Source organism: Vicia villosa, unplaced genomic scaffold (assembly GCF_029867415.1).
Source record: "Vicia villosa cultivar HV-30 ecotype Madison, WI unplaced genomic scaffold, Vvil1.0 ctg.000197F_1_1, whole genome shotgun sequence".
NCBI classification, from domain to species: domain Eukaryota; kingdom Viridiplantae; phylum Streptophyta; class Magnoliopsida; order Fabales; family Fabaceae; genus Vicia; species Vicia villosa.
In genome coordinates, this window is record NW_026705066.1 from 275,971 (window position 1) to 346,997 (window position 71,027).

A 71,027-nucleotide genomic window follows, 5' to 3' on the forward strand; every position below is an offset into this window, starting at 1 on the left:
ACGATCTCTCATTTACGGATGACAATGGGCAGGTCGGAGACGGTTATTACTTTCCCGAACTCAAATTCAAATCTCTAAACTATTCTCATTCTCCGCCCAAAATTCAAACGAGGATGGAGAATTAAAACCCAAAAATCCAATTCAAACGAATTTGGGTTGAGTTCGGATATCCTCGCCTCACCACCATCGATTTAGTGAAATTAATTTTTTAATATAAAATACTCATTTTTTCTAAAATCAAATTTCATTATAAATAATAAAATAAAACAATTTTAAAAAATTTCATACATACATTTCAAATATTTTAAATAATAAATACAAATTAAATTATTAAAATATTGACTACATATTTAACATTCTAAATTATCAAAATTAAATAATAATAATAATAATAATAACAATAATAATAATAATAATAATAATAATGAAATAAAAATGACGGGTTTGATTTGGAGTGGGGACTAGTGTATCCCTTACCCGACCCATCCATATATTTTGTAATAGGAGAAAACTCTAACTCAGTCAAAATGGATTAATTCGTCGAGAACTTTGAGACAAATTTGAATGTTAATTAAGTTAATTAATGTGCCAAAAAAATGATTTTAACTTGTAAGTAAACTCATTTCATCTGAGTTTAAGTTTAAGTGAAAATCATTTCACAACTTAAACTTTTCTTAACCAAAATTATTAGGTACGAACATTGTTCTTTTCTAGTTGTTAAGGATGAGACATCATATATTAAATCCAAGATAGGTTTTTAGGTAAACATACATACATACATAAAAAAATGAAATTGTTTGTTGGTGTATCATTTTTAAGATTCCCTATCATGGAATTGGTGAATCGTCCATTTCCTATATGAAAAAACTATACATCACCAGAATATGATAGTGTCTTCTTCTTTATAGGCCTTCTTTTATTTCTTTAAAAACACAACTAATTAAAATAAAATATTAAACTAAAAAAGTAGCTAAAGATTCCTATCAAGTGTTTTCATTATCTTTAGTTAACTTCAAATAACATTATCATATTTAATTTATAAATCTTATCTGTCTACTTAATTAATTAAATTTATATTAATTATTAGCTTCTTACCTACTTTTTAGTTCTAACAACTAGTGGAGGGTTACACCGTCACACATATACACATACTAATTATACTATAATAATAATAATAATAATAATAATAATAATAATAATAATAATAATAATAATAATAATAATAATAATAATAATAATAATAATAATAATAATAATAATAATAATTGTTTTCTAGTCCAGATCACAAATTTATTGTTTCCTCAACCGGACTTAAGATGATTTGATTTGTCTTGATTTGGTCTCTTTGACTACTTTCATTGAATTTTGTTAGAGAATAAAAGAAGACTCAACTTGGAATTATTTTTGTCGTCTTTCTATAAGTAAATAATGTATTAAAATGATAAATTGGTTAAATTGACATTTTATAGTTACACAATAGACTCTTATGTTAGGTTTTAAGCAAGGTTATTAAAACTTTATTAAACCAGCTCGTTCAATCCATTAGATCAGAAATCGAGATTATGTCTGATCTAATAAATATTTATTATTAGCCTGTCAAGGAATTGAGGTAAGAAATGAAAAATCAAATAAAAACTCATAAAAATATGGTAAAATGGACGGTTTCTTCTGTCACATAGTTCTCTTTGTTTTCTTTTTTCATTAATCATGTTTTGTTTCGATTTATCATATCTTTTACGAGATAATTTATATGCATAGATATTTTTAGCTCTAGTCTCCTTTCTTTTTTGACTCTTAGCCAAAAAATTAAGAGTGGTGTGAGACTTGACAAAAATACTCTCAATATTAATTTTTATAAATAAATGAATATTTCATGTATGGATGCTCTAAGTTACAATTTGGATATGTAATATAATCATGTGTGAGATGTGTCTTAAAGTCCCTACAACGCTCAAAAACATACCCAAGCAATTTCTTTTTCAGCATACTATTTTCTGAAACAATAAACACTTCCTATGTTTACATAATAGACTTGATATTAGTATTAAACCAAAATATAAATGGTCATCTATACTTGTAAAACAAATCATAAAATTTATAATAAATATCGTAATATCGGTCCATAATTTATCTTTAAAATCACGGTCAATGACATGCCAATTATCTATCAAAATATTGTCTTTCCTTCTACCTTGTACTGCCACGTAACCCCTAAAATTATCAGCATGTTCATCATAAGCTGTTTTGGACTAGCCCAATTGTCTTAATTGGCCCAACCAACTTATTAGTGTGAAGAGGCCCAATAAGCGTTGGCCCACTCCATGGAGCAAGGAGAGGACGAACCTCCCTTTCGACCGAGCATGACTCATCAATAGGCCTCCCGCAACACAAGACTATCGGAGCATGTTGGGCTTTCGTCCCCGCCAACGGCTAGTTCCCCTTGCTCGTCTAACCAAGACCTTTTTCACTGTTTCCTATATTCTGGACCCGAAAATCATGCCCAGGCCCACAAAAACAGGACGACCTAGTCCATCCCCAAAGAGAACATTATAAATAGCCCTTTACTCCTAGAGGGCAAGGTAATCCAAAATTTTCCCAAAACTTCATACTTTCTATTGTACCTCTGTTCTCTTTCTTACTTTGACATCGGAGTATCTTATAGGTACAACCAATTTTTTTCCTCAACCATCACCGAAAATTAAGCCGTCGTTGCTGGCCATCTGTTCCGACTCTTCACGAACATAAGCCTTACAAGTTCTTAGACAAAAATTAACTAGGAAGCAAACACTGCTTTTGTGGGCTTTTGTCACCTTGGTCAACATCGTGACACCTCTAGTTTTTCTTTTAATATTAACAGTAGCAGAGGTTGTATCAGAGATGCTAGTCGAATCACCCATGTCTATGTAAATTAAGAACATACATTCAACAAATTCTTAAGCTAACATTATTCATGATGGAATATCAGTTTCGATTATACATTCAACATAGACTATCTAAGAACATACATTCAACATATACTACATATATTGTTATATTTTCAAAGGGTCATGCCTAGGGTGATGCTTTTTTACCGTCCTAGAAGAGGCGATAGTAGAATGTTTCCCGAAGGGAGGTATCTCCTTGCCTCGTAGTCTTTCCTCGCCTTTACGTGGAAAACATGAGATAAGACGTTTATCGGGTAGAGAGAAAGTCAAGGTTACTGACTAACCCACGACTCCTTTAGTATATCAATATGAGAATGATCGATTATGATTGAAACAAATGAAATAATAAAAATAAATAGATGAAACTAAACTAATAAATAGTATAAAAAAATAAATATCATCGAATAATAAACTAAGACAACATATCATATTAATTAAAAAAATAAGTAAAAAAATATATACACGCAGTTCAGTTAAGTTTTGATCGATTTTGATAAATCAATCGAAATTTGATCCAAACCGAGCGGTTGCTATAAATATTCAAACACATCCAATAATATTCAAAAAAATATTCTTCTAAATTTCGGTTTTTTTAATCAATTTGAGGTATCTATTTGAATCGGTTTAGATTTGAACACCCTTAATTACGAGTAAAAGATATTCGATTTCTAAAATAAATTCTTTATGCAGAGAGTAAACTATTAAATCAGTCAAGTTATGCAGAGACTCTCAAATAAGCTTATGCTAATATCTCCAAAAGACTATATTATTATAATGTCGATAAAGCCACTAAATTACTATCAATATGATCTTAATCATTAATTATTGATTAAGTGTATGTTTGGAAACAATTATATTCACCGCCACCGCACGTTTCTATCCGTGTTTCAATAGCTTTTTAACGTGAAATCTAAAAGCTATAGATAATAGTTTCGTATAACGCACATTTACAAAGTTTCCACCGCATAAACAAATATAGGCTAAATTGATAAAAAATTGACTCACACATTAGCATTAAGAAATCTTGGATTCAACTCATTACCATATCAAGATATTTTTAATGAGTACATCTTCCAGCATAATTCAAAATTTTTATTACGATATGAAGATATTTTTAATGAGTACATCTTCCGATCAGACTTTTTTACTGCATTTTAATAATTAATTTGTAACTATTCGTGTAATTTCCAAAAAAACAGAGGGTGCACCCCTCAATTGCACGTGGGTCCGCCCTTGCAAATAGTAACTTCGTATAAACGCACGTTTACAAAAATTTTACCGCGGAAATAAACATAGGATAAATTGATAAAAAATTGACTCACGCGTTAGCATTAAGAAATCTTGGATTCAATTCATATTACCATATGAAAATATTTTTAATGAGTACATCTTCCAGCATAATTCAATTTATTTTACGATATAAAAATATTTTTAATGAGTACATCTTCTGATCATACTTTTTTAATACATTTTAATAATTAATTTGTAAATATTTTTGTAAGTGTTGTTTAAGTTTTGCACTTGTTAGAACCCTAATGAAGTGAAAAATAACTCACTTAAATGTTGTACTCTAACTCTTAAAATAACTAATATGAACAAAACTTAACACATTCAACAATTTTCTTAAAATACTAATAATTTTACAAATCTACTTAAAAGTGGTCTAAACATTTCATAACGGAATTTGATGGTTTAATGTGTAGTATACACATCAAGTAAATTCTTCCATTAATATTCTTCCCCCACTTATCTTCATTTGCACCATCATCATATTCGTACTTATAAAGAATTTGTATCTTTAAGAAAGTGGGCCCGGGTAGACCCACATCTATGGCTTGTTATTAGGGGTCCATCATGTCTGCTAACCCGTTACCAGCTGGATGTGGTCCACTTTCTTCCACAAACTCTAACCAATCATTGCCATCACCGCCTACTACGTGGCAACTTTTTACTCGAACTTTCACCATCTCCAAAGGAACCGCTCGGTCATGTTAGCATTGTCTAGTAGTGTTTTCGCGTCGAAAAGCCGTTATTCCCGCCACCTTATGCTTCTTACGTTTCAACTGCAAGTTTGAGGTTAAATCAATTTTCATTAAATTATTCAAATTAATTACTTAATTTTCTAACTTTTTTTAGCTATGTTCTAACATTGTTCAATATTCTGATTTATTTAATGGATGCATCACTCAATATTATTGTTGAAATTTATTTGGATTTAATGTATATGCGCACGTTTATACTAAAATTTAATACACATTTATTAATTTGTTAAGTCAATAAAATTTTGTAATTATTATATCTTAAAATTTAAGATGTGATATTAAAAATTAAATTTATAACACCGCATTTTAAAAAAGAAAATTTATTATTATAATTAATAAAGAAAAAAAAATTCAAAAAAAGTTTCAAGTTTGAATATCATTAAAAAAAATTGGTTTATAAACTAAATTATTAACTAGGTTTTCAGTTTGAAAAAAAATTAAATTTATTTTAATTAAGAGTGACAAAACGGGTTTGATCCATCGAACAGATTCGTTTCGTCCGTACATTTTTACAAAACAAACTAAAAATTATGTATTTTATTGTGTCTGATCTGGTCTATCCATTTTTATTAAGTTCTATAAACGTGTTATTTTACATAAAATTTGCAGTTTTTAAACTTTAAGAGGCGTAGTAGTTACGAACCTGCCTTTATTTTTTTCAAAATAAATCAAAATTTTAGATTCACCCTTTTAAATATGGCATCCCTACTTCCAAGTAATTATTTTGAGTTTTTAAAATTTAATCAATAATATAGTTGACTATTGGTCTGTTTGTTTTGGCTTTTTTTAAAAATGATTTTTATAGTGTTACAAAATTTTGTGAAAAATTTTTTTACAAAGAAACTTTTTATAGAAGCTTCAAATGAAAATTTTATTTAAATAATTATTCTTAAAATGTGATTTTAGGTATTTCATCTATTTATGAGAAAAAAATTTGGATATCAAAATTTCAAAAAATCACTTAATTTTGAAGCTATTTCAAATAGATTTTCATAAAAATCATTTTTGAAATACAACTTTTTGAAAAAATTGCGATTTTGACTAAGTTTTGGTCTTCAATAATCTATGTTTATGTTCTAGAATGTCAAAATTAGTGTTTCATTTTAGAAAAAACGAAAATAAAAAAACTTGTAATATTTTTAAAAACGGTTTTGAAAAATCTATTTTCAAAAATACAAAGAAAAAATCCATTTTTTTAAGCTGAAACAAACAGGCCCTATATTATCCTCGCGAAAATCAATTTTAGCTAAAGAAACATGTTTTTCTTTTAAAAAGTTTCCAGCTTGGCTTTCGGTTCTGCTAATTCAACTACTTATTTTCATACCAAAAAAACTTATCTAAATATAAGAAACAGTCCAAAATTGATTTTTTAGCAATTATATTTCTTTGAAAAAAAAAAACATGAATTAAAGAAAAGGAAAGGAGTGGGAGAAAGGTCACCTTCCTATGTTTTGCTTCAAAATTCCAATTCTATTACTTCCACATTCACACATGCATGTTTATCTACAAAATCTCAATAAATCCATTTAAATTTCCCATTCTACCCTCATTATTTCACCTATATTCCATTACCTACCCCAAACAAGTCTTCTTCCACAACTCACATGTACATGTGTATATATAAATGAAAGCCAATACAAATGATTCATATATGCATTGACTCTTTTTTTTTTCATGTAAATTCTGAACATAGCATAAACAACCTTGTAAATTTTGTTCTTTGGAGAATACTAAAGGTAACATCTCATTTCATTTATTGTCTTGTTTTTGTTATTAATATTATGTTTTGGTTTCAGTTTCTGTTTTTATTGATTCAGTTTCAGTCACACCTTTATGTGTTTGTTGTATGTTCTCAATGAATTTTTTTTACTTATTCAATCAAATTTTGTCTTCATTGTTTTTCTTGTTTCACATTGTTTTTTATCTTTGTTTTCTGTTTTCAACGAGTTTGGTCATGATCATGATTTTAAATTGCGGTCTGCAGTATAAACAATTTTGAAGTCTTTGCAAGAGTATCACAATTGCAATTTCGACGGTAATTTAAAACTATGCTTGATCAGTGACAACAGTTGAGTTTCAGAAGAAAAGGTTTTGTGTTATGTTGTTTTGTTGATGTGTGTTGTAAGAGGAAAGAGAATCTGTGAAGAAGCAATGTTAAGCAATCTAACCAGGTGGAATATTTTTAATTGCTTTTTCTTTTTTTCTTTTTGGTTGCTGTGATGAGTTATAAAGTTTGATTCATTTCTCTTTTACTTTTTGTTTTCTTTTCTGTTTCTTCTTACAGAATTTTTAGCTAGTTTATTTTTATTGAATTGAAATAAAATTTTCATGACACTTGTGAAGTTATGAATGGTTTTGACTTTGATGTTTGAACCTGTTTCTGTAAAGTGAAAAATTGGCTCTGGATTTTGTGTTATTGGAAATTGTGACCCCAAACAAATATTGAAAGACGTTTGAGAGAGTTTATGGAAACATTTCATAATATGTCCGTAAGCTATTTTCAGCTTATTTCAATAAGTTCTTCAAGGTATAGCTTATGAAAGAAACTTATAGTTTATAAGAAAATAGTTTGACTTTATTGAATAATTTTTTATAGAACGCATATGTGATAAACGCTTAAGTTATAACTTCTAAGTATTTAATTAATCATTGAATGCCTAGTGTATTCTGATTCTTTTCTGTTCTTGTTTTCCTATTATGGGCCATTTGGATTGACTTTTTGAACTTATCTACTGAAATAAGAAATTGCGAAACTGTTTTGAAGAGCTTATAGAAACAGGTTATGATCACATTCATAAGTTGTTTCTGATTCTCATTAACTCTCCGGGATACTTATGTAAATAGCTTCTAGTATATATGAAAATTTGTTATAGAAATTCCAAACAGGGCCTTAGATGATTTTCAAACTTGATTTTTTAATTATTTTCTTGATAAATTTTAGGTGATTATAGAGTTGAATTCAATACCTCTAACAGCTATTGAAGATATAAACATGAATAATGCAACAGAAGAAGCTAGTGAAAGTTACACACCTCATAAGGATAACTTTACTCAACAAGCATCACCAAGGAGTACACTAAGTCCAAGAAGTACACAAAGTGACTCAATTGATTTAGCTCTTGATGGTGTTGTAGATACTTCAATTGAACAATTGTATACCAATGTTTATGAAATGAGAAGCTCTGATCAATCACCTTCAAGGGCTAGTTTTTACTCATATGGCGAAGAGTCGAGGATCGATTCTGAATTGGGTCATCTTGTTGGTGTTGACTTGGAGATTACAAAAGAAGTTGTAACAGAAAATAAAGAGGATTCCATGTCCAAAGTCAATGCTATTGAGAAAGTTGTTGTTTCATCAAGCACGGGGATTGGTGAAGGATCGGCCAAGTCATCTGTGAAAAGTCGAAGTTTGCATAACAAGAATGAGAAGGGAACTAGGAAAGGAAATGGATTTTACAATATGACGAGGAAGCATAGGAGGCTTGGTTTAAAAGATGGTGTTGTTGACGAGTTAGATAATCCTGACCTCGGACCGTTCTTATTGAAGATAACGAGAGATATGATATCTTCGGGTGAGAATCCGAACAAGGCTCTTGGTTTGGCTCATAGAGCCTTGAAATCATTTGAGATATGTAATGCAGATGGTAAACCAAGTTTGGAATTGGTGATGTGTCTTCATGTTCTGGCGACAATTTATTGTAATTTAGGACAATACAATGAGGCTATACCAATTCTCGAGCGCTCGATTGATGTTCCTGTGTTAGAGGATGGTCAAGATCACGCACTAGCTAAATTTGCAGGGTGTATGCAGTTAGGTGATACTTATGCAATGATGGGAAATATTGAGAATTCTCTACTGTTTTATACAGCAGGACTTGAAATTCAAGGGCAGGTCTTAGGTGAAACCGATCCTCGATTTGGCGAGACGTGTCGGTATGTAGCTGAAGCACATGTTCAAGCACTGCAGTTTGATGAGGCTAGGAAGCTATGTCAAATAGCTCTTGATATTCACAAGGGAAATGGTTTGCCTGCTTCGTTTGAAGAAGCGGCCGATCGGAGACTAATGGGACTAATCTGTGACTCAAAAGGAGATTACGAAAGTGCTCTAGAGCATTATGTTTTGGCAAGTATGGTTATGGCGGAAAATCGTCAAGATCTGGACGTTGCGTCTGTTGATTGCAGCATAGGTGATGCTTATTTGTCATTGGCGCGATATGATGAAGCGGTTTTTTCTTATCAGAAAGCATTAACCGTTTTCAAATCAACCAAAGGAGAGAATCATCCAACAGTTGCCTCTGTTTTTGTAAGGTTAGCTGATTTATACAACAAAGTAGGAAAGTTCAAGGAATCAAAAACTTATTGCGAAAACGCGCTTCGAATTTTCGGGAAGAAAAATCCAGGAATTCCTCTAGAAGAGATTGCTAATGGTTTGATAGATGTTGCTGCAATTTATCAATCTATGAATGATTTGGAAAAGGGATTAAAGTTACTCAAAAAAGCACTGAAAATTTACAACAATGTTCCTGGTCAACAAAGTACTACTGCTGGAATTGAGGCACAAATGGGAGTTATGTATTATATGTTAGGGAATTATTCTGATTCTTATAACATTTTTAAGAGTTCTGTTGCGAAATTCCGTGCTAGCGGAGAGAAAAAATCTGCGTTGTTTGGAATTGCATTGAATCAAATGGGTCTTGTTTGTGTCCAAAGGTATGCTATAAATGAAGCTGCAGATTTGTTTGAAGAGGCTAGAACTATATTGGAAAAAGAGTATGGTCCTTATCATCAAGATACATTAGGAGTCTATAGCAATCTTGCAGGCACCTATGATGCAATGGGAAGGTAACATGTTCATTGACCCTTAAACATTCAGGTTTATGGAGTACTAGAAAATTTTTAGGTTTTAATTGCTAACATTTCTTGTTAATTGTAATGATTTGCAGAGTGGATGATGCGATTGAAATGCTGGAATATGTAGTTGGCATGAGAGAAGAAAAGCTTGGAACGGCAAACCCTGATGTCGACGATGAGAAACGGAGGTTGGCCGAGTTGTTAAAAGAAGCTGGAAGAGCCAGAAACCGAAGGTCAAAAAGATCATTGGAAACACTTCTTGATTCAAACTCTCAGGTTATGAAAAACAACGGCATTACGGTTCTATGAAGTTGAGGCTGTATATAGAGAACAATAACAAAGTGTGAATTGTTTCCACTTTCAATAATTTTTCCTTGTTTAAGAATGTTCACAAATGTTACTTTGTGTATCTATTTACTCTATTATAGTGTAGATGAAATTTCTATATGTAAATTCATACTATTCTTTGCATAATTGAATGTATAATATACAATTTTCTAAGTAAATATGAGTGTTATAACATCACTTTCTCTGCTGGTGTTTGGAAAATTCAGTTGCTTCTAACTACATTTGAGATGTAAGCATTTTGCTATATAGTGAAGGATCTTATGAACATGACATGACAAGCATGAATATGACACTTACTCTCTTTATCTTTCTATGCTTACATTGTAATGCAAGATTAAAAGTAAATATTTATTAAGTACTAATTACCATAACATAGACATACTCTCTTTATCTTTCAATTTGATTCCATCTTTTAGGTTAGTTTCTCACGGGAGGAGGCACTCGTGACTGCCTCGATATTAAAGAGGTTGCAGATTTGTACAAAACCAGATAAATTCTGTAAATATCATAAGTTTTGGGATGCATTTCATTAACTAGCTTCTATCTTGTATCCATCTCAGAAACATGCCTTCCGAAGTGGAACGGAGAAGGATCCATTGATGATTTTTTCAGAAATTAATTGGTTTGCTCTTTCGGAGTAGTGTAAGCCATCCCAAATTATATGTTGAGAAGGGTCCATACACATATTTCCATTCCCAGTTCCATTTATCAATTTTTTACTCCCACAATTTACACTGTAACCGCCAGTGTAACTACCGCAACAGAATTCCAATACATTCACGAATCCTGTCAAAAAAATTACATTGTTAACAAATCATAAATTGTTTCATCGCTAAAAATATTGATCTTAATCATATAAAGCGTTGCATTATTCCGATCACCTTGGCTCTTTGCATTGCTGATTAGTTCATATTTGGCTTTGTACATATCAACATATCTAAATCTGCCTAGTGGAAATTTACTCCTTAGTTCAAACACTTGGTACTTTAACTTCTTGTTGAATTTTTTAGCTATTTTGTTCAAAGGTTTTACGCAACCATTGGCATCTAGGTTACCCTTCTTAGGCTCATAAGGTATGTAATTGACGGGTTAGCATCCGATTGGACCAGTGTTGTGAATCCAATACACTCTTGCACCTTCGACGTATAGTTGCTAAAACATAACATGACAAGCATTAGTTTTTGTTAGAAAAAACAACTAATACTATATGATAATGTAGTCAAGGATAAGGTTATTGTTTTACCTCCACTGCATGGAGAGTTGGGTCAAGATTTCAGGTATTGACCTTTGAACTTGTTTCTCTGAAGCTTGTTGAAAACCATAGGCAAGATCATTTTGTCCAATGTCAATTGTATAAATTGCATTGGAAACATCCTCTTGCCTTGGAAGACCACTTTTAAAAGGCTTAGAGAGATGGTTGGATAGAACCTTCGTGCGAGACTTGAATAGTACGAACTGAGAAACTTGAAGACCAAGATAGAATGGGTTATAACCATGAATGGGGGGACGAGTCAATGCGCCTCCAACTGCAAAGTTTGCACCATGACTATAATTTGATCCAATTGAGTTCAAATATGAACTCAGGTATGGTAGCTTCAATTCTCCACCTGCTTATATCCAAACATACAAAATAAGGTCAGAATATTTCTAATAAAAATGAGTGATAAAAACAATTTCTTTCGAAATTCTCCTCACTAATAAAACCAATGATGATGCGTTCATGTCCATCGGAAAATCTTCCCGGAATGTTGTTGAATAAGTTCATGCCATTTGGAGGGTTTGCAGTAGGGGTGGCAAAATGGGCCGTGGCCCGCCACCCACCAAAAAATGGCGGGTTGGGTTGGGATTTTAGGCCCGCCGCTCGCCAAAGCTCGCCCCGCAAAAACCCGCCACCCGCTAAAAAATTGCGGGTTGGGTTGGGATTTTAGGCCCGCCGCTCGCCAAAGCTCGCCCCGCAAAAACCCACCGCCCGCCATACTCGCCCCGCCAAAGCCCGCCGCCTGCCAAAACCCACCTCTTCTCCGAAACTCACTCTTTTTTTAGTTAATTCTTGTAATTTTAATTCTTGATGGTTTATTTTATACATTTATTTATAAATATATGTAATATTTTTTTAAGTAAATTTGTTAAAAAGTTGCTTTTATAAAAAATTGTTTTAAAAAATAAGTGAAAAGTTTAATTAAAAGGTAAAAAAAGTCTATTAATCTATTAAAAAAATATAAATAAAAATAGGCGGGTAAGTCCGCCGCCCGCCAACCCGCCATCTTGGCGGGGCGGGCATGACTTTTATGCCCATTTTACTTGGCGGGCATAAGGCGGGGCGGGCGGGACGGGCGGCCCGTTTTACCACCCCTAGTTTGCAGCATTTTATCCAGCTCTTGTATCAGAGTTTGAATCACCGAAATTATAAAAGGCGGGACATTTCTTGGCCGTTGTAACTTGAATCAATGAACACCCCAAACAGAATAAAACACAAAAATACATGAATTAGACTCTTATAATTCATGATTAGAACTATATAAAATTTACACACACACACAGTTTTTCAAAGAGGTAGAGGAAGTTCATGCAATACCACACTATTTTATTCAAAACACTTAAACCCTTTCTATAATGGATATGTTGTTTGCGAAATTCAAAAGCCATAAGAACAAGTTTTTCTCCATGTGAACTTTCTCTTAAGTTGCACTCATACTTTGCTCATTCACCATAATCATAGAAATAATGCAAAGTTTGACAAATTTCCATTATTCAAATTGATTTCATATTTTTATGTTTCAGTTTTTCATCTGTTTCCGTTTTTAGATTTCTTTTGACAGTTTATATTTCAAACCTTGTTTCGAAACGTAACAATTAGACTTTGTTGACACATTTTTTTCATGTCAGAAGAAGATTAATATAAACCATACTCCCTCCATTCCTATTTATAATAAGCAAATTTTAACTTTTTAAATTCATTGAATAATTGTTGTATCTAACTTATATATAGTCTAAATACTACATTTATTCAATGAATTAAAAAAAAGTTCAAAAATTGGTTATAAATAGGAATGGAGGGAGTATATTAATAGAACATGGTTTTAATAGCTTAAATTAGATTAATGTTTTCAGTCAAATTTCATATTTAATTTCAAGAAATTTTTAGTGATTTTTTTAAAAGTATATATATATATATATATATATATATATATATATATATATATATATATATATATATATATATATATATATATATATATATATATATATATATATATATATATATATATATATATATATATATATATATATAATAAGACATATCATTTCCTCCATTGACATCAATTTATCTAAGAACACTATATCACTCCGAGATTTCCAAATTAACCATACCATAACATGACATCGTAAGACACTCCAAGCCAACTAAAAATCTTGTACAGACAGAAACCACTGAATCACAAATCACAATCAGATGAGACAGTGACTCTAGAAACCTTGAACAAAAGTGGAAACAGGCCCCTCTTATCTAATGGTGATCCACCTATTGAGAAAATTCTCTCATAGAAATCCTATTTTTCAAGAGTTGTCAAGAAAAAACAATTATTTTAGAGGGGGCCCAACTACTCCGGATACTTGGGAGAACCGACTCCCCCAATGAGATCTGAAAATCTCTACGAAGTTCGAAAGAGATAGAAGAAAAGAGTACGCAGAAGTCACAAAATAAGAATCATCTTTAGAGTGACTCCACCACCACTTATCGAGATGAGAAGATTGGATAAAATTGCTAATTACTAAGAGGATATCAGATATCAAAACCTGCTCATGATAAAAAAAATACGAGATCTTCTCCACTAAAGATCTCAAACACAAGCCTACCCATCCCACTTACCAACCTCTCTTACAGAACAATCCTTCTGATTTGAGACAGAAAAAAGTTGAGGAAGCATAACTCTAAGAGGAATGTCTTTAATCCAGAGGTATTTCTTGAACTTAGTGAGTGAACCATACCCCACTTTCTTAATCATACTATCCTTAAACCAATTTGAAGGTCCTCCCTTTTGACATCAAGAAGGGACACCTCTCTCTACCAAGGACACACAGAGCAAAGGCAATGGGCTCTACCTTCTAAAATATAAGAAGTGTAAATATCACCATATCTAGCAGACAAGATATCTCTACAGATCCATGAGTCTCCAGAGAAAAACGATCACCTCCATTTACCAAGTAGAGATAGGTTAACCAACCGAAGGTCGCGGACACCAAGGCCCCCTAACTTCTTGGACTTACAAACATCAGACCACCTAATCCAAGTGATCTTTGACACCCCCCCACACACACACCACCCCACATAAACCTTCTTTAAATTTTCACAATCTTCTTCTAAACCTTAACAGGCATCTATGTTTCCATGAGTGCAGTCGCATAGTGATGAGACTAGCTAATGGTTCCCACATAGAATACAAATGTGAATTTGCCCCCATTGGGAGACCAGGATACTTAAAAGGGAGAGCTCCTTATTGATAATGAAGAAAATCACAAGCTAGATCAATGAAAACAAGATTACAATTCACCCCGATAAGACTACTTTTGGCAAAATTCACTTGAAATCCTGATATTAGCTCAAACACACGAAAAATAACCTTGATGAACCAAAGATTCTCATAGGAGGAGTTCACTAAAATAATCATGTCGTCTGCATATTAGAGATGAGAGGTCATCAAATCTAAGGAGCTCACACTGAGACCAATGAAAAATTGTTGGTCCATAACTTGCTAACCAAACTTGGTCCCTCTCCACATTGTCTGATCGCAAAAAATTGTTAGATGCAAATGGGTATTTAAGGTCAGGTAAAATCCTGATGAAAGTGTAATTAAGTAAGTACAAAGTTTGTCTAGTTGCTAAAGGGTTCCATGAGCAACCTGGATTTAATTATAATGAAACTTTCTCTCTTGTTGCCAAGCCTACAACTATTAGAGTTATGCTCACACTTACCATCACTTATAAGTGGGAGCTATAATAGGTTGATATCAACAATGCATTTCCCAGTGGCATTTTGCAAGAAGAGGTCTACATGATGTAGCCTCCTAGCTTCACTAACTCTAATAAGTCTTTGGCCTGCAAGTTGCACAAGGTCTTGTATAATCTCAAACATGCCCCAAGGTCTCTAGTATGAGAAGCTTCACTAAGCCTTTTTCAAGCTTGGGTTTATTTCTGGAAAATGTAACCACTCTTTGCTTGTCTACTCTCATCAAAGAATTGTCCTATATACATTAGTTTATGTGGATGAAATCTTTATTATTAGATCACCCTCGCCTCACATTCATTATCTTATAACTAAGTTTCATCTCAAATTTGCCCTGAAAAAGCTTGGTTGACCTGAATACTTTCTTGGCATTGAAGTCACTCATCATAATCAAGGCTTTATTAAGTTGTCTCAATCAAAGTACAGTAAAAACCTCCTAACTCGTGCCCACGAGTGAAATGCTAATGGAGCTCCCACACCGATGCTCAATAACCTGATACTTAGGGTTATCACTACAAGTCTATCTCTTAGGCTATGTAGTGTGTCACCTTGACACGTCCTGACATTGCATTCAGTGTCAACAAGGCATGTCAGTTCATGGCTTCTCCTCTGATTATACATTGGGTGGATGTCAAACAGATCCTAAGGTATCTAAGTAGCAGTACCAACTTTGGACTCACCTTACTTTCCTCCAATTCCCTACACGAGTTCTCTTTGCGTGGTTACGGTGGCAGTGATTAGGCGGGTGGTGTGAATAATATAAGGTACATCTCTAGCTCATGTATCTTCTTTAGCCCTAACTTGGCCTCGTGGAGTTCCAAGAAGCAATCACTTGTGACCAAGTCAAGTGCATAAACGGAATCCTCTTACAAAACCGCTTGGCTCTAGAGCTTTCAATGACGCCTTGCGTGTCAAATTTAAGGTTGGTTTTCCGTCACCCTAAGCTTGAGGGGGGAATTACAAATATTATTTTAGGAAGTTAGCTAGAAGTAGATTTTTGTTATTAAAAAGTTAGTTAGAGATTAGTCAAAAGTGGCGGAGGCAATTAAAGCCCAACCAACTTCAACTATATATATATATATAGGGGATGACTCAAGTGAGAACACTTGATTATTATGAGAAATGAAAACAATGAATCATGACCATTAAATTTTAATTTTGTTGATTTTAATGGACTGGATTGGTTTCTCTTTCCATATTGATTTAAAATAAATATTAAGGATTATAGAAAGAGAAACCAATCCAGTCCATTAAAATCAACAAAATCAAAATTTAATGGTCGTGATTTGTTGTTCTCATTTCTCATAATAACCAAGTGTTCTCACTTGAGTCGTCCCCATATATATATATATATATATATATATATATATATATATATATATATATATATATATATATATATATATATATATATATATATATATATATATATATATATATATATATATATATATATATATATATATATATCTTCCTCTCCTTGTAAGAGTTTGAGCTTTTGAATCAGCAATCAATGAGAAATGAATCAACTATTCAACTCATCTAAGCTACCTAATAATTCTAACAATTTCTGTTTTAGATTTTTACTTTCTGGTTTGAAACCTATTGATGTTATAGAAATAAGATTTATATATTTAAGAAAAATCCCATGTAACTGAATGAATCTATTCCTCAAAACCAAATGAGCATATCATGAATCTATTCTTTTGTTCAATCTCAACTTGTGTTGGAGCAGTAGTACAGTCTCATAGTACATATGTACACGGTTGGGAAACAACCTAAGAATACACATCAAATAGCTGCATTCCTTGCCAAATGAAATGTGTATATATACATGAATGATGCAGAATGAGTTGCACATCATGATTCGTCGGCCTTTGGCTCGAGAATGACCGGGATCTTTTCTTTGTGATCACCTCGCAACACCTCCACAACCACCTGAATTTCAACATCAACAAGTATTAAACTATCATAACAAATCAGCTTCAATTTAGATTTGTTTCCTATTTTCATTGATTTAAAATATCTAACTAATTTTTAACCAACGGTTAACTAACTTTATCTCGGGTTCGTATAACTTTGCTTAGGATACATACCTTCTCGCCAACTTCACATTGATCAAGAATTCTGTACAAATCGCTTCCATTAGTAACCTTCTTGCCATTCACAGATGTTATGATGTCTCCTAAAATGAGTCTACCATAGGCATCGCGCTTTGTCGATTGTAAGCCCTACAACAAAAATAGAAATTTAACCAAATTCCTCACCCTTGAAAATTTGTAATCAAATAAATCAAGCTGAAGTATTTCAAAAATTAAGTTCCTAAAAAAAACGATAAATTAAGCTTATATAAGAAATAAGCTTACAGCTTTTCCAGCTGGACCGGTGGCAGGAGCATCCAAGACAAGCACTCCACTTACTCCCAATTGCTCCACAGATTGGTCTGGAGCAAACTTAATCCCTAATATAGGTCTAGTAACCTTCCCAAACTTCACCAATTGATCAACAATGCCATTTACCTAAATATATAAAAAAAATAAGCACATAAACTATATTTAAGAGAATTAAAAAAGGCGGTATGTTTCTACTAATCGTTATCTAAAAAACCAAACCAGACATAACATAACCAGAGAGATCTGTCATGGTTTAACCGGGATGACACTGAGTTCAAACAACTCAAATAACCAAACCGTAGACAGTGCTGGTTTACAGGTTCACGTTTCAACCGGTTGCACCGTGCGATTCGGGTTTTTACTTCTTAAAACAATGGTTTAAAGAGAGGCAAGAGTCGGGGGGCTCACAGTATCGACAGGAATAGAAAACCCAACACCGGAGGATGCACCAGATGGAGAGTATATAGCTGTATTTATTCCAATGAGGTTTCCAGAACTATCAAGAAGTGGCCCTCCACTGTTACCAGGATTAATTGCAGCATCGGTCTGTATAACATCTTGAATAGGACGACCAGTTGCAGCCGAACTAATTTCTCGCCGAAGACCACTGTTTTAAGAAACATGTATATCAGTAAAATTTAATCGATACAGAATGTGTGTAGAAATGATCAGAAAGTATCCAGCTTTCAAATTATCCAGTATCAGAATACTAGAAAAGCATATGTCTATGACGCACCATTCAAAAAAAGAAAATTATCTACAATACAAAATGATTTGAAGTTACAAAGAAAGACGAAAGATAAGATGTTGCGCGATACAGTGCTTCATAAAAGTAGTTTACAGTTTTCATACCTGATGACTCCAGTTGTAAGAGTGTGGTCAAGTCCAAACTGCAGGAATCACATAATAGCTTTCCATTATCTCTATAGATTGAAAAACTCATAGAAGAATACACATTTACAATACAATATGCATCATCTGTTTAAAAATCTTACCGGGTTCCCAATAGCATACACTTTCTGACCAACAAGCAAGTCAGCAGAGACCCCAACAGGTATAGGTCTTAGCTTGTCTTTAGGCGCATCAACACTAAGCACAGCAACATCCTTGTCTTGGTCAAAACCAACAACTTTTGCATCATAAGTTGATTGGTCTGCAAGAGTGACCCTGCACATAACTAGCGTCTCTTTGAACAGGAGTACTTTTATTTTTTTAGTAGAAATCTAACTCGGTGCCATTGAACAGGAATTCTCAGTTCACACACAAAGAGTCAATGAGTTTGTAATAGCTTAATAACAGCTTATTTGAGTTTATCTTCTGACCTAAGCAGTGCACTTACAAATCTTTTAAAAGAGCTTATAAAAATATTCCATGACATTTCTATAAGTTTTTTTAGCTTATTTCGATAAGTTCTTCAAACTAGCTTATAAAAACCAATTACAATAAGCTCTCCAGAATAACACATGGAAACATTTTTAGCTTTAATGAAAAGACTTGTAGGATAAGAACTTATGCTACAAGGGTTTAATTAAGTTGTCTACCTAAAAAAATCATTATTCAATAAGAGCTTAATTAACAAAGTTGTTTACCCAAATACATCACATGTATAATTTTGAGAAAATCAACAAGGAAATTGACTCAAAAGAAGCAAAAACCTACCAACCTGAGATCAGAAGCACCCCTGATAACATGATAATTGGTAACTATATGACCATCCTTATCCCAAACGAAACCTGACCCGGATCCTTGAGGAACCTCCAATACGTCCAGAGTAAACGCATCCTGCCTAAACACAAACACCCACATTAAATATATGTTCAAATTGGGTGAAAAAAATTGATTTTTTAAATTGATTCAAGCTGAAATTGTGTGTCCAAATTTTGGCAAAAATTGATTTTGACTCAATAGATTTTGTAAAACTTATTTTAGTTAAAAGTAAGTTTTTAATGTAATATGATTTCAAGGAATAATAAATATGTGCAGAAATCAAGTTTAAAAGCAAAAACTACAAATTATAGCAAAGTATAATCAATTCTAGAGGCAATTTGCAAAATCAATTTTATGTCTTCCAAAGGTGAAACCAACCATGCAACCAATAATCAAAATCAAGTGTACTAAATCAATTTTAGAATCAAACACACAATAACAAAAACAAAAGGGTCATCTAAAAATTTAATCTTTTCTATCAAAAGAATCAAACACCACCCAAACACAATTACCCACATGAAGAAAACCAAAAGGGACATCACAAAATTCTATCTTTTCTAATCAGAAGTAAAAAAGGACTTACTTGACAGCAAGGTTGGTTATATAAACAACAGAAGGAGTATTCTCTTGAAAGAGACGAACAGTAGCTAGTTCATCGGTCTGCAATTTCCTTGGTGTGGTTACAACAAAAGCAGAAGCTGAATCAGGATTTGAAATGAAGAGAGTGAAAGAAAGTGCAATTGAAGTACAGAAAATGAAAAGAGAATCTAAGCAGGTTTTAGGTATAGAGAGGTTTGGAAGTGAAAGTGGTTGTGTTTTGGTTGATGGGGTTTGAGGAGGAGGAGGAGGGTTTAGGAGGAAAAGGGTAGGGTGTGAAATTGAATGGGTTGGTGAATGGAAATGAAGGGATTTGGATTTGGTGATAATAGAGCGAGGAAATGAGGAAGAATGGAAGAAGAATGTGGAAATGAGTGAAGAGGAAGAAGAAGCAATGGCCATTGTTTTTTTGAGTGGAGTGAGGATGTTTCTTTGTTTGTTAAAGTAAACGTTGTTTGTGGTTCTTGCAATGTTGGATTACGTTTTCAATGTGACATGTTCTTCTAACTGGTTGCGGACCTGGATGGCCTTTTTGGCAGGTTTGAGAAGTTCTAGGTTGTAAGCGATTTCAACCGTTGATGTTCAATCAAACGGTTCAAATTATATAATAAATAAAAAATATTTAATGTGCTAATCATCATTTGTATTTGTATTTATAAGATTAAACTTGAATCCGGAATATTTTTTTGTTTAATTAGGTAGCTAGATGAGTTTAGATTTTTTTAAAAATTATTATATTAATGAAAATATAGTTTATTAATATTATAAACTAATAACCAATAATATTAGGTGATAAATATTAAAACATAAAAGTTAATAAGTAGTATATTTTTTACTCATTTTATGCGAGAATTTAAGTTAACTTGAGTTGATTTGGGTAACAATGAACTAGAACTTAAGTTGAATTTAGATTTTAAAATTTTGCAGATTTTAAAAAACATGGTTGAAAAAAGAGATTCTTCTAAATGTTACTGGTCAGATTTCATAGTGAAAACTAGTCGTTAAATCGACGAGTACTTTACACTTAAAATACTATAAGCCTATGAACTCATGATAGCAAAAATTACCGACCAAATGCTGTAAACTAGAGTTACTAAGTTAGTGCAAAAGCTCCCTCTTGCAGCTTCTAGAAATTAAGGCAAATTTGTCTAGGTATTGCTGCAGACGTGCGTATCAATACATACACCAAATGTGCAACTAAACATGGCGTACATTCTTCTGAAAACATTTTCATCTATCATCATAAATATAAAGCTATAAAAAGTTACAAAATTTTGTCAAGAGGTCTCAATTCTCTGGGTAAGCCATCGAAATGTCCAGCATCTATGTCAGATTGGAGCATGGGTCGTTTTCCTGTTTGCCAAACAATGCCCTCGGCTAGGTGTTCTTTGCTTGGGGTGAGCATTACGAAATTGGGATCAGCTCTTTGATAACTGCATACAAGTAAAAGTGCAAATAAACAAGCAAATTTACCAACAGTTCGAAGCACAAGTTTTAAAATAAAATTGAAAGCAATTCTCATTTTTTTAATGCAGCAACACAGGTTTGGATGAGTCATGATATATTAGCAGAGAATCTATTGAATCAAAAACAAAGAAGTGCTTCCAATGAAATGAACCTGGCTTCTCTAAGACTTTCACTTTGAAGGCCAAATCCATATTGCAATTGACCGTCTGCACGATCTCTGGTGGCTGGAAAAAAAAAGGAGATTCTCAGCAGGACAAACATCCAGTACGAAGATGACTCTATAGAATCACAAGTTTTGGAAGAAATGTCTCGAATTAACATGTTTAACTTTGGAAATTTTCACATGAAGAGAAGTTAGGAACAATTTAACATCATAGATATTAGATCTTATATCATCGAACTTGCAGAATGAGGTAGAGTGGAACACATCGAAAATGATATTATATGGGCGATAAACAGGAAGAAAAAAAACAACATACCCCATCCCAAAACACGAAGAAAAAAAACAACATACCCCATCCCAAAACACTCTCTGCTAGGTAAAACATGCTTATCCAATGTACCAAATACTAATCTTTGGTCGAGAGAACTTAGTAAGTTAGTAGTGCCCAACATAAAACATAATGAGCATTCTTTAGAAAAAAGAAATGCTCAAGGGAGAAAACATATATTCTACAAAGAATATAGGTATAACAGTTTAACACAAAGGAATAATTTAAACTTCACAAATTCCGGGAAACAGGGAAGCCTTCTTCCTAGCGCCTCCCCATACAAGGACGGATGCAAAAGGATGTGAAAAACCCCACTTAAGAAAATAAGGAAACCTGAGCTCAGTCATTGGTTTGAGCAATTCTTGGTTGGACTTTACTTACATTTTGACTGAACTCCAGATTACCAGAGTCCCTTTTCCATGTGAACCAGAGGGTTTAAGACCAAAAACATAGCAAGATTGAATAGAAAAATCCCTCTAGAGATACCTGAAATGTTGAATGTGAAAGAAGGTTTCCACCATGACTTGAATGCAACAGCCATTGTTGAGCTTTTAGGTCCAACTTTTGCCTGAAAATATGAGAAATATTCATCTTTATTCTTGAGTAAATCTTATGTAATCAATCTATGACAAAACCTGCCTAGCATTACATTAATTTTTTACCTTCAGCAAGAAGTTCTTATTGGCTTGCCAGGAAGCACCTATTTGAAAAGTGGAGTCTGAGATACTGTTTGCTGCTATCGCGTCATCAACACTTCAACGCAGAAAATTAGATTTACCACATTGGTACAATTGCACAGAAGTTTGAAAATCTTTAAAGTCAAAAGACTACCTTGTTTGTAACTCAAACCCAAAGTCAATGTAGTTTGTAATTCCAACAACAGAATTCTCTTCGAGGGGGTTCTTCACCTGTTCAATTCAAGTATTTGAGTTTTAAAGTATTATATATTGATATTCTGATTCAACAATAAATCAAATAGTATACTAGAACTCAAACGAAAAAAGATTGAATGAGGGTAAGCATAAAGTAATCCTGGATGGAACTCTATCTAACTGTCAAAAAAAAATTAAATTTAAGAAACAACTAAAATCAAATATATTTAAACATCAGAGTGTTTGTGAAAAAGATAACGAAAGACAAAGGATAGCTTAAAATATAATGGGAAAAAACAGAGCAAGGGCTAGAGAAACATACCCGTCTTTGAACAACCATATGCTGATAAAATGAGGCAACAAACTGCAGATTGTTTAGAAGTCAATTCAGTAAAATCCTTCTTGAAATATTATCAGAATACCACCAGTATCAGGGAAGAAAAATAGAAATGTGCAGTTAATTAGCTAGTACTTTAAATTGCTTTATATCATATAGAAGGATGATACAATATTTAATCTTTATTAAATTGCGATGGTTGGTAAAATGAATTTTTTAATATAACCTATGTTTCATAAATTACAATACTTTCTACTTAGAGAAAAAACATGATGAAAATATTACCCACCAACATTTTTTCCAAAGAATAAATGTATAATATTAATCAATTTAATTATGAAGATTTACCTGGGAGCTTTTGACAAGCTCAAGACTGAAATTGAAAGACGGGCTCAGAGGGCTGCCAGATCCCACGCCGTAACCCATGGCACAGCTCCAGTTCATCAAATTTGAAAGTTTGGCATTTGCATCTAAAAAACAGCACCGCAAGGTATTATGTACATGATTGTTTTACAATATATACAAGAGAACCTTGAGTTAGTCATACTAATATATGTTTTTTGTGACTGTTTTGGCTCATTCTTTAAGTCCAAATTCCTAAAACTGCTTGAAAACAATAATGCATTAGTTCAAGTTCTTCAATCCCCCTTCCCCCCTGACAAACTCAGCCTCTGTAGATTGCTTTTTTTCAGTTCATTACTCTATCTTTAAGTTTTATATAATTGATTTGTAATAGGACCCAAACAAAAATCGAAAACTAAACTTACAACCAGAAGAGATAGCCTCTGTTGATTGACTAGACTAAACTAAACTTCTTAGAAGGAAAAATGGCAATGGAATAGAGCTGTGCTCCTTGTTAGATGATTCATGATGATCAATAACTGAACAATAAAAGATAAAAGCCAATTCTGAGAAAGAACCCACTTCTCTATTCAGCCCATGACCAATTGTTAATTTCTACATACCTTTTTGTGGTTATCCCCACCCCACCCTCTATATAGTGTATTCTATTGTCCTTTTCTTTTCTCCTACAACCAATACCGGCTGTACCTCTCCCCTAATTACTTATGGGTCTGTTAATATAAGTGGGCCTAACAAATGTAAACCTTAAACACATGTGCATGTTTTAGAATACACACACGAAGACTTAAACACATGTACAATTTTTAGAATACACATGAAGATGCATGGGCACATACCAAGCGAATGAGACTAAAAAACATTGATGAATTAGTGTCCATTTTATGATTAAGGAAATATTAATATTTTCTGTCTCAATCTATCAAAGGTGGAATATACAACCAGCAAGGATAAGTTCAACAACATATGCACCATGTTGAAATCCAAACCATAAAAAATAATTTTAAAAGCCCGGCACTGATGTAAAACAAATCTGAAGATGTTGAAATATTTCTAAAGGAATAAAATCTGCAGAGTTCTTACGGTGTGGCTCAAACTGCACCCCGGCTGTTACCCTTCCTATCTTGCTCACTAACCATGCACTTTTTGGTACTTCATCTTTCACTGCAAAGTATCACAATTACAAAGTTTATAAGCATTGTTTTTGTATGTAGATCATAAATCAATACATCAAAAAATCCATCACAGCAATGAAAAATTTAGCAATCTTAGTAAGAACAGTTATAATCTCAAACTTTAAACACGGAGAGACAAAGCTCAAAGTAATACTCCAAATCTTCTATTGGAAGATAATTCAATATAGAGTTCAAGGTAATACTCCAAACTTGTATTGAAAATTTGAGACTCATCATTAAGATATACTAGTAACATACAAAAACATCAGTTGCCTTCCTATCTTAAACTTTAATGCCTATTCAGTGTTGCTGTAACCAGGGGCAGGATCTAGCCCTTTTGAGGGCATTCAATTGAACCCTCTGAAATTTAAAAAATGCACATATATTCATATACCCCTATATATTTTGAATTTTGAACCCCCTGGATTTACTTATTTTTGCACTACTAGCCCAAGAGACCCTGAGTTTGTTTTTTTGCACCCATGAGCCAGGGTCATGGTTCCGGCATTGTCTGTAACACCTAATACCACCAACAATAAATAAGGACCAGATTCTGTGTTTTGAAAGAAAAAAAAAACACTTTTTAGTCAATCATACGTTTTAAAATGTTATAATAATTTCACAAGTTTTTTTATAAAGAAAATGAAAATCTCAAAAAAATAAAATTGGAAGTTCCAGTGCTACTTTGGGAATTTAGAAAGTGTGGCTTTGGGGGGATCTAGAAAAAGTAAAATCATACTAGAGCTTTTTTCAATGCTTATAAATTGCATCCTAAATCTGCTCAATAAAACCGACCAATAGCACAGAACCAGGTAACTTACTCGCAAAAGGCATAAGTGTGACTCCACATGATAGATTTCCCGAACCGTATCTCAATCCCATCAGGCCATAATCTTGGGACGTTTCTCTGTATAATTTGACGAACGTCGGCACGGTAAGTTGCTATTTGTGATGAAGTGCAAAACTAAAGAACTTAATACACGCTTCTTCCACCATCATCAAACAAAACACACCTTTTCTTCAAAAGCAAAGGGAACACTCCGAAGGCCCCAAATCCATATCTGGGATAGTAAGCACACGACCTCATCCGCAAAACCCTAAACAAACAAACCACACACAACATTCACACCACTTCAATTCAAACTGATGCAAGCAAATATCAACAGCATTATCATAATAAATCCAAGTCAGAGCTTCTTACGGATCAGTTGTCGATACATAAAGGTCCATGAATGTATGAGGATCATTTACGTCACTGCATAGTAGATATCCACCAAGTTAAAACAAAATCTCAACATTCACATTCACTAAACTTTACTCGAACAAGAGGACAAAAAAAAACTAAATAGAAGAAGATTATAGAACACCTTTGCCAGCGAAACGAAGCATTTCCATTGATGTTTTCTTCAGGCTTTTGATCAAGAGGACCTGAAACCTAAACAAAATTTGAAAAAAATTAATTCAAAAAATACACATTAATTATTAATTTATCTTTGTGATATCAGATTAGTATTAAAATAGGAATGAATGAGGATACTGTAGCGATGATATCGACGTGAGGATCGTCGATTGGCTTAAGCATGATTCTAGTGAGGAAATGCTTCGGTTGCTGAAAATAATCGTTGAAGAGACACCTCAGCGCGAGCTTCCCGAAAACGACGTCGTAAGATGATTCAAGCATTCGGTCACGCGCGGCGAGGGGAGGGAAATCGAAGAGCGGCGGAACAAGAACCACCGGCGGTGGTACTTCCGCCTCTTTCTGAAACCACTTCCACATTGTTGTCGGTTTAGGATTTTTCGAGTTACGATATTTTGAGAAATTGAAATGGAAATTGAATTTGAGACGAAGATGAAGTGAAGTTTGTGAGATGGAAGTGAAGGGAATTCGACGTTCTCGATATGAATCGGTGGTGGTGGCGCCATTTTCGCACGCTTCACGAAGGTTTCAACTTGGATGCGCAATTACGGGAATATCCTTCTACAGCTTTTAAAAGTTTGGGTTGGGCTTTTCTTTAACGGATACTTTCAACCTTTTATTAGAGGAATTGCTTCTCCCACCCTAAGTGCTGGAGAAGCACTTTAAATAAATTTGAAAATGTTTCTCATAATTTTAAAGTGTATTTTATGACGCACTCTTTTCTTCCTAAAATATGTTTTAAGTGAGTTTTGTTTCAGTTTATCTCACTTTAGTCCAAAAATAAAATGATAGTTTGGCTCATCCTCAGTGGGTACCTACAGAAATATTTATAATGGATGAGGTAAAATACTCACTTAAATAAGCGGGTATGAATGTGGGTATGAGAACCTTAATGTTCACTTTACTCCATATCCGCACAATATATATATATATATATATATATATATATATATATATATATATATATATATATATATATATATATATATATATATATATATATATATATATACTTTAAATTATATTATTATATTAAATTAAATGTATATCAATTTTCAAAAATACATCAATGTTAAGCTATTACATATTTAAGACAAGTGTTTGTTTATTTCATAATTCAACATTAAATTTTTTGAAAAGATTTAAATGTTTTTAAAAACTTAAAATGATATAATATTTTAGACTTGAAATATTTATTTTTTATTAGAAATGCGGGTTACGTTTACAAGTATGGGTACTTACATACCCATAGGACACGGTTACGAGTGCTAAAGTTGTTACTCAAACGGATATGGTCTCGAGTATAAGGATTTTTTCCAACCGTGGGTCTAAGAATGAATACTATAGCACCCTGCCCATTGTTATCCATAGTCAGGAGATGCACTTCTGGATTCACCCTATACGCGCCTCATGCATTAGTAATTGAGCCACATTCATTTTGAGATAAATTAATCCAGAGATACATCTCCGTATTCACCATAGACAGAATACGAAGATGTAATTCCTTGTTCACCCCATAGTAGATTTTGACTTGGTTTTAGAGATACAATGATGTAATTGACTATGTGTTATAGTTATAATATCATATTAAATTTTAGGCTTAATACCCTTTTTTGTCTCGTACCTCTACATGTGGATCCATTTCATTCTTCTTTCTTTATAAATGACCAATTTAATCCCCTATCTTTAAAAACAACATCACGTTTATCCTTTTCGTTAGAAACAATAGTCATTGTCTAAATTCATTGCCAAATGGTGTTGACGTGTTAGATTACTGCTGAGGTGGATGAAACAAAATACAAAAACTCTAAGACTTTGGATCTGCACACTTCATTTCATTTCTAAAACATAACAAAAAAACCTACCAGAGCTGCGAAGGAGAAGGGGAAGGATTGAAGCGTTATCCACACAATCTCGCTGAAGACGAATCGAGGTTAGCACCTCTTTATGTTGTTTCGAATATGATGTTAGTAACATTAGGTATTTCTAATTTATGGTGTATTTCTAATTTAGGGTTTGCATGTTCTTAGTTTCTTCTGTCAATAATGCCTTTTATGATTGTTGTGTTTTTTACCCTTTTGATATTTAGGGTTATCACCTACTACAATTGTGTTGTTTCTTGCCCTATTGATAAGTTGTTGTTTTAATTTGACTTAGGTTGCCATGGATGAGTATTTGTGTCTAAATATTCATCATAGTGGTGAGTTTATAGATAGTGAAAAAACTATGTATGAAGGGGGAAATGTAATGAGCTGAAAGTAGAAGTGGATAGGTGGAGTTACTTTGAGTTGGTTGGTATACTGAAGGATTCAGGTTATACTGATGACCCTACTTTTGGTATGTTGGTGTCTAGTGATGACAGAGGTGCTTTAGAGATAGTTGACCTCTATAAGGTTCACTTGAGTGTTGATGTCTATATAGAATATCCCATATCCCAACCAGAGTATGTTGATAGTCCTTTAGATTAAGATATAAATATGGAGGAGGAAGATATATTTATTGAGGACAGTGAGACAAATGAGATGCTTGCCAAGATTTATGAAGAAGTCATTAGGGATGATGAACAAGCTGGTGAGGGTCTTAATGATGAAGGTGAGGGACATAATGTAGTTGGTGGTCGGAGTGGTGAGGGTCTTAATGATGAAGGTGAGGGAGTGAATGTAGTTGGCGGTCAGAGTGTTGATGCTCTTAATGATGAAGGTGGGGGACTGAATGTAGTTGGTGGTCAGGGTGTTGATGCTCTTATTGATGGAGGTGAGGTGTATAATGGGAAAGATATTAGTATTGGGAAAGATACAAGCTCTGATGATAGTGATGATGAGACTTATAATTATGATAGTGCCTTGGAAGTTATAATTATGATAGTGACTTATAATTATTCAAGTGATGATGATTTTGATCTGAGTGAAAAGTATGATGAAGAACCAGTTGAACATCTACTTGAATATGAGGGAAATCAGGAGGGAACTAGCAAAAAGAAGAAACAAAAATGAGAAGATGACAATGGAGATGAGATGGGCAGTGTAAATGGAAATGAGGAGTTAGAAAGTGGTTGTGAAAGTGATGGTACTGGTGGGGGGACATCCAAGAAGAAATGTCAAATACTCTAGTTATTGAAAGATATGTCAAACTACAAATGGGATTGCCAATTGATACATCAAGCTGCTACATAAAGCTAGTACATAATTATAGCATCTTGAATACTACAACAAAAAACACAACACAGAACATTAACTTCCAAAAATTTTTCCACTTGATTATATTCTTTAAAGCAACTTCTAATCCATATTAGTGCGGCAGAATTGTTAAACCTCTTTTTTGACTCCATCGATCTCTTTAGTTAACACATCTATCTTGCTTTGTTGCTTTATCATGAATTCCTCATTCTCATCTCTAGCTTCATCAAAATGGCCTCAGAGGGTGACGTACGAGACTAAAAAGGGTATTTAGCCTAAATTTTATATAAATTAAACCATACACTTACCAAATAATATGAAAATGTCATGTATAAATGAATAAATCCATAATTCATAATAAAGTCAAAATAAATTACAAGTGATAATGGTGCTCCTAATACAAATATTATATATTACTGGATATGTCAGACCCGGGCCCCATGTTCCTATGTTGCCTCCTGTAGTGCAGTGTTGTCCATACCTCCTAAAGGATGGCATCTATAATGTCACTCGCCTTAGAGCCTTATACGCGTCTCTGCAATATCCATGATACGTCGACATCTAGGAAACACATCAACAACATGATATGCCCTAGCGTGCTACTCCTTTAGTATCTCCTGATGAGCTGGCTTAGGTGGATCACTTGGAGCATCTGGTGTCATATAAGGAGGTGACACCTTGAAATACCAGTGTATGTAGTCATATGCAACACTCTAGTTGTTATGAGCTAGGATACTACGTGCCTTATTCAGTACCAGATGATTAAGGTAATCATCATAGATGGCATCCACATCTCTCCATGTCATAGTGGGAGAAGAAGACTCATAAGGGTCTTTAGGAACAAAATGCATGTAGTCGAACTGGCGCATGACGCATTCAAGTAGATGTGGATACATCAGATGTAACACCCGTATTTATTATTTCGTATTTTATTTTATTATTTGTGAATTATGTGGATTAAGTGTGTTTATATGTGCTTATGTGGCTTTATGTTATTTGTTGAGTTTTACTAGTAAATGACATAAATTGGTAATTAGACTAATTATTGGGCCTATGTTAGGATTAGCATTAGAGAGGTGTTAATTAGGGCCCATTAGAAATTAGAAGATAGTAAGGGTTTAACAAAACAAGGGTTTTAGAGGAAAATAGAATTAGAAGCTCATTTGGGGATTTTGGTGAAAGAAGAGAGAAGAGAAAGAAAGATTGAATATTAGAGTTGACTTCAATCCAAACCCCAAGGTAAGGATGGGGTTCTTTCATGATAAAGGGATATATGATGATGTTTAGGGTGGGGTTTTGATTATGTGTTGTATCTATGAGTTTGTGTATAGAATGTTAGGGTTTATGATGAAAATGCATGAATCTTTTATTGGAAATGTATTTTAATTGATGTTTGATGATAGATGATGATAGATTTCGTGATTATATGTGTTTAATCGCTGTTTAGAATGAGTTTTGGATGAAGGATGTGTGATTTCGCAGTTTTGTGCCTGCTGTTATTTTTCTGCACAATAGCACGTCCGCTAAGCGGACGCGAGGCCGCTAAGCGGACACTGTTTGTTTTTGAAAAAATAAAAGAGCTCGCTAAGCGGAGCTGGTCCGCTAAGCAGAGCTCAAAATTGGTTCGCTACTGTTTTGGGCCGCTTGAAGCGGGGTTATTGAAATTGTATTTCCATAAGCGCGCTCGAGGGTCGCTGAGCGGACCCTGTTGTGCAAAACTTGTTCAAACTTTAATTTGATATATCTTTTGACCCGTAACTCCTTCTTAAGGGCCGTTTGAACCTTCGTGAAGCTTTAATTGATGTCTTTATAATGAATATGATTTGAAAACCTTTAGAAATATTTTTGAAGTTTTCTTTAAATGAAATTGTTTAATGTTTGTGATTGTTGTTGAGAAGTGGTGAATTGTTGTATAATGTTACAACATAGTGACGTGATGGTGAGGTGATGAATTACTATGAAAGTAATGATGTTTGGTCTATGTCGGTGACGTATTGTAAATGTTGTGTTTGTGTGGATGTTGCATTTATTGAGTCACATCCATTGCATAAAAGTGACGTGGCCTTAATGGCAAAAGTGACGTGGCCTTAATGGCAAAATAGCAATGTGTGCCCAATGGCAAATTTGAGACGTGGGAGTTTTACTCCAAATGGTACCACATGCATTTGCATAAGTCGAGTCACATGAGAATTGCGTTTGAGCCTTATTTGATTATGTTGTTATGACTTGATGAAGATATGGTTGTTGTGATGTGATGATTTGATAATGAGATGTTTGTCGTGATGTGTTGGAATCTCACTTGTGAATTACATATATTGTCATGGTTGCTTGTTGACATTGTTGCCATTTCATAAGTTGAATATGTGATGTGAATTGTTGTATTGAGTGTTGTGATGAGAAGTGGTGACCAATGTATGATATCTTCTCTTGCTTTGAATATCATCATATGTTTCTTTATAATGAATGATATCTCACCCCTTCTGTTTGAATGTTACCCTTTGTTGGTGTCATACCCCAAAATTTGCCCAACATATTTATTCATGTTTCAGTCCATCTGACTTTCAAATACTCAAAGACATACAAGAAGAAAGCATGCAGTCTCTCTCCTAAACAACAGCCTCTAAATTAGGGTTCTGATTTAATCAAGGAATTTGAACTTCTGATATCCCAAATGGATTCCATGATCTCTCATATGATTCAAAGTGCCCTCATGCCAAGTTTCAAGCTCTGGATTCCATGAGCTCAGTCTACAGTTCAAATGGTCAACAGTCGACTAGTTTGACCTAAAAGTCAACTATGGTCAAAGTACAGTCAAAATTCCTAATTTTTTTGTCAACATCCTCATTTTGAAGTATAATTCATCATTTGATCAAGGATTGATCATGATTCATCAAGGAAAGATCAGAACTCAACAATTTCAAAAGTTCCTAAATTAGGGTTTTCATAGGAGAAAGTCAACTGAACTTTCACCGGCCATAACTTCCACATGGCACTTCAGAAATTTACCATCCAAAGCTCATTTTTAAGGAAATTGAATTCTCTACAACTTTGTCTCTCACAAGACAAGTCCAAAAATTCTCCATTTGAGAGGTATAAGCCAAAACATTACAGGTCCTTCTAGAAGCTCGCAAAAAGCTGTTTTTTGTCAGGAGCCATATCTTCAAGATAAAATTCTCAAATGCAAGAAAGCCTCCAAAGTGGATTATAGAAGACATCTTGGGCTTTCCAGAAAGTCATAGAACACCTTCATACGATCAAAATCGAAAGAGTTACGGTTGGTACAAGTTGGGTAAAATTTGGAAAATCTATGAAACTCTAATTAAGAGATTTTGAATTTTTGAGTATTGGGCTTATGCTTTTGGACTCCCCACGTGACCTTGAGTGTATGAGAGGCCCATAGATCAACTCCCTTTTATTTTATGATTTTATTTCTTTTATTTTTGATTTTTTATTCATTTAAAATCAAATTAAATTCAAATAAATCATAATTAAATGGGAAAGATTATATGAGGTATTTTACCAATATTTAATCAGGTTTATATTGATTCACAAGGTCACAAAATAAGTGAAGAATAATTGGAAAAAAGATTGGTCCAAAAATAGGAAAAGATTTGATTATTTTCAATCAAAATCTCATCTCTCCAATATATGATTTCTTTCCAAATCAATAAACCTAATTCCTTCCCTTATATATACACAAGGCATTCAGCATTAGGGATTCACGTGCAGCTAGCCCTAAAAGTTCTCTCAAAAAAACCTCACAAAACGAAAAGAATAGGGCACGATCAAAACTTCCTTCCCGACATGTTTCACTCGATTCAAGGGGGCCATTCGTCTTCATGGAAGTCTCTAGAATGGATTCACGCTGTCGCTGAAGCCTGAAGAACGTGAAACAGGGCCTCACCACTACCATCGATTTGGTTTTATGCTCAAGTTTTCAAACTGTCAATGCATGCATTATAGATGATTTTTATTCACATATTCGTGTTCATACTAATATTTGCGACTGTTTGGAACCATAGTTTGCAAGTTTTGAGGCCGGAACAATGATCTACCATTGTTAGGGCAAAGTGGAGCTCCTTGTTCGGTTTCATGTTTCCAACAGTTTTCAAGCAAGACTAACGTCGTATTTGAATTCAGCGTATCTTAATTGATTGATCTGGGCGGTTTAACGTGTTGTTTAACATTGTTTCAAAGTGTTGTGAGATCTGCAGGTTTTGCTACGGGAACGTGATGGCCTAAATCGCAGCAAATTTGAGACCAAATCGTAGCTAAGTTCTGCAGCTTTTCTCATTGAAGAAGATGACCGAACGTGGCAAGCGATGGTTGGTGGGTCTGCGCATCAAGCTCTCTCCACACGTGGGGATCCATAATTGGTGGGTCAAAAGTCCTCTCTTCCTCTCATTGGATGCAGACAATAGTGGTGGGCCCGGTGTGAGTGGTTTCTTTTGACTTCCATTATTAAATTAGTTTTACTATATAACAATTTTCATTGGCATTGAATACAACAAGTTGAACACAGCGTGGATGGCCATAGTCCCTTGATAACATGCGGGAGGGCCTGGGTTCGATCCCTACCCTCCACGCTTTATATTTTAACAATTTGTGTAATAAGTTGATTCCAGATCTCATGTTTCTTGCCCACACAAGTAGACTGTAGTGCACCATACACCCTCAAGAGACAACCACACTGGATCGAAGCTAAGATTTCTAAACTATTTTTATTATTTTATTTTATTTTTGTTTTTAAACCTTTATTTAGTTCCTTTTGTTTTTATTTAATTTAAATGTTTTTATTATAATAATTTCACATAACTATTAATTTAATCGACACTCGATTGTTCTTATAAACATTAAAAATAATTATTTTTTTTACAAGAAAAATTATTATTTTTATATATACTTTTAATCAATTAATCTTAAATATTTGTTAACCTCGAGGCATTTATCAATCCTAATAGCCTTAGGTTTGTTGGTAGGTGTTATCCATTAAAGCATTTTTAAGCCTTGTAAACCTTTTGGGTCACCATAAGTTTTCTTAAATAACCCTTTTAGGTTTAGGGTTAGGGTCTGTAAACCTTTAGGGTTTGTAAACCTTTAGGGTTTGTAATCAATTAGGGTTTAGATCAACCAATGCACTAACCTTTTTCAGTCTTTGTTCAAATTTTCAGGATTAATCAAGATTCTCCGATTACGCGCCATGCCAATCAAAAAGCTAAGTTCCGATTCCTTTTCTTAAATTTAATTTTATTAATTGTTACATTTGCCTTATAGGTTCAACTAGGGTTTACTTCATCTGTTAAGGAACTTCTCTTACACTCACCCCCGTTATTTTCTGTTAATTCTTAGATGATCAGAGTAAATCGAAGGTTCGAGGAAGATCAAGGCTGAAGATGTGCAAATTAATTTTATGTTTTATTTTTCCCCCATCCCCACAGGTGTTTATTGTAATAGCGTAGGAATTTATTTTCTGCCTTTAATTTCTGCTCATTTTAAACTGCGTGGTTAGTAATCCTAGGGAGTGCAAGCCTTGAAAATAAATTAAATCACTAATTATAAGATAAAATTATCTGAATATTAATCACATGATTGTGCCACACACATACCTTTAGGGTAATTCCTCTTGTTGCCTGTTGCCTATTAATTGCTGCCTTGTTGCCTTAACTTTGTTGCCTAAAAAATAGTCAAGTCCCTCGATTCCGAGGATACCTAAAGCAATGTTGCCTGTCGCCTTCAAAGTTATTGAAGCTCCCTCGATGTCACCTTATAAAATGATTTTCCCAAATTGCTAAGGTATCCTCGCATGATGCCTAAACAGATTAAATGACTATTATATCCTTCCCTTAGACTACCTGCCTTCTTTATGGCATGGGACAGTCTTATGGTGAACGATACTCTCGATGACCCGCACATCCAATTGAAAGACTTCCTGCCCTCTTATGGTATGGATAGATCCTTTCACCTGAAAAACTAAAAGAACATTTTTTTCAAACTTAGGGTAGTTGCTATTAATTGCTTGCTCTTGTTCGAATTCAAATTCAAAATTCAAAACCTTTTCCCACTTCTTTTCAAAGAAACTTTTCAAAAAGACTACGCTTATTTACAAGCTAAAGTTCTTCTTCGAAAATCTTTTCCAACAATTCAAACATTTCAAACAAAGTGAGCTAAGCAATTAAGAGCCCATGGATATAACCATGGATATAAAGGGTGCCTTACACCTTCCCTTTGTATAACTTACCCCCCAAACTCAAAATCTTTTTCAAAGGTCTTTCCTGTTCTTTTAGCCTTTCCTAATTGGATAAAATAAAAGTCGGTGGCGACTCTTGCTATCCGCACATTTCAATATAAAGTCAGTTCACCGTATTACAGTTGGTAATGTGCAGGTAGCGACGTGGAGTAGCCGTTTACCTTTTAGCTCGTGTCGGTGTGTCTATGCTTTAATACGTAGCACTCGGGGGACGTCTAGCTTGTATTTGATTATGTTCATGTGGTCTTGTCGTTTTTGTTATTATGTTGGATTTTAGTTGCCCATGTTTGGCATGTGTGACTTGAATACTGTTCTTGATGTTGTTCCGCTACGATATTATGACTATTTGAGTATTGAGGTTTGATGAATGTGAGTTTCCTACGTATTACTGGCTATGTATCTATATATATGTGAGCATGTGTATGATTTGTTCTACGATGTAATTGTGACGCCTCAAGTGTGTTGTATGTTTTGAGATTTTTTCACTCTGATTTTTCGGTATATTTGCGGGGTAGATTTGGGGTGTTACATCAGACGTGACCCGCAAGTCAACCATCCAAAGGAGAAGGCTATGTCATCCAAGGGACACGTATGACGATGACGGATGTACGCTTAGAAGTGTATATCTTCTGCTAGCAAACAATCAATATACACTCTAAAGGGTTTTGTCGCCTGATTCCCTCTGAGCAGGGCGAATGCAGAAGCACGTAACATATTCTCATTGTAGGTCGGAACGTATGACTATCGAGAAATGCGTGGGAAGTGTTGGAGGATCCAAGCATGAAAATGGTATATATGAATTATTAGTAATGGTGTAGCACAAGTGTTATCAAAATGATACACAAACATTAAAATATGCAAATGTATTATCGTCAACAGCATGAAGGTAGTTGTCATTTGTTTGGCCGATTCGGTAATTTTTTCAGTGATAATTTTTTCAAAACTGTAAAATAACAGTGATATATACATCATATATGCCCATTATATCACATATATTGAGATTAAATAGTGTATATGTTGTGTTAGGTTTTAATAATGTTTTCTACTAATGTTGTGATTATAGAAAAATGGTTGACGAACAACTGAGGTAAAGGTATGGTTAATTATATCAACATGTTTCATCACCTAGAGAGAAATTTAAATCTTCATATGAAGTTGGAAACTCATCCAGTACTATCGAGGGACCGTCATCCCATGGTCATGGATCTCGATCTCATGTTGATGCCCCTATTGTTATCATACCTGCTCATGTCGCACACGCTCCTATCGCACGTGCTTCCGTCAGACCTGCTACTACCGCACCTTAGGGATTTCTTGGAGGCTCAGAGGACATGTCACTACATTTTCTATATGCGACTCATGTCGTTGCTCACATGTGGGATGGAGAGGTAAAACATATATTTAGTCATGATTTTAAATATTTGATTTGTGTCCATTATACTAATTGAATTGTTTGACGTTGATATATTAATTTTGGCAGTACTGTGATACATTAAAGTGTTTTAAGTATGGTAGGAAGATATGACAATGGTCGTAGTCAAATGAAACATGGTTTCAGGAAAGTATTAGAAATGTCCAAACCAAATGATGTTTGTAGGACATCATTTAGTTACACTGACCAATGTCTTTTATCTATCTTTGTTAAGAGATGACACTTTGAGACGTCATCGTTTCATCTACCCATTAGTGAGATGAGTATCACTTTAGATGATGTGTCATGTGTCATTCATCTTACGATCACATGAAAATTATTGGATCATGCTCCAATTCAAATAGGTAGTGTATTAAACCTTATAGTTACACACTTAGTATTAAACCTTTGAGGAGGTTAACAAGTATAATTGGGAGCATTTTGTTTAGTTTACATGTACTTAAAGTTAGATAAATTTAGTCAATGGAGGACGAGATAAATGACAGGAAACAATTGTCTATTTTAGGTAATATAAATACATGTAAATTATTAATTTCATAGTACTTGTATATACATATTACTAATTTTCATCTGAAACATTTATAGGTATGGATCCTTCAGCATTTTCCAAGTATCGTCGGGTGATAGTATGTTAACGAGTACAACGAAGATTTTCCTAGTGCAACAAAGATTTTCCTCGTTCATGCATGATTAACCCGCAAAGAGGGAATCCAACGACTGAGTCGTACACACCTGGTATTAATCACATTTTGACAGATGATATATGTTTCACACCCTACATGCTATTGACCATATTTTGACAAGCATGACCTTTATAAGAGAATTGTCAGTACTCTGGATGATTGACTTGTGAGTCTCAACTTAAGTACTCGCATCCTATCCAAAAAAGGATCCTCTCATTTAGCTGCTACGTTTTTTGCATGAATTTTCCACTCTACGATTATTCATCGTAGCAAAAGATATCATAGTTTCAAATAAATTTGTACAAAGTGCGCATATTTTAAAAGCCATTCAATACAAATAATTTGCCCACCGAGATTTTTTTATGGGCCATTTCATAGCAGAAAAACAAATTTTGAGAAATCATATCTTGTTAAATAGACACAAACTCTTTAATATGCATTTACTACAATATAACTCATTTCACGAAAACACAACCACTTTTCCATCGGTGCTTGATTTGTTCTACTAGAAATTAAAGCATCATGAATTACATCGTATTTTTTTTCAAAAAATCTCGTGTAATCTTTTTTAAAATTACTAACTTAACAAATAATTTATAAATCCCTATTTAATTATAATTTAACTCTAAAATTTTTAAAATCTTATACAATTGTCTATCTTATCTTATAGACCCTCAAAGGAATTTGATCTTTCTCTCCCAAACCTATCAAAAGTGAAACAACAAGAAATTCATAATTATCCCTCACATTGAATATCTAAAATTCACTTAATATATTTGTACACGGATGTTTGTTTATGTTACTCACTTAGCACCCCTAAAAGATTTTTTTTATATTTATTTATTCCTTTCAAATTTGTGATTATCATTACTTAATGTCGGTTAAAGAAAAGAATATTGCTATAAATAGTGGCCTTTTTTAGTCTTGATACTATTTTTTCCATATAAGGAGAGAAAAGTTAACATCATTTCGTTGTCGAATCCAATTCGCTTTTCAACGTGAACATGACAATTCCACTTCCAATTTTTTTGGCCCCTTCCCGTTAGTGCTACAATAATTTAAAAACTATTAAACTTTACATTTGATACTTTTTTTTAACAAATTTTAATGGCTATCATATGAGTGGCTGTCACAACTCACAAACCATGACAAAATAATGATGAAAAATATCTTCCATCCATCTTAAATTATATATAAATTAACATATTTTTTAGTATTTGTTAATAATATAATTAGAAAATGAATATTAATATTTTATTAAAACATTTAATCCTTGTTCGTGAGAGATGACTTAACTCATGCTTTATCAATATTGAATATACAATATTTCAGTATTCAATGAATTACATTGTTTTGGTTTTTATGTTGTCGTTATAGGGTACAAGTACAACCCTATTCACCAATATTATTTAATTAACTATTTGTTGGAAGGAGATTGGTGGTGATATGTTGAGGGGACAAATTTGATATGTCGGCGAAAATATGTTATTATGAGTAATACTAGTAACAAACCCGTGCATACGCACGGGTTCTGATCTGGTAGACGCATTTATTTACATACTATATTTATTTTAAATAGAATTTTAAAAAAGACAAAATATTTAAATTAATAATTTTTTTTTATATAACAATATTTAAATCAATAATAATTTTTTCCCCATATATCATTTTGGATCATAAATATATGGATCATAAATACCAGTATATGAAAATATTTAGATCAATAATAGATTTTTTCTCATATACAAATATTATTTATGTTTAGGTATCATTTACAAAAATATCTGAATCAATAGTAAATTTTTTTTATATAAAAATATTTAGATAAATAATAGAATTTTTTCCCGTATATCATATTTGAATCAAAATTTTTTGGATCATAAATGCTATTTTTCGAATATAAAAAATATTTTGTTCAATAATAGATTTTTTCCGGTATACAAATATTATTTATGGTTAGGTATCGTTTACAAAAATATTTGGATCAATAATAAATTTTTGTATATAAAAATATTTAGAATAATAACAGATTTTTTCCCGTATACCATTTTCGAATCAAATTTTTTTGGATCATAAATATTATTTTTCGTATATAAAAATATTTGGATCAATAATAGATTTTTTTCCGTATACCAATATTATTTTGGTTTAGGTATCGTTTACAAAAATAAATGGTCGATATATTTCATTATTCAATATTTGGATCAGTAGTAAAGTTGTTCTCGTTTATACCAATAGTATTTTTCTCCGTATATAAAAATATTTTAATCAACAATTTTTTTTCCATATATAAATATTATTTTTATTTTGACATTATATATAAATAAATAATTATTTTATAAGAGAACACAATTTTAAAATATCTGCTCAAACCCGTGTGTACGCACGAGTTCTGGTCAGATACACGAATTCGTATACAAATATTATTTTTTTGTTTTGATATTATTTATAAAAATATTTGAATTAATAAAAAAGTTATTCTGAAATATAAAAATATTTGAATCACTATATATAAATATTATTTTTATTTTTATAATATTTTTAAAAAATTGAATTAATAGTAAAGTTGTTTCTGTTTATAACAATAATATTGTATAAAAACTTAGTATTTTTTAAAAGAGATAATAATTTAGTATCTATAATTTTTGCCATATATAAAAATATTATAATATAATAATATATCGTTTAACTAAAAATATGTGTGTGAAGACAACAAATGACATGAAACATTTTCATATATAAAAATATAATATAATAATTTATTGTTTAACTAAAAATATGTATGTGAGGACAACAAATGACATGTGACTGCTCAAGATTTGACAGGATACGGCCAAAGAGTGCACTTGCATTGATAGGATATAGCTATAACTTGTAGTAAATATGGTTAAGTACATCCTAATGCAAGAAAGAAATATAAATATGAGAGGAAAATATGATATAATATTGCCATGGTTACTTTATGTAATCTTCCTTTTTAAGTGAGATCATGAGCATGCACATATAGTTAAGTTTAAATTTGAACTTTATGTTGTAAAGTATAAATGACAATTTATAAAGCTAGTTGTTTAAGCACATTTCAACTTTAGTTATCCATTAGTTGCAACTATCAAGATGATTGAAGTCTGGTTATAAAAAGAACATGTATTAAACACTGGTTATATATCACAGTTTTAAAATAATTTAAAGTTCAAGACATGGCTATGAAGATGATTGTAGATTGGTTATAACAGCTATCCAATTGTAGTCTGGTATTGCAAACTGAACAAATTAAAAAACATTGCACTTAAGTTGAAATGTATATTACATTTTACCTTTTTAATAAAACATGCATATATTGATGGAAAGTAAAAGCTAGCATGAGCAACTGCTGAAGTAAAAGCATGACAGAAGGAGAAAAAAGAGAAGTAGATGAAACATATGTTGAATTTGAATCTTGTGATTAATTAGAAAATAATTAATCCCAAAATGTTCTCCTTGCTGTCTTTTGTCAACAGAAATAATTAAGATAGTCAATGAATATTCTCCTTGCTCTCTTTTGTCTACAGAAATAATTAATCCCAGAATGCTCAACTGCAATTCTCGTATGCTTCATTAAAAAATAATTAAGATAGTCAGAGAATAAGTAAGAGTAATCAAGTAAGCCACACAACACTATCCACACACCATCTATAACAACTTGTACAAATTATATAAGTGTGTGTTTGTTTCCACGGTGGGAACAGTGAAAAAACGTGATTCTAGCAAAAGTTATAATTTGGAGCGTTAAAAAATCACGGTAGATTTGCCTTGGGACGCGAAATTGAATGAAAAACGTGGATCCAAACATATGCTAAGACTTGTAATACTGTAAGCCCTAAATGCAGAAGCTGTTCAAACTTGTTCCCAATACAGAAGCTGTACAACAACTCGAACCCGAAGTCCTTCGTTTCATGCTGCGTTTGGTGATGCTTATGTGGTTAATTTCTTGACATTCATTAGTCAACATATGTTCTTCCATTCAGATTTTCTCAAAATTTGGTGCTCCTGAAAGTACAAATTGTTTATACTCTCAGCTTTTATTTTGGTACAGCAGAACCTAGCAAAATATACTTCCAACTTACACACTTAGTAGTCTATACATACTTAGTAGTCTAAAGGGAACAAAGGGAACATGAAGGTTGTCTAAAGGAGCCATATATAGGAGTGTAGTGCACCACTGTCAATAGAAATTCAGAAATTCACAAATGTCATTCACGATTAAAATGTTCCTCCTGTTTTTGCACTTGTTTTAACTCGTCCTCATGCTTTCTTCTTTCTATCTATTTCAAATTAAAAGAAAAATAAAGCAATTTATAAGCAGAGATATAGATATCAACTAACGTGATGTAGCAGGTACTAAAAAATTAAGAAAAATATACCTCAATTTTCCTTTTCTCTTCTGCCTTACGCCTGGCTTCCTCAACCAAACCATCATGACAAGCAACTTCATGTCTCTGGCGTATTTGTTTTTCTTTGCTGTCTGCTGCTTCAAGTAGTGTACCATTTAACACAAATAAAAAAAGTTTATGTAGGAAAAAAATCGAGCAGTGTACATTAGAAACCTCCATAATAGAAACCTGCATAACAGGATCAAAGTCTACAAATTCTAGTGCTTATACACATAAAAATTTGAGTTCAAACCAGGACCAAATGATTGAACCTGAAAACAATAGAAAAAAACCAATAAATATCAACCTAAATGCTAAGAATAAACCATAAACTTTGTCAGTATATAACAATTAATGCACAATTCCTAAGGCAAAGATCAATGTTCAGAAACCAGAATTGTGGACAAAGAACAGAAAAACCCTAAAAAACTTTTGTTGTTCATCTTCCAAAACCTTTCAGGAAATCGTTAGAAAAAGAATAAGAGACCACTGTTCACCCGAAATCGACCACAGAGAAACAAACAATGAAATCCTATGATTTTCATTCTTCATTTTCCAGAAACCCTTCAGAAATTGTTGCAAAAAGAAGAATTGTTCACACAAACACACAACCATAGCTACAGAGATCATAATCAAACCCTAAATCTTATCGTCATTTTCCAAATACATAAAATCCTTCAGAAGTTTTTGTAGAAGAAAAAAGACAACAGATCCGTAGATCCAAAAACACAAAGAACAAAAATCAAAATAATCTCACCAAGGGTTGAGTGGAGAATCAGAGAGAAGAGATCGATAGAGAGTCTGATCGGAGCAGAGAGAGACTGTGAAGCTTGAGGGTGGCCGCCGTTTGTATGAGAAAAAGAGGAAGAAGGAATATGAAAAGAGTGGTATCTTGAGATGAGAGATAAGACAGGTTGAGTGTGAGCATGAGTGAGTGAGTGACAAGCTTTGGAAGACAGAAAACTGCTCTCTTGGGAAAAGGGGGAAGGGCGGGACTGTTCACCCAAAAAGGTGTTTTGAATTTAAAATTTTTGATTTTTTTAGTTTACATTTAGTTGTAGTTGAACCAAGAAAAAAGTAGTTTATAATTTGTACACAAATCAAAGTAACTATCATTGAGTTCAAACAAAAAGTACAAATTGGTTAGAAAAAGTAAATTTTGGACAAAAAATACCCCTCAAATGATGAGGTGGAGGGCAAAGACAAAGGGTTAAATTAGTGTTTTCCAGAGCCATTAATTTTCTTATATTATAGATTAACTCAAAGACACAAGTTAAAAATTATAATTGAATAAAAAATATTTTAAAATTTGTGCATTGATTTTAATGAAAGTATAAAATTAATTTTTTTATTGTATTTTTCAAAATAAAATTTCTAAAAGTAATTTTCTTAACTTGTGTCCTTGATGCACAAGTTAGTATTATCCTATTATTATTTGTCATGTATTTAATTTTGATAGTATATGGTTGTTTTTATGATTTAATGAGAATTAGATAATTATTTTTGAGTTTTTAAAAATTAAATTCGATCGAACCTAATTAATTTTATTTTGTTTATTTTTTATTTTATTTCTTATAAGACTGATCCATTATAAAAACGAGTTTCATAATATTGCTAAACTATTATATTTTATAATTTAATGATGATATTTTGTACACTAATACACGATATGCAATATGAAAGTGTAAGTTTTATTTAGTTTATGGTTTAAAATATGATAATGATTAAATTAATGTTAAATAATATTGAAAATGTTATCACGTAATAATAATATTGATATATTCTAAAATTTAGATAGTTTTTTTTTAAAATAAAAAAAGAAAGATGAAAGTTTGTGAATTTTATAAAAAAAAGGTCATATTTATGTGTTTAGCTCAATAAATATTAAATCGATCAAACCTATCAAATCCATCCAATTTACCTGCCAAATCTAGTCTGTCGAAAATCAAAATTTTATTGGTAGAATTTAGACCTTTAAAATGAAATTGCATTTTGCGTTGAAATTAAGTTTTTGGCTCGATATAACTTAAATTGGCCAATTGTTCAACTCTAGTGACCCGGGTTCAAACTTGAGATTTCAAATAAATTGTTTGTACAGCCAAATTACTACGATGTAACAATGAAGACAAAAATTTTGAATTTAAAATTTGGTTGGTAAAAAAACCTAAAATTTGATAGGGAAATTCTTGCATAGAAATTAGAAACACACATATATCCATATTCTTATAAACAATCAATAAGGTGTTGCTATTTTAAATCAAAATTTTAAATTTATTTTAATTGGAATATGGGCTGGTGGTGACAATGAAGGAGAGAAAAAATTATTTTAATTTTTAATTAACAAAAATTGTAATTAGTTGTTTGTAAAACTACGTGTTATGTTCATTTCTATCTAAGAATTTTCTATTTGATGAGTAGAAGAAGAGAATTACGGACGCATCATTCATCACCTAATCAAAAAGTTTATTCATGTTTGTGTTCTTAGGAAAATCGACCTCAACAAATAATAGGGAATAGAGGAATTATGTGCAAGTTTATGAGGATTAAGGGAAGCTATTGAGGATGTGTTAAATATTGAGTAATTTTTTTTTTGTTAAATTTAAATAACCAAGAGAAAAGGTATTCAAGTCATTTGAGTTGTTGAGGATATATGAAAAGATGATGGTAAAATGAGTCTATAGGATGACACCAATAGATGTTAAGGGGTTTTGGGTGAATAAATGATAAGGTGTTTTGTGTGAGTGATGAAGATTATTTCGTATAATATGTGAGGTTTAGGGAAAGCTGCTAAGAAGAAGGAAGCCCATAGTCTTGTTACAGAAAAGAAACTCATGGTTGTCTGTATTAAAGAAACAAAATTAGAAAAGGTGGGTTTATTGGGATGGCGTTGTGGGTAGAGCTGTCAATATGGACTACCCGACCCTAAATGGGCCAGCCCTGACGGGCCCTGGGCTTTTTAGGGCTAGGCCAAAAAGGCTCTGTGTAATACGGGCTCGAGATTTATTACACGAGCCCGGCCCTAGATGGGCTTCGGGCTACCCGGCCCTAAATTGGATTTTTTATTTAAAAAAATGGCTTTTTTATTTTAAAAAATTAAAATAAAAATTCTATAATATTTATTATAAATAAAATTAAAAATTATGTTATTTTAAACATAATACATTTTTTAAGTACTATATTGTCTCTTATAAATACTATAATGTGTTTCTAAATACAATATATGTCTAAATTGTATAAAATAATACTTGAATATTTATTATAAGAGAAAAACTAATATAATACGATAAAAAATGTTGATTATCTTAATGTATAAGATTTAAAAGAGAAAGATTGAATAAAATAGAGATAAAATTTAGTGAAATGAAAAAACTCAATGTGCTATTTTGGAGTAAGATAATATAAATTTTAATTTATTTTTTTAAAATTTATGATTATGCGGGCCTAATGGGCTACCCACGACCCATATGAGCTAGCCCTAATGGGTAGAGGGCTTTTCAGGGCTGGACTAAAAAGGCCCTGAAAAATATGGGCTCTAATTTTGAGGCCCAAGCCCTATAATTTTTCGAGCCTGGTGGGCCGGCCCATATGAGCTAGCCCGTTTTGACAGCTCTAGTTGTGGGGTTCTAGTGATTTGTGTTTCTCCAATACGCCATATGTTGAGGCATATGGAGAGATTCTTACCATATGGGATATTTTATGTATGTTCGTTGATCATGCCATTACTATTGATCATGCACTCATTATCGAAGAATCAAACATTTTATATGACAAATGTTTATGATCCGTGTGATGAAAGAGGTAAACAATCACTATAGGAATTCTTGAGTGATATCATTAGAAGTCATATATGATTGAGTTTATATGTGTGTGTGGTGACTTCATTCATGTTCATTCTATTGAAGAGAAAAAGAATTGGGTGGCCGAAGATATGTAGACGACTCCATTATTTTCAATAAGTGCATTGAAGACTACATGTTGTTTGATTACCTTTGTATTGGAGAAAATTTACATGGTATCGAAGAGATGGTCGTTTCATGGGCACATTGGATAGTTTTTGTTGTCAGATGAGTGGTATCAGACTTGACCCAATTGTGTGCAATTAGCTTTGATTTGTGGTGTTGGACATATGACACCCTACACAAGATGTGGTAAATTGTGGAGTTTTGAAAAATAATGATTTAAAACAAAATCATTTGAGAAATCGGAGTTTAAAACTATTTCATAAAACAATTGAAAATACGCAGCAGAAAATCAGAGTAAAGAAAAATAACTAGAAAATAAAAGAGATAAGGAAAGAGAAATAACACCGAAGAATTATACATGTTCGGTCAGGAAGACCTAATCCTGTCTCCAAAAATTATTATTGAGAATATTCATTTTGCTTGAGAGCTTTTAGAAGGTTAAACCCACAAATCCCTTTATACACGGAAATGAAGTTTCAGGCTAACTTCTAACCAAACCACGAACAAGACTTGAATTAGTTAGTCTCAAAACTTAATAAATACTTTGCACAGGTTAATCTCAAACAAAAGCATAGTTTTGAGTTGACTATCTTACGAACCGAACCGAGGTTTTACATAAGCTGACCAAGAATTGAATGACATTTTTACCAGGCTGATCTTGAACCTACTGAGTTCTTACATCAGGTTGAACTCAGAAACCAAGTAAAATTTTACACTGCCTGATATCGAATCGATAAAGATTTTAACCGAGCTGAGCCCAAGAACTGTTGTAGAGATTTTCACTAGCTGATCTCCATGAACCAAAAGAGAACTTTTTCTTCAATGACGGAGCTCCCAAACCAAACAGATACAAAGACAAATTGTCGAATACAAACAAGGAAACAAATACTAAGACAAATCGTCGAATACAAACAAGAGGTTTTTTTAAAGATTTAGCTCAGGACCAAAATAACAATTTCTTAAAGAAGAATTATTTATTCAAGAGAAAATTCTACTCTTGTTAATTTATAATTTACCCTATCACAGAATAATGTTTCTCAGTAGACTCAACAACACTTTCAAATAACTATTACTAAAATATATGAGAAAATAGTAAGAGATTATGTTGTAGACTATTGAATGTAGATCTTAGATCGGGAGGTTAGTTACTTAGTGAAATGCCATCATACTCAAACACACGACAACCATATTGATCATACGTCGATTCGAGAGCTTATTTGAATAAAGCTTCATCACTTAAAATTTTTCTGTTTGCGTAGAAGCCGCTCCACGGAATTTTGACAAAAGACAACTTGGTTAGATAAAGAATAATATCAACTATTACGTTGGGGGTACTATGGTATGAAAGCAAGAAGAAAAAATATCACATTTATTTTTGAGATATGAGTTTATTTTTGGCCAAATTTAGTGAAACATTCTTAAATGTTCGGGGATCTCATACATTCTTCCAAATGAAATTTTCGTTCATACTTTTTAATTATGCGACCCTCACTCCGTTTTTTTCGGGCGCAAATATTAACATGAAAATTTGCAATTTGTAGGCTTAAAAGGTACAATTTTTGCAATCCCGCCCCATCCCGCACTCATTTTTTTGCGGGGCAGAGTAAGGTTTTAGGCCCGCGCCCTCAATAAAAATCCGCACCAACTCATTTTTTTGCAGGCTCTTACAAAGCGTGCTTAAACGGGACGAGAATGCCCATTTACTACCCCTATTTGTACATATTATTTCGTCCCGGAGAATCATGGTTATTGTTGCCACCTCTTTTGTGTTTTGACATCTAAGATTTTTCATTACGGCTCTGCTCTTACATATCTCGTGCTTGAGTGAATGATTTTTTTTATATTAATTTATATTTTAAATAAATTTTTTACATTATCAATCAATTGTAATTATTAGACCATTAATATAAAGATAAACTAATTTTACACCATAATCCAATAAAATTATAACATCTAGATCTAGCTATGCCATATCAGTATTTTAAAATTAAAATTGTGATTTGGCTGGATATACACTTGTGTGCATATTTTTTCCCTCTAATATAAATAATATGCAAGTACTTATAATTATGGGTGAGAATAGGCTGAGCCGAGTTAGGCTTTGACAAGCTTGAGTCTGGTTTGTTAAAAAATTTAAAGTCTAAGTCTAACCTGTAGTCTATCATAGACATCTTTTTAGGCTTGAGCCAGACATTTTTAAAAGCTGGATCAACCTATTAGCCTACCTGCATATTTCATTTGTACATTTGTAAATGAGCAATTCAACTAATGTAAAGTAGACTAATAAATTATAAGATTAATGTGACTAAATATTTATTTACATTGAATTATTCAAATTTATCTAATAACATACGTTTTGAGATACTATTTATTTGAGAGAACTTATGAAATCAATTTATAACATTGTTCATAACATTTTTCAATATGTTTTAATAAGTTTTTTAAGATAAATATAATATAATAATATTAAAAATTTATTTATAATTATTTGAATAGGTCGGCCTGATAAATTTAAAAGATTTTTTTCATGATCTATGACCTAACCTTTAGGTCTTTTTTTATTTAAATTTAAAAAAATCTAATCTAATCTAAATTTAAGTGTGTATAAATTATGCCTAATGATTTGTTAATTGACCTGTCTTATTCCCACCCTTACTCCTACTTCAACAAAATTTATAAAAATATAAAACTCATATTTAAACCTTAGTACTACTATTATTATCTTTTCGTGGTTATGTTACGCATTATATTTTCATGGTTATGTTACGAGCAAATATTCTTCCACTAAGCATACTTTCGGTTAGTTGAGATTCATTTTCTGTGATGCAACGCTAAAGTCCTTTTTTTTTTTCTCACACTTTCTTGGTGTCCTCACTCATCATCATACACCAATAATAACAGGTACGCTACTTTTTGTTCTGTGCTTTCAGAGCTTCTTCTAGGTTCTCCATTCTAACTTCAATTTCATGTTTTTCATAGAAGCACGTGTGTTTCTGGTTCTTACTTTAATATTTAATTAACGTTGTTTGTTTTGTAGTTGTCTTTTTTTGCAGGAAAACAAACAATTCTAATTATGTCAATTTTTGTTCATCCTAAATTTATGTTTTTTTGTGTGTGTTTTTTGTTTGTTAATAAGTGGCTATTATTTGTTGTGTTTTGTTGGTTCAATATGCAACTCTATCCAACCAAATTATCTCCTTAAATATTTTTCTAAAAAGCATTTGTTTTTTGTTTTGTTTCTGAAATTTGTTTCTACTTGCCAATCTGGGTATTTTGAAAATATTGAATATCTATGAAGTATGAAGCACTGTCACATAAGTACGATAATTCGAGAAAATGGAAGTGATTGAATGTAATCACATATGTTGGTGTGGAACGAATGTTAGACACAACATATGTCTGACACTCGGACACATCTTTAAAGTTGACGAAGAAATCAAGTTGATGTGACTTGATCTTGCATAATAAATCATGAATGTGTTGGAAAATCAACAGTTCATTTTCTCACCAACACAAATCAACGATTGAGGTTACTTATTTTAGCCTCTGAAGTGAATTAATCACTTCAGATGAGCTAAATTCATTTCTTACGAAGTTTGAATGGTCATTTGTTAATCGAGGGTTAGCTTGTGTTAAGCTATGAGTTTGATTCAGCATAGTTCATGGTGTTTATTGTTTGCTATTGCGAGAGTGAAAATCTGTTTGTGATGAGTGATTTAGATTGCAAATGCATACTTAAAATTTAGTCTCTTTCTGCTTTTTGTGCAGAAACATTGCAATGGCAACTTGTATACCTGCTGGAAGGGGCACATTGCATTATAGAGTGACAGACTACAAGAGACATAGCTGTAGAAGAACGGCATGGGTTTCTGATATGCCTATCAAAGTCAAGAGATACTTGCGAAAAGATCTTTCATGGTAAATTTTGAATTTTGATGCAGTAATATTTTAGTATAGTTATGTCATATCTCACTATCTGTTTTTTAATCTAAAAATGAGATCTTCTTTGCTTCTCAAGAGTCATTGTTGAATGGATTTTACTCGCTTCTCAAGAGTCATTCCATTGTTAGTTTGCTGTTAAAACATTTACGTGGAGCATTCTCAAACTACGGTTAGAAGATTTTGATCTAGGAATCAAGATTAGCGACCTCATATCTTGCTAATGGTAACATGTGTAAGAAAGAATACCTATGTAGCACGGGCACTTCAGATTCAAAATGTGTCACTATCTGGTGTCCGAAATTGACACATGTGTTACATTCAATAATTTCATTTTCTCAAAATATCATCTGTGTCGACATGTTTGTGTCCTGTCTGGTGTTTGTGTCATTGCTTCATAGAAGAATACTTGTTTTCTTTGCCAGAGTCAAATTGTGAAATCTTACTTTTGCACTAAGGTTGTACATGTACTATTATACTACACTGATTGCCTAGTTATAATGAAGAGTGTTAAAGTAACTCCAGGAAACTTGATCACAAAGAATGAATGGAAATAGATAGACTTTGAGACTCATTCTTCTTAGAGAAACTAATGATTTTCAATTGTTTTGGGGTGTATATTTTTAGGTCTAAATGGGTATCCAATTCCAAGGTACTTCAGATACACAGATGCGAGTTTTCTGAACCTCCACTTTGTAAGAATCAGAAATTCTTCAAAGTCATTTCTTCATCCAAAAAAGACGGTCATACAAAATACTTTGACTTTTCCGTCATTGGCAGTGGAATTGCTGGCCTCAGATACGCGCTCGAAGTTGCAAAATACGGAACTGTTGCAGTCATAACAAAGGCTGAGCCTCATGAATGCAACACAAATTATGCTCAAGGTGGTGTAAGTTCTGTGCTATGCCCTTCGGATTCTGTGGAGAGTCACATGAAGGACACCATTGTAGCTGGTGCTTATCTTTGTGATGAGGAGAGTGTTAGAGTATGTTCTAGACCTATTAAATTTCCCACGTAAATCATTCTCATAACAGAATTTGAACAAACTACTACTTTCTGACCCGCCATTGACAACAATGCTAGTTTCTATTACTTCTGCATTGAGCATTACATTACTTTGTATTCATTTTTTCCAGGTTGTCTGTACCGAAGGACCAGAGAGAGTCAGGGAACTAATTGCTATGGGCGCATCGTTTGATCACGGGGAAGATGGTAACTTGCATCTAATGAGGGAGGGTGGTCATTCACATAATAGAATTGTTCATGCTGCTGATATGACTGGAAAAGAGATTGAGCGTGCTCTATTGAAGGAAGTTACCAGCAATCCTAATATTTTTGTGTTTGAACACCATTTTGCTATAGATCTTCTCACTTGTCAGGTTAGTTCTCTTTTTTGTTTTTTCCGGTATTCCTAAGAAATATTTGGAAGTTCAAAATTTGAAGAACATTTTGAATTTTTGGATGCGTTCACTAACTGAAAAGTGCCAATGTTACAGAATGGATCTGATATAACTTGTCTTGGTGTTGACACACTGAATACTGAAACCTTAGAGGTGGGAAAAGTAATTGCGTGTAATTGTTTGAGACCAAAATCACTTCTATCATTGAATATTTTCTAATCTTTAATCTATTTTAGCTTTTTTAGGTGGTAAGATTTCTTTCAAAGGCGACTTTACTAGCGTCAGGGGGAGCAGGACATATTTATCCTAAAACCACAAATCCATTGGTAGTTCTCTTTTCTAGAGTTTGAATTCTCCTTTTCCTATTTTGCTGTTTGGTTTAATTTTGATAATGCAATGGTTGAAGTATAAATAAAAAATAAACGAGCAATGCGTTCTACGTTAAGCTAAAAACATTGAGCCATCAAATTCATTCTAGTTTTTGCATGTTTAATATGTTGATTTGTATATGCTGTATCTCTTGCACTGTATTGAAAGTCTTATTTGAATGTTAATTTAACTTGTGTTTTAATGTCACAGGTAGCCACCGGAGATGGAATTGCAATGGCACACCGAGCTCAAGCTGTGATTTCTAACATGGAGTAAGTTGATTGCTTCATAACTGTTAATATTTACCGGTGAATGAATAAGGATACCCATGTCAAGTCTTCTAGTGTTTTTTATGATAGAGTATATCGTATTTCGTTCCTTTCTGTGGTGATATTTTTCTTCTGTTTTTTAAAAATCATGATCGATGCAGGTTTGTACAGTTCCATCCGACCGCCTTAGCCGATGAAGGGCTTCCTATACAACCAACCAAGCCTAGGGATAATGCATTTCTGATATCTGAAGCTGTAAGGGGTGATGGTGGCATCCTTTATAATTTAGCCATGGAAAGGTTTATGCCTTTTTATGATGAAAGGGCGGAGCTTGCCCCAAGAGATGTAGTCGCAAGAAGTATAGACGACCAACTTAAAAAGCGTGACGAAAAGTATGTGCTCCTTGACATTAGCCACAAGCCGAAGAACCAAATTCTCTCTCATTTTCCCAACATTGCTTCAATGTGTCTTCAGTATGGTTTGGACATAACACGTCATCCGATCCCTGTTGTTCCAGCTGCTCATTACATGTGTGGAGGAGTTCATGCCGGGCTCCAAGGAGAGACGAATGTGAAAGGTCTCTATGTAGCCGGTGAGGTAGCATGTACAGGTTTGCATGGAGCAAATAGACTTGCTAGCAACTCATTGCTCGAGGCACTCGTTTTCGCACAAAGAGCTGTTCAGCCGTCTGTAGATCAAATGAAAAGCTCTAGCCTTGACCTGACCGCATCAAATTCATGGCCAAGACCTATTGTGCCGTTTTCACTTGGAAGTAATGCCAAAGACAAAATTTTATCTGCGACGGATGAATTGAGGAAAGAACTACAATCTATCATGTTTTACTACGTAGGAATTGTGAGGTCAACAATGTGGTTAGAGACAGCGGAGAAAAAAATCGGTAGTCTTGAGGCGAAATGGGAGGAGTACTTGTTTAGGCATGAATGGAAACCGACAATGGTGTTCCCTGAGATTTGTGAAATGAGAAACCTTTTTTGTTGTGCTAAGTTGGTGGTTAGCAGTGCCCTTTCAAGGCGCGAGAGCCGCGGATTGCATTACACCATTGATTTTCCGAATCTCGAGGAAAGTGAGAGACTTCCAACAATCATTTTTCCAAGTTCACATTTGAACAGTACATGGAGTTCTAGGCAATTACACAAGCAACCTATGTATCAATAAGGCATCAATTTCTACCATTATATATATATGAATAGGTAACTTTAATTGAAATTCAGCAAAATAAATACCAAAAGAGAAGGGAATAGTCATTGGCTAGAATTTGTTATTCAGAATGTCTTTCCTCTCCCTTATAGTTGTCAACTAATTATTTTATCCATGAGGTGTCAACTCATTGCTAAGACTTTGACCTTGTAACCTCTAAGGCCAGAGTTCAAATATATATGTATAGGTAATTTGTGTCACTCTCTCTTCTAACAGCGGTATCAGTTTGAGATTGTGATCAAATCTCAGATATATATTTTTATGTATTGGCTCTTATGTCATCACCATTCTAGTTATTGTATGCAGTCATGTTTTTCTTGCAGCAACCCTCTAATACTGTTAGAACCAATGAAGCACAAATACACTAAAACCTATGCCATATCGTATCTGATACGTACAAATACGCCGCTGATATACGTATCGAAAGAGTATCCGTGCTTCATTGGTTAGAACGTCACTATGAAGTAGAGATGTTTCTTGCACAATTTTTTCCTTTATTAATGGTAAAATATACATTGAGATAACTTAGAAATATGTTAGAATGATTGTATCAAAGTTGTCTACATATAATTGTGTTACTTTTCACTGTTTCATTATTGCATCATTTCTTAAAAACTAGCATTAGCATATAATAAAAGATGAGTAGGAATAAATGATGTATTGGGAATCACAGGTGATATTACATGTTTGTTCCAAAGATACATATTGGCCATAATGATCTTGGAGTTAGCTTCAGTCACATATAAACTTTGGACACCCATTTCTTTGCACATGCATATCAAAATCATGAATAATCATGAATGGTTATAATATCAGTTTTTGATCTTCTAACTATAGCTAGGATTTTCTCAGTTATAATATGAGTAGTTGATATAATTATTATTTTCACATTAAGTATTTATGATGTGAAGGCCCTCTCGTGAGTTGTTGTCTTTTTGCCAAGAGTTTAAGATAGGGACAGGTTACTTTGTCATAGTGGTCCAAAACATGTGATTGTTTTCTTTCAATTAGGGGTGGGAATAGGCCAGGCCGGCCTACAGGGGCCTATGGCCTAGCCTACTTAAGGCCAGGCCAGGCCAGGTCTATTTGATAAAAAGGCCAGGCTTGAGCTTTTTTAAAAGCCTATTTAATAAAATAGGCCAGGCCTAGGCTATTAAAAAAAGCCTATAAAGCCTTGTAGGCCGGCCTATATTTTCATATATATTAAAATTAGTCTAAATAGTTTGGCCTATATATGCATATATATCAGAAAAATTGTTAAATAGATTGGTTTATATATATATATATATATATATATATATATATATATATATATATATATATATATATATATATATATATATATTAGAAATATATATTAGAAAAAAATGATAAGTAGGTAGATCTAAATGTTCATATATATGCGACCTATTAGGCTTCTTAAGTAATATGAATTAATTGAAAATATTAATAAGAAAGAGGCTTTTAAATAGGCTTCCAGGTCAGGCCAGGCTTTTAAAAAGGCCAGGTCAGACTGAAAAAACAAGCCTATAGTAGGCCATAGGCCAGACTCAGGCCTTGTAAATTTATCGTAGGCCAGGCCCAGGCCTTATAAAGCCTAGCCTAGCCTAGCCTATTCCCACCCTTACTTTCAATGGGAAATGATTTTGTTACAACTTAAAAATGTACAATGGCTCTATCTATTTTATTAGTACTGCCAAATTCACTTCTTGGTGTGATTCAAGTAGTTTTCAACTCGCACGTCTAACTCAAGCTACATCTGTCGCATTCACGCAATTAAAATTAGGACAAAACTTGGTACAATTCTTTAGGTGTTATGACAAATATACTTAAATATTATTTAGTGAGTGAAAATAAGAGAAATTTGCATACATGTAAGAGGAAATTAGACACTTGTTATATTTTCATTGGAAAATAGTAAGAACCACACCTAAAGAATTGTACCTAAGTTTTGTCCTTATGATTATCGTGTTTGTTAAAATAAATAAAAAATATCAAATTTAAATTATGGATGTCTGATCTTGATCTAACAACTACGGTGATTTTGAATGCATCATAAACGATGACACAAAATCGTACTCTTCGGAATTCTTCCGATGTGATTATGAGTTTCACATCAATAAAACTTTTGTTTATCTTTTTTTTAATAAAAAATGGTATGATTAAAAATGATAAATATGTAAGCGCATGGTTTTGTAATTATGTTCAATGTTTAATCAATTTGAGGCAAACTTATGCAAGAAGACAACTGTGTGATTTGTAAATAACTGTATGCAACAAAAATTGTCGGTGTATTCATATATAAAATAAAGTACAAACCTCACTGAAACCATGATCCATACAGTGAGTGAGTGAAATCTGTAATCTCCTCAACAATGAATTCTGGGAGATTAATTCATTTACTTTGGTGTTTCAATCTGTATGTAGCATTTACATTCATTCAAGTTTCATCTCAGAACAATATCTATGATTCAAAGAAATGTGTGTACCCTGCAATTTACAATTTTGGTGACTCAAATTCTGATACTGGAGCTGGATATGCATTATTCACAGGGGTAAAGCCTCCTAATGGCATAAGCTTTTTCGGAAGCCTCTCAGGAAGAGCTTCCGATGGTCGTCTCATCATCGATTTTATCAGTAAGTTGATGCATTATCATCATAGATTCAGATTGGCATATTAACTTATTTACTGATTTAAGCACTTGTGTAAGAATGTTAGAGAATGTTGGATCTTTGCAGGTGAAGAACTGAAGCTACCATATCTAAGTGCTTACTTGAACTCAGTTGGATCAAATTACAGACATGGTGCAAACTTTGCAGTAGGAGGCGCGTCCATTCGTCCTGGCGGTTACAGTCCAATCAACCTTGGTATTCAAGTATCTCAGTTTGTTTTGTTCAAATCACACTCCAATATTCTCTTCAATCAACTCTCTAACAACAGTTAGTTTCTCATCACTTTGCATTCCCATTCTTGTTTATTACGTCTATTTTTTTTTTTTTGTGTCGGACAATAAACATACTTTCATTCTGTAGTGTTGATGCTGCAAAACTTACGAGTGAAAATTGAACCTATGCGATGTTATTTATAGGGACAGATCCGCCTTTTAGAAGCGGTCTTCCGAGGAATGAGGATTTCTCTAAGGCCCTTTACACCTTTGATATTGGACAAAATGATATTGCCATCGGTTTGCAGCACACTTCTGAGGAACAGGTTAAAACCTCAATTCCTGATATCTTGAGGCAGTTCGCCCAAGCAGTGCAGGTAAAAACCATGTTATATAAACCGGACTACCGAGCACCAGCTAGTTCTCTGATTTGTTTGATTTCGATTACATTGCAATCTCACTTGTTCGATCTCACTTGTCATTACTATGTTTTAGGTTCTATACAATGAAGGTGCAAGGGTGTTTTGGATTCACAATACAGGTCCGATCGGATGCTTGCCCTATGACATAATCTATTATCAACCCAAGAACGGTAACTTGGATGGAAACGGCTGTGTTAAACCGCACAATGAGATTGCTCAAGAATATAACAGGAAGCTAAAAGACCAAGTGTTTCAGCTAAGGAGAAAGTTTCCATTAGCCAAATTTACATATGTTGATGTTTACGCAGCCAAATACAAACTTATCAGCGATGCAAAGAGCCTAGGTAATGTTCGAATCTCCAAAAGACAACGCATTGACTAATTTTCATGTTCGCGTCGTGATCTTTGTTATTGCCGAACAAATCAATGTAAATTTTAACTTGTATGTTTGATTGATTTGTGGCAGGTTTTGTGAATCCATTGGAATTTTGCTGCGGAAGTTACTACGGTTACCATATAAATTGCGGGAAGAAGGCGATAATAAACGGAACAGTTTATGGAAATCCATGTAATAATCCTTCACAACATGTTAGTTGGGATGGTATACATTACTCCCAAGCAGCAAATCAATGGATTGCTAAACAAATTCTGTATGGATATTTATCTGATCCACCAGTTTCAGTTGTGAAGGCATGTCATACATGATTAAGTAGTTAGATTTTCAAGTTGATGTAATAAACATACACTTAAAGAAAATGTACTGTAATGAAAGTGATGATTTATGAAGTGTAGTGATTATAAAGAGAGCATCAACACAAGAAATGAAAGCAATATAGAGAAGCTTAGAGTTGTGGTATCACTTGCAACTTTGATATCTAGTCCTTATAGTTCTTATATCTAGTATGAGTCGTTGAGCAATATATCCTCACCAACTTTGTGTGTAGTGGGAAGATTAACCCAACAATGTTCCGACAAAGCATGAAACATAAAATTGGTTCTAATAGCCGGTTTTGATATCCACTGCATGCTAGTTGACAGTTCGTGTGAGATCATGTAAGTGTAGTTGTTCGGTGTCTTAAACAGGGCTGAAAATTCATCAGGCTGATCTATATGGGGCTATAGTTTGACGAATTTAAGGTTTAACTTAGTCTGCCTTATTTAATAAAAAAAAAAGCTAAGCTTATATTTTCTTTAGAAGCCTAATTAAATAGGTCAATCTTATGTTATTAAAAAAAGCTTATGAATCTTTATATATATAAAAGAAAATTTGTTAAATAGTATATAAAAGATCTTGTTGTCTATGTCAAAAAAAAAAGGTAAAATAAACTATTTGAAAATCTTATGTAAACAGATTTTCAAGCTAGACCGCGTTTTTAAAAAGATTAGGTCAGGCCAAAAAAGTCTATAATAATCTATAGGTCAGATTCAGGTCTTAAAAATGTATTGCAGGGGCCAGATTCAGTCCTTCTAAGGTTTGATATTACCAGGCTTATTCCCACCCCTAGCCTTGAGACTCGGATATAAATTATAACCATAACACGACAATAACCTTCATGGGTTTGATGATTCAAATATCAAACATTATGGGTATAAGGAGTTACTAGTAGTATTTAGAGTTGATAGAAGCGAAAGGACTATGAGTTAGGTGAAGGTGTGAAAAACATTAGAAAAAGAGGGGGGTTTGAATAGCGTTTAACACCAAAAACTTTTCCCTTTGAAACAAAGTATTGATTCTTGATAATAAAGATAAATATGCAAGAAGGAAAGATTAAGGTATGTTTATACTAGTTCACTTGAAAATTATCACGCTAATCTAGTCCACCTGTCAAGGTGATTTCGCCTTATCAACAAGGTCTTAATCCAATAATCTCAAGATTATTACAATGCACAAGCTAACTGCAAGTGACTAACAATACAACCTGTAAGACACACTAATCTTAGACTTCTCAAGAAATCTGACCAACCGGTCTCTTGAGGAATAACAAACAACAATTTGAAATAAAATTTGCTTACAAAGAAATGCTTCTACATAAGCTGAATGCAAACAGTATTTTCAGAACAATGACAAAGGTAAGAAAGCGTATGAATAGTCTTTCAAGAGTAAATTAGCAGCTTCTTCCATTTGTCTTCAAGCCTTATATATAGTCAATATTTTCTAGAATTTCAAGAAAATTGGCGGGTTGAAAGTAGTGGGGGACAAGATTGTACGCCGCCTCCGTCCTTTCATGGTAATGGAACAAACATTCGCTTGTACGTTATCTTCTATTCTTCTTGAACTTCAGAGGCTTTTGAGAGCATGAGTTAGAAGAAAGAAAATAAGCCTTGGGTCTTCATAACTTTAAGTCTTCAGAGTCTTCATTGCGTCTTCAGAGTCTTCAACACTTGGTCTTCATTACCCTTTTGTCTTTAGAAACATAAATCTTCATAACTTCAAGTCTTCAGAGTCTTCAGAATTGTGTCTTCAAAGTCTTCAGCACTTGGTCTTTAGACTGGTTTCTTAGACCGTGTATCAGAGTCTCAACTTCAGGGTCCTTCTGAAGTATTTTGCTATTGCTCATCAGAACTTGTGTAGTGCAAAAACGTAACATGAATTCTTCGGATGATATGGTAGCGCCTTGAATCATATCAAAACCTTTGTTAAATTCTAAAAAATAATAAACATTATAGTACTAACATGCTACTGAGGTTAGATGATGGAGGAGAAACATCGTTAAGATAATGAAGAAACGAATAGAAAAATTCAACTTCTTCTTAAAACCGTTTTGAATCAAAATATTTCAGATTTGGATATAGAGGCTCTGACAGCTATCAGTGTCTTAGGTTCTTCTGAATCAACCCATGCTCCAACTAATGATAAAGTAATATTGAATTTTTTTATGCTTTAAATTATAATTTTAGAGCCTTCAAATAATAATCTTATTTAAATTATAATCTTGTTTTATGCTTCAACTAATAATCTTATGGCTTTTATTTTATAGTTCATGAATGATGATATCAATGAAGATTTTAAGTTATTTGAAGATGAAGAGACATAGATGAAGAAATGTAAATGTTTAAGTTTATTTTTATATATTAAAAATATTATTTTGAATATGAATAATGATTGACATTTGAATATGAAGATGTTTTGTTGACTGTGAATCAATGAATTATATTATTTTGTTATATAATTTTTTTAACATCTAAGATCATTTTAAAAGTTGTATATTATTAATAATATTATATAAAAAAAATTGTGAATGAATAGGTTTAAAAATTAAAATGATTTTTAATTTTATTTAAAAAAAAAAATCATTTCATGCAAGATGCAACAGTTATGAAGTGTTATTGTAGCATTGAAGAAGAAATTAAGATAAGGATCTATCAGAACAGTTTTGAAAGTAATACGGCTAAAAACCATTGTTAAATTCTAAAAAGAATCTATTCCCCAAGACAATCCAGTTGCAACGGTTTTTATCTGTGAACGGTGTGCAGCCATTGCTGAGTCAAACCGATCTCTAAAGAAAACAACTGCAACGGTTCTATAGAAGGCGTTTCCGTTGGTTAAAATACCGTTCCTAAAGGCTACCACAACGCCTAGGTTTACCATGGCTTAAAAACCGTTTTGATATAGCTGTTCAAAAATATAATGAAATGAGTGTACTGTTACTTTGATTGCCCTTCACAAATACAGTAGTAATTAGTGTACTGTCATTGAAACAAGTTTGGCTTAATATTATATGTGGATGCATTCCTTTGATTTTATAATGTTTTCTTCATATAGATGTCTTATTTGTTCTTTTTCATATGTGAATCTAGATGTATTTTTCTTCTACTTTAATTCCTGTTGGTTAGCTTTGTTTTTCAACTTCTGGAAATTTAGCAGTCTCTTAGGTATATCACAAGTTCTTAGCGTTATGTTTGAATATGTTTTTCTCGCGCCACTGCGCGATTGCATGGCCTCTCACCGCGAAAACCTGAAGCTACAAATAGTAGCTTCAACTATATTATGATGTGATAGATACTGATTGAACAAACTATTGAAATTTTTGCCTCAACAGGAATTCGAAACTCTTATTTAAGACGAGATACATCATATATTATACATAATACAAGTTCATAGATTCTCATATATATAAAATATCATATGATGAAAATAGACAGGCTTCTTCATTGCAGACACACGACCTTTAACCTCGAGATTATAGCTTCCAATGTAGAATCGCGGCCACATCTTTGACCTAACAAACATAAAAAATTTAGTGGTGAAAGTGAAACACCATAAATATATAACAAAGGTAATAATAGAGTGTTTGAAATTTAGTTCATAATTATAGCTTATAGCTTCCATCTACATTTATTTATTTTTGAAATTTAGTTCATAATTATATATAACAAGGGTAACTATATAGTACATTTTAGGGAGAAGAATACTTAGTAATCAAGATGTGGTCATTGATATATGGTTGATGTTCATACGGAGAAAGTGGATGAAAGGCCAAATTCAAGTCCCCAAAGCTCAAAAGATCCTTTCACAAAGTCATAGTATCCTCCCTTGAGTGCCAATGTCTTGTTCACCAATCCCTCTCTCACAAATGGGTAGGTGAGAAGGTTTCCAAGGGAAACATTCACAGCTTCCTGCACATAGTTCAATTTTAACTTTGTAAGATCTATATGAAGTTTATGCGATAAAAAAGTGTGTTGTTAGCATAATTTTTAATATTATGTACAAGTTAACTATAAGACAAATATTGGAAAATATTCATCAAGTTTGCTGCTTGTAGAGTGGTTTGTACTCATGTATTATACCTTCTCACAGTGTGTGCATAGCTCTCCAAAAGGTGCATCTCCATGTTGTGATTTCACCTTTGCCTTTGCAGGTAAACCAATTTTGACCCACTCCTCAATGAAATCACTACACAACAAAATAAAAGATAAAGATATATTAGTACTATCTATTTCTCTCTTCCTAGACTTTAAGACCTATTTGTTACAATTTATAACTTTATTTCATCTTTTGTTATAGAGATAGTTGATGCAAAGAAAAAAAGACTTACGTGGAGTAGTTTCCATCAAATGGAAAGGACAAAAGTCCCTTAATACCACCACAAGCACTGTGTCCAATGACAACAATGTTGGAAACCTATAAAAAAAAATTAAAATTTGTTGGATTAAAAATTATTCTCAATTTATCAAATTTTTTACTATACATAAAATTTTGTGTAGTCAGTTCATTTATGATGTAATATATACCTTGAGATGCAGAACTGCATACTCAATTGCAGCACCAGTTCCAGCAAATTTTGCCTGTATATAGCATAGTAAAACAAATATATTACTTTTGGTATAATTGTATTAAGAAAATCTATGTATACATGTGTTATCAAGTCTAATTGATTCATTCGATTACATTCGGTCATTTTCATTATTCAAAATTATAATTTTTGTTCATGTGCCAGTGTCGTGTCACGTTTCTTGGTATCGTACAATTCAAAAAAATGCATTTGTTCCGATTATGATTGAAAAACAAACCTGGTCATATGGTGGGACCAAGTTAGCAACATTTCTGACCACAAAGGCTTCTCCTGGCTGGAAATCTAGCACATGAGATGGGCAGACTCTTGAGTCTGAGCATGCAAACACCATATACTGAAAAGGAAAACAAAATAAGAGAACGTTAGGCTTCAAGAAAACTAAGGTCTAAATCTAAATTCTAAAGGGTTTTGTTCTATAGAGCTGTGGTCACAACATACCGGAGGGGCCTGGCCTTTGGCAAGTTCACCATACAAAGCTGGATTCTTGCTGTGGAAGAAAATGATAATAAAATTGAATGAGAAAGCTTAAGCTAGAAGAAATTAAGGATATAACTAATTATAAAAGGTAAAGTTTTAGTTACTGACTCATATTTCTCTTTCTTGAAGTGAAGGAAACCAGTTTTGATCCTTTCTGAGGCTTCAGATTTTGGAATGCCATCGGAGGATGATGTTGTTCCCAATTGAGCTGTGATTTGCTCAACCTTCTCAGCTGCTGTGGCTTTCAGATCAGTCTTCTCCCTATATTTGAAATATCATACGATCAAATATTTTGTAATACCGACACCTCTGAATATTTGTTGTCCAACACAAGTTTGTACAAATACTGACACATGTGATTATGTTCGGTTTATTTATTTATTTATTCAAATTATTATTCGTGTCAATGTCAATATTGTGTCTGGTATATGTGTTTGTGTTTGAGGTATAGTATATTTTAGAGTTTGATTTAGATACATGAATTTATTTTATTAAGGTCAATTTAAGATAAAAAAATTTCTTGTAGAGTGATAAATTCTAAAAGTAAACTTGACAAAAATCCATATTTTATTTTTACTCTGAACTACTTAAACTATATATTAAATAGTATTAGTTATATATTCTAATTGGAGAAAGTGTGTGAGATTTACCTCAACAATTTTTGGAGCTCTTCAATAGCTTCTTCATAGCCCTTTCCCATTTCTTCTCTCTTAAAATATTAAAAAAATAATAAAAGAAATATGTGTTAGTTGAAACAAATAAGAATAACTCACTCTAGAAAATAAATGAGAAATGAACATTAACTTATTTATTTTCTATAATTATAAACACATAGTCAACTTTTAGTGTGTCACTTTGATAAATATGAAAAATATGGAATACTAAAGGACAATAATATTTAGAATTCTCGTAACAAAAGGATAATAACATTTACAATTAAATAAAGTAAATAAATAGTAGTATAATGTTTGAGAAAAATTAATTTGGAAATCATGGTTGTGAATGGACCTTTTCTTCTATAGTAGTTTGAATTTGCTGTTTTATAGAATCCACTTATGACTTAACTAACACACTTCCTTGGTCCATATACAATGCAAATTCACCTAATATATAGTTTTTATTTTTTGGTATAATTTTTTTTTCTAATAAAAATTGATTAGTTGTATGGTTCTGATTGATGACACGTTCAATACATGAATAAATACGTGCCCCACATTTGTCCCTTAAACCTAACTAAACTTACCAATTTTACATGTGAAACTATACTTTATAAAATCAAATTAATAAAACAAGTAGCAGTCAAATTCACCTCATAAGTGTACACTATTAGATTTTTAAGCACATGATCACCTAATTGCCATAATTAATGCATGTCAACTAAACACATTTTGATCCAAAATGCAAATAGAATTTTGGGTAATTTACAAGTTTTAAAGACAATAAATAAAATGATAGAAACTCTGAAATAACAACGTTGTTGAGAAATGTATTATCATGAGAATATAAGAGATACTTCAATCCAAATACGACATTAAAAAGAAATAAATTAACATAAGTAAAATCGCAAATAGAATAACATAAGCAATTTCAATTCTTAAGAGTATTAATCATTTGATATATATACCAAAACTGGGGTGATGATAGGAGACGATGAAGCGAAAACCGGCTTGTCTTGAATAAGAGAAGGGAAAGTCGAGGAAGAAGAAGATGAAGAAGAAGAGTTAAGAGATGCAAAAACCAAGGGTCTCAATGTAGTTCTTTTGATAGAAGTTTTGGCAGGGGACAAAGAAGAAAGACTAAAGCCGTTTATTGAAGAGGTAGACATTGGTATACAATGAAGAATCAAATGACAATGCTATATACTAATGTATGATGTGTCTTCCATGACCAATTGGGGCACCCCCATTTTAATGTGACCAAATGTAGATAATGAAAATGAAAGCTAAGCCAAGGAAAGCTTCATTCCTATCTTTTTAGATGAGGTTTGAATGTTGGAGATTAACCATAAAAGAATGACCATAACCTTAATGTCTCTATGGATCACATTGTTCTTGTCATTTACCCTTTGTTCTCTATATTCAATATTTACCTTCCCAAACATATCATCTTATTTTCACACAATAAATTTATTATTATTATTATTTTTCTACTTGATGTAATTCTATTCAACATATAGGACACTAATTTTTATAAATAAAATTAATTGTTATATTTTGGAATTTATTAAAATTTATTTTTTTGAGAGGTAGGCATACATTGTTGTATTTTTTATGGATCTTACCATTGTGTAACTGTGTGTAGATAATATCTATGAGACTCACGTTAATTTTTATGAGAATTTGAGATATGAAGAGAAAAATATGTGGTAGTGAATTCCAAGGTAGTTAGAGCCTTAGAGGTTTATTGATGATGTAGGGTAAGGTTGTCTTGTAGCCTTTGAATTTGTGTGTCATGAAATAATACAATCAATGTTGGTTTGCCACGTAGGTGAAAATGCAACCACTTTTTCTCAAGTTGAAAGGGACAAATCATATGGTATGTTGCCCTATGTTGCAGTAACTGTGTGTTTTATATTCTCTGGTTTTGCCATAAGTTAGGAGGACTAATTCCATTTATTACATGTTATTCTAAATTTAATTATATTTAAAATATTTTTCATTTGTAAAAATATTCATATTTTGTTATTTTAAGTGATTTATTATATTATCGACAAATATTATTAATCTAAATTAGAGTTGACTTGAAAACAACGGTTACAAGTGATTCGAAAAAAATATAACATTCATATATGTGATGCTACCACCTCCTATGATATATATATGATGCGACCACCTCTTCAGCCATACAAAAAATTAGTACTCACCACCTCAGCTTTCTCTCCGTCATACTTAAGTGTATCGGTTGGATCCATCAGTATTGATGCTTCTCTGGACCTGATAGTCGGCCTTAGAATATTTGTTGGGCGTGATCCAAGACACTATATCTAACATATTTTAGAGATGCAAATGGATTTTCACCTCAATGTCACTAGGTTCACATTTAATGGTTCTTAAGAAAAGATGAAAGAAATCGCCAACATGTTGTCTTATCTTTAATATTTCAAGGTCTTTATTGGATAATTTCTTTTATACTAATAATTGACATCTCCTTTTACTTAGTGAATAATTAGATCGTTTTATATTTTTTATATGGTTAACGTTCATCTTGTCTGACATATGATGCATCAACCATATATGGCTGATTGATACAAAATGATCCAACAATTCACCAAGTAAAAGGAAATATTATGTCTTGATTGAAATTTTAACTCGTAAACTTAAAATTTTTGGAGAATCATTTTATTTTACATTAAACTTAAACATTGCAACTTTTTTTTTCTTTACAATAGAGTTAATCACAAATATGTCAAATATGTCTTTTTGTCAACCTATAGCAAGTTTAATATTACTGAAATTAGAAAGATTGCATCTATTGGAGAAAAAATAATGATGCTTGTAAAAGTAATAATTCCATCATTTTCATTACTAGTCTCTTACACAAGAAAATAAAAATAAGCAACTATATTACCTAACTACTGAGCATTATTGTAAATTCATTTTAACCAGCATAATTTTTCTCCTAATAATTTTATCAAAAAAACAATCAAATTAATTATTATAGTTCAAAAAACTAATTTTCAGAATGGACAAAGAATAATGTTGAATATAATTAATTAAGTTCACACACTTAAGATTCACGAAGAAGAAAATTAAGAAAATCTTAAAATTTGAAAAAATGAAATAATATCTTCTAACTATTAATTGGTAACCAATGGTTCATATATGATGAACCAGAAAAACAATGGATAGTATTACAGATAAAACCCTATCTTTGAACCTTCCATTTTGTGGCTCTAAATCAAATATTTATCTATTTGTTGCCACAGATTTATTTTTACCGACAGTTTTGTTTTGTATTGGGCCTATATATTCACAAAGAAGCTGTTTCCGATATCCACATATTTATAATTTTAATAATCCAGCAAATATTAGTAAATAGTTTGAGAAATTTTTCATGTTTTCAGACTTATGTATACAATTAAAATTGAACAAATTTAGTGACATTTTCATACTGTGACAATAAAATGCAAAGCTTCTACTTAAATTTTAAACAATTAGCAACGCAATTGTAAAGTGTTGTGTAAACTAATTTGTAGATTTTGATGCCCATGAAAACTGTGCATATAATAAACTAAACTAATAGAGAGAAAGAGAAAAACATACATTCTCACACAAGGCTGCGCCAAAATCAATGGCCATTTACCACAACAGAAATGATTTTCTGCCATTGTAATAATCAAGAAGCAAACCAAATTGAAAAGATTAATATTAAATTGAATCATCTAGCTAATGGAAGATTTTGGTTTCTGAAGAGATTGGTGGAAAGATTTGAGTTAGCAAAGAATAAAAATTTGGTGTTGGATTTTGTAATGTGTGATGAACAACTAGGGTTGTTATACTATAGAATTGCAAAAGTGCATTTGATTTTGATGACAACATTCAGTTTGCATTATGGTGAGGTTATGTCAACATTCTTTTGTCCTTTTTATGGTATCTTGAATACCTATGCAAGTGTAGTTAAAATTATGTTGAAATATAGTATGTAATATTGCCACATGTGTAATTATGTTGCCATATTGAGATTTCATTTTGTTGACATATTTTTTTGGTAAACACTTATTTTAATTTTTTTTAAATGTCTAGATTTTTTTTATATAAATCTTATATCTTTCGCGCGCAACTGTGCTAGAGACTAATCCCTTGAGTTTTTAAGAATTAAATAGGTGGTAATTATTTATTTTTTAAAATTCAGTATTCAATCTAAGAACTGACCAATCTTAAATGAAATATGAGCAAAATTATGCATAGACTGATTCTACACAAAAATTATTGACACCTAAGGGATTCGAACTTAACACCTAAAAGAAACATAGTTCTAAGGCTCAACCGACAATATTATAGAGAATGATAATGTAGAATTGATAAAAGTTTTGTTAAACTGATTTTTAACTATTTCAAAATCAGTTACAATAGTGCACTTATAATGTTTAATAAAAAATTTCCTATAACAAGTTGTAACTACAAATTTTTGATAACTTTCAATTATTGAAAGAATAACTCTAAGAATGCATTATTCATTTTACAATACACAAGTAAAGATGATAACATGCTACATTACACATGTACATATGACAACCTATATGAACAGATGAAACATGTACAAACGATATTGTAATATGTCTCATATAGCTCAATGGGGGGCTTGACTACGAAACATGGCCAGTCACATTAAACTTATGAAACAACTTCAACTTGTCCCTGGGTCATAGAAACTTTGAGGACGATTAAGGTTTAGTGAGCACATCTTAGATCACTTACTTGATCTTGGGACATGGACTTCGAAGAGTTGTTATGTAATAACTTTCTCTGTCATAAAAAACAACTCAGTCTCCTTGTGCATAGTCGGGGCATGTAAGATAAGGTTTTGGGTCAATAACACAACTAACAAATTGTCACATAGCACTAGGAAGGGTTGCATCAGAATGTATGATTATTTAAAGAGAGTTTAAATCCATAGGATGTCAGTTAATACATGTGACAAACTTCAAATATTCAGCTTCAGTGATGGATCGAGCTATAACAAGTATTTTTTTAGACCACCATAAGACCAAGTTAGGAACAAAAGAAATTGTAGCTGCTGATATGCTTCTTTTTTCATCAAGATCAGTTGTCTAATCAACATCATTAAAGGAGTTCAAAGAAACAGGTGTATTGAAAGAAATGGGATGAAAAAATAATCCATGTTCAATGGTTTTCTTTGAGATACCTACATTTTCTTTTGAACTTAACACAATAAGCCGCAATAAGGCTAGACATAAATTGACACACCTTGTTAAATGCATAAGAGATCTCTGGCCTAGTCAATGTCGCATGTGGCTAGGCTTCAAATACAGTAGTGTAAATAAAGGGATCAAGTAATAAGTTGGATCTTGTCTTGTTAAGTCCACAAGTAAACTTCTTAAGAGTGAAAATAATTTTGTATTCAACTATATTAGTATGTATGAGCAGGTTCTTTATGTATTTGGATAAAGAAAGAAAGAAAGAAAGAAAGAGAGAGAGAGAGAGAGAGAGAGAGAGAGAGAGAGAGAGAGAGAGAGAGAGAGAGAGAGAGAGAGAGAGAGAGAGAGAGAGAGAGAGAGAGAGAGAGAGAGAGAGAGAGAGAGAGAGAGAGAGAGAGAGAGAGAGAGAGAGAGAGAGAGAGAGAGAGAGAGAGAGAGAGAGAGAGAGAATGAAAGAGTGGAAAGAAGTAGTGTACCATAGGAGTTCTTACAAACCTCTATGCAAGAAAGAAGTTCAAATCACCTAAATTATTGAGAGATGATGTAGTGTTAAGTTTAGTAGTGAGTTATTGAATTAAAGACACTGAGCTACTTGTGGTGACGATATTATCAACATAAACCATTAGGTAGACTACATGCTTGTCTTGAGACAAGGTAAATAATGAGGGGTTATATTTTCTAGCCTTAAAACCTAGATGAAGAAAAGCATCCTAAAGTATTTCAAACCACTATCTAGGGGCTTGTTTGATGTCATAAAGATATTTTTTGAGATTGCACATTAGATTTGAATTCCCAACCAAAAACCCTTGTTGTTCCATGTAAAATTCTCTACCAAGGTATACTTTTAATAATATATTATTGACATCCAACAGTTGAATGCTCTAATTGTATTAGATGGTAAGAGTGAGAATCAACCCGATGGTTACAAGTTTTAGCACATGTGAATCATAACCTTATACTTTATGAAATCCTTTTGCCACTAACCTTTTGAACAAGTGACTCCAAACACAAGAGGGGGGAGGGGAATTACAATATTCATAAATTGGGATTAATTAATAACTTCTTATTTTAAAAAATAGTTTGTGTTAGTATAGTAGATGAACAAAGATAAAAGTAGCGGAAAACGAAAGAACAAAATTGTAAAGGAAAGAAATATAATTGAGTGAAAGTAAAGAGGTAGAGTTTAGAAAAATTACACCAGGATTTATAAATTTTCTACTACCGGTTTACTCATCTCCTCGAGAATTTCTCCTTGAGAGTTCCACCAAAATAATATCTTTAGCTTTTACAAATTATGCCGGCAAACCTTCTTACAAACGACTGAGAGATTTTGTACAGGGTGATTCCCTTAAAAAATAGAGTTTTGATAGTCTAAGCTCACGAGCCAAATGGAGCTTTTAATAGGGTCAGATCACAAACAAAATAAATAATTTTATCGGTTGATCTCAATAACTAAACATAAGTTTTGGCAGGCTAACCTCAAGAACCAAACAAGAATATTTCTCAAGAGAGGTCCTCATAAACTTAATTTGGCTCAATTTAGGAAACACAAGCCATATGATTACATACCTTTCGAAGGGAGTGTCAAGTTATAAATCCCTTAGAAATATCTCCAATGATATTCTGAGTTTGGCTCAATTTGGGAAACGCAAGCCATATGATGTGTCCTTGCATGCTCCTCCTCTAGTATCTTCTAATGAATCGACTTAGGTGAATCTCCTAGAGCATCCAATTTCATATAAGAATGTGACACCCTGAAATACCACTGGATGTAGCCGTATGCAACACTCCAGTTGTTAGGAGCTATGGTACTTTATGCCTTATCTAGTACCATATGATTAAGAAAGACATTATACATGTCATCCATATCCCCGCGTCCCATAGCGGGATGAGCATAATCAGAGGGTTCTATGGGAATAAACTACACGTGGCTGAATTGTTGCATGACGCGCTCAAAAAGATGTGGATACATCAAAAGTTACTCGCAAGCCAACCATCCAAAGTAGAAAGCTATGTCATCTAACAAAAACGTCTCACGATGATTTACATATACCTGAAAGTGTATATTTTCTACTACTAAGCAGTCAAGATACACTCTAAAGGGCTCCGTTCCTTGCTTCCCTCTGAGTGGGTAAATTCAGAAGCACGTGGCATATCCTTAGTGTAGGATGAAACATGTGATCAGTCGAATATGCGTGGGAAGTGTTGGAAGATCCAAACCTGAAAATGATACACGGGAAGTATTAGTAAAGGTGTAGCATAATTGTTCTGAAAATGACACACAAATACTAACAGATGTAAATATGTTACCATCAATAGTGTGCAGCTGCCTCTTATCATTTTGGTCTTTCATATACAACCTTAATCTAACTTGGAGTATAGGTAAACCAAACAAGCGTCCCCCAAATTATACTCATTGATCCGCTCAAACTCAACAAAGTATCTCAAGTAATCCACATCCAACATAAGTGGTACTCTTGTACATTAGAATGTACATACGAACCAAGTACAACAAGTACGCTCTCAATGTGTATGCTCAATGCTACATAACCTGCTCTTGAAATTGTTGTGCTTCAACGTTTCTAGGAATCAAAACCTAGGATGACACCTTCGAGTGGATTCTAATTCATGCAAGACATCTTCTGGGTCTGCTTCCAAATAGTCCACCATCATAACCACTACCTTATCTTTGATAATCTTGTTGTGGTCGAAAAATCCCCCCTTGATTGGAAGATGCAAAAGGCATGAGACATTGTCCAGTGTGATGGACATCTCACCATGGAAAAGATGAAAAGATGACGTAATTGAGTTCCATCTCTCTCCAAATGCATAAACCATACCATATTTTATTGTAACATAACCAATCATGCCCAAAGTCTCACAGCCCAGATGGCTTCATCGCATCTGGAAATCACTATTTAGTAGGCTACGAAAAACTTGTAATGACAGTCCTGTAGAAAAATAAACCACCGTCAGAAATA

At 32.8% G+C, this 71,027-nt stretch overlaps 6 protein-coding genes, 1 long non-coding RNA gene and 1 pseudogene across 13 annotated transcripts; 3 read left to right on the top strand and 5 right to left on the bottom strand.

Moving 5' to 3' along the window:
* Window positions 1–6,553: 6,553 nt before the first annotated feature.
* LOC131625275 (protein KINESIN LIGHT CHAIN-RELATED 2-like) lies at window positions 6,554–10,339 on the top strand. Of its 2 annotated transcripts, XM_058896157.1 has the most exons (4): window positions 6,562–6,702; window positions 6,951–7,137; window positions 7,908–9,808; window positions 9,910–10,339. In XM_058896157.1, exons 3-4 carry the CDS (start codon window positions 7,959–7,961, stop codon window positions 10,124–10,126), a joined length of 2,067 nt encoding a protein of 688 aa, XP_058752140.1. In that variant the 5' UTR covers window positions 6,562–6,702; window positions 6,951–7,137; window positions 7,908–7,958; the 3' UTR covers window positions 10,127–10,339. The 2 variants fall into 2 exon arrangements, with proteins under 2 accessions (XP_058752139.1, XP_058752140.1); XM_058896156.1 differs by lacking the exon at window positions 6,951–7,137 and having other exon boundaries at window positions 6,554–6,702.
* Window positions 10,340–10,352: 13 nt separating this feature from the next.
* LOC131625276 (GDSL esterase/lipase At5g14450-like) lies at window positions 10,353–12,671 on the bottom strand (annotated as a pseudogene).
* Window positions 12,672–16,821: 4,150 nt separating this feature from the next.
* LOC131625244 (protease Do-like 1, chloroplastic) lies at window positions 16,822–20,366 on the bottom strand. The gene is made up of 8 exons (XM_058896127.1): window positions 19,854–20,366; window positions 19,227–19,349; window positions 18,559–18,730; window positions 18,416–18,453; window positions 17,972–18,170; window positions 17,537–17,689; window positions 17,267–17,401; window positions 16,822–17,108 (listed from the first exon to the last, which is right to left on the bottom strand). Exons 1-8 carry the CDS (start codon window positions 20,267–20,269, stop codon window positions 17,031–17,033), a joined length of 1,314 nt encoding a protein of 437 aa, XP_058752110.1. The 5' UTR covers window positions 20,270–20,366; the 3' UTR covers window positions 16,822–17,030.
* A 634-nt stretch (window positions 20,367–21,000) lies between these two features.
* Window positions 21,001–26,519, bottom strand: LOC131625245 (uncharacterized). Its single transcript, XM_058896128.1, has 13 exons — window positions 26,107–26,519; window positions 25,937–26,004; window positions 25,771–25,824; window positions 25,583–25,666; window positions 25,391–25,476; window positions 24,478–24,558; window positions 23,383–23,504; window positions 23,020–23,061; window positions 22,657–22,733; window positions 22,488–22,578; window positions 22,312–22,393; window positions 21,486–21,558; window positions 21,001–21,300 (listed from the first exon to the last, which is right to left on the bottom strand). Exons 1-13 carry the CDS (start codon window positions 26,344–26,346, stop codon window positions 21,132–21,134), a joined length of 1,269 nt encoding a protein of 422 aa, XP_058752111.1. The 5' UTR covers window positions 26,347–26,519; the 3' UTR covers window positions 21,001–21,131.
* Window positions 26,520–41,262: 14,743 nt separating this feature from the next.
* LOC131625246 (uncharacterized) lies at window positions 41,263–42,961 on the bottom strand. Of its 2 annotated transcripts, XR_009290785.1 has the most exons (4): window positions 42,691–42,961; window positions 41,925–42,205; window positions 41,650–41,825; window positions 41,263–41,550 (listed from the first exon to the last, which is right to left on the bottom strand). It is a non-coding gene; the product is annotated as an uncharacterized LOC131625246 (long non-coding RNA). The 2 variants fall into 2 exon arrangements; XR_009290784.1 differs by having other exon boundaries at window positions 41,263–41,825.
* Window positions 42,962–48,638: 5,677 nt separating this feature from the next.
* LOC131625277 (L-aspartate oxidase 2-a, chloroplastic-like) lies at window positions 48,639–53,588 on the top strand. Of its 3 annotated transcripts, none has more exons than XM_058896158.1 (8): window positions 48,639–48,796; window positions 49,664–49,813; window positions 50,462–50,819; window positions 50,971–51,213; window positions 51,331–51,387; window positions 51,480–51,560; window positions 51,814–51,875; window positions 52,034–53,588. In XM_058896158.1, the coding sequence occupies exons 2-8, from the start codon at window positions 49,674–49,676 to the stop codon at window positions 53,046–53,048; spliced, it is 1,956 nt and encodes a 651-aa protein (XP_058752141.1). In that variant the 5' UTR covers window positions 48,639–48,796; window positions 49,664–49,673; the 3' UTR covers window positions 53,049–53,588. The 3 variants fall into 3 exon arrangements, with proteins under 3 accessions (XP_058752141.1, XP_058752143.1, XP_058752142.1); XM_058896160.1 differs by lacking the exon at window positions 48,639–48,796 and adding an exon at window positions 48,822–48,837; XM_058896159.1 differs by lacking the exon at window positions 48,639–48,796 and adding an exon at window positions 48,859–48,880.
* A 1,727-nt stretch (window positions 53,589–55,315) lies between these two features.
* Window positions 55,316–57,168, top strand: LOC131625248 (GDSL esterase/lipase At3g27950-like). Its single transcript, XM_058896129.1, has 5 exons — window positions 55,316–55,727; window positions 55,830–56,030; window positions 56,180–56,352; window positions 56,471–56,741; window positions 56,864–57,168. Exons 1-5 carry the CDS (start codon window positions 55,466–55,468, stop codon window positions 57,100–57,102), a joined length of 1,146 nt encoding a protein of 381 aa, XP_058752112.1. The 5' UTR covers window positions 55,316–55,465; the 3' UTR covers window positions 57,103–57,168.
* Window positions 57,169–60,422: 3,254 nt separating this feature from the next.
* On the bottom strand, window positions 60,423–64,057 carry LOC131625279 (carbonic anhydrase, chloroplastic). 3 transcript variants are annotated; one of them, XR_009290788.1, is made up of 10 exons: window positions 63,793–64,056; window positions 62,819–62,877; window positions 62,277–62,429; window positions 62,130–62,178; window positions 61,909–62,025; window positions 61,630–61,683; window positions 61,434–61,519; window positions 61,186–61,291; window positions 60,792–61,014; window positions 60,423–60,617 (listed from the first exon to the last, which is right to left on the bottom strand). XR_009290788.1 is itself a non-coding variant. In XM_058896161.1 (10 exons), exons 1-10 carry the CDS (start codon window positions 63,991–63,993, stop codon window positions 60,579–60,581), a joined length of 1,023 nt encoding a protein of 340 aa, XP_058752144.1. In that variant the 5' UTR covers window positions 63,994–64,057; the 3' UTR covers window positions 60,423–60,578. The 3 variants fall into 3 exon arrangements, 2 of the variants coding, with proteins under 2 accessions (XP_058752144.1, XP_058752145.1); XM_058896161.1 differs by having other exon boundaries at window positions 60,856–61,014; window positions 63,793–64,057; XM_058896162.1 differs by having other exon boundaries at window positions 60,811–61,014.
* Between the last annotated feature and the right edge of the window lie 6,970 nt (window positions 64,058–71,027).

Coding starts and splice junctions, on each gene's coding strand:
- LOC131625275 (XM_058896156.1), top strand. CDS start 6,607: ATGATTCATATATGCATTGACTCTTTTTTTTTTCATGTAAATTCTGAA. Junction 6,703..7,907: donor TTCTTTGGAGAATACTAAAG/GTAACATCTCAT, acceptor GATAAATTTTAG/GTGATTATAGAGTTGAATTC. Junction 9,809..9,909: donor ACCTATGATGCAATGGGAAG/GTAACATGTTCA, acceptor AATGATTTGCAG/AGTGGATGATGCGATTGAAA.
- LOC131625244 (XM_058896127.1), bottom strand. CDS start 20,269: ATGGCCATTGCTTCTTCTTCCTCTTCACTCATTTCCACATTCTTCTTC. Junction 18,454..18,558: donor TGTATGCTATTGGGAACCCG/GTAAGATTTTTA, acceptor TGATTCCTGCAG/TTTGGACTTGACCACACTCT. Junction 18,171..18,415: donor CTTACAACTGGAGTCATCAG/GTATGAAAACTG, acceptor TTCTTAAAACAG/TGGTCTTCGGCGAGAAATTA.
- LOC131625245 (XM_058896128.1), bottom strand. CDS start 26,346: ATGTGGAAGTGGTTTCAGAAAGAGGCGGAAGTACCACCGCCGGTGGTT. Junction 25,825..25,936: donor GCTTCGTTTCGCTGGCAAAG/GTGTTCTATAAT, acceptor TCTACTATGCAG/TGACGTAAATGATCCTCATA. Junction 21,559..22,311: donor TTTCACATTCAACATTTCAG/GTATCTCTAGAG, acceptor TTTTTTTTCCAG/CCACCAGAGATCGTGCAGAC.
- LOC131625277 (XM_058896158.1), top strand. CDS start 49,674: ATGGCAACTTGTATACCTGCTGGAAGGGGCACATTGCATTATAGAGTG. Junction 49,814..50,461: donor TTGCGAAAAGATCTTTCATG/GTAAATTTTGAA, acceptor GTATATTTTTAG/GTCTAAATGGGTATCCAATT. Junction 51,876..52,033: donor GCTGTGATTTCTAACATGGA/GTAAGTTGATTG, acceptor TGATCGATGCAG/GTTTGTACAGTTCCATCCGA.
- LOC131625248 (XM_058896129.1), top strand. CDS start 55,466: ATGAATTCTGGGAGATTAATTCATTTACTTTGGTGTTTCAATCTGTAT. Junction 56,031..56,179: donor CAATCAACTCTCTAACAACA/GTTAGTTTCTCA, acceptor TGTTATTTATAG/GGACAGATCCGCCTTTTAGA. Junction 56,353..56,470: donor AGTTCGCCCAAGCAGTGCAG/GTAAAAACCATG, acceptor ACTATGTTTTAG/GTTCTATACAATGAAGGTGC.
- LOC131625279 (XM_058896161.1), bottom strand. CDS start 63,993: ATGTCTACCTCTTCAATAAACGGCTTTAGTCTTTCTTCTTTGTCCCCT. Junction 62,878..63,792: donor CTATCATCACCCCAGTTTTG/GTATATATATCA, acceptor TAATATTTTAAG/AGAGAAGAAATGGGAAAGGG. Junction 61,684..61,908: donor TGGTCCCACCATATGACCAG/GTTTGTTTTTCA, acceptor TGCTATATACAG/GCAAAATTTGCTGGAACTGG.